The 70,124-nt window shown below is 38.5% G+C and overlaps 7 protein-coding genes, 1 long non-coding RNA gene and 1 other non-coding gene across 9 annotated transcripts; 6 read left to right on the top strand and 3 right to left on the bottom strand.

The window, feature by feature from the left end:
* Nucleotides 1-859: 859 nt before the first annotated feature.
* On the top strand, nt 860-3,151 carry LOC110764766 (uncharacterized). Its single transcript, XR_015825801.1, has 3 exons — nt 860-1,064; nt 1,174-1,259; nt 2,888-3,151. It is a non-coding gene; the product is annotated as an uncharacterized LOC110764766 (long non-coding RNA).
* An 8,300-nt stretch (nt 3,152-11,451) lies between these two features.
* On the bottom strand, nt 11,452-12,329 carry LOC110756161 (DTW domain-containing protein). Its single transcript, XM_021957552.2, has one exon. It carries the CDS (start codon nt 12,327-12,329, stop codon nt 11,526-11,528), a length of 804 nt encoding a protein of 267 aa, XP_021813244.2. The 3' UTR covers nt 11,452-11,525.
* Nucleotides 12,330-12,478: 149 nt separating this feature from the next.
* Nucleotides 12,479-14,462, top strand: LOC110756163 (amino-terminal glutamine amidohydrolase). Its single transcript, XM_021957553.2, has 5 exons — nt 12,479-12,615; nt 12,728-12,833; nt 12,978-13,192; nt 13,318-13,442; nt 13,991-14,462. The coding sequence occupies exons 1-5, from the start codon at nt 12,542-12,544 to the stop codon at nt 14,146-14,148; spliced, it is 678 nt and encodes a 225-aa protein (XP_021813245.1). The 5' UTR covers nt 12,479-12,541; the 3' UTR covers nt 14,149-14,462.
* Nucleotides 14,463-14,683: 221 nt separating this feature from the next.
* LOC110756160 (uncharacterized) lies at nt 14,684-18,641 on the bottom strand. Its single transcript, XM_021957550.2, has 3 exons — nt 18,102-18,641; nt 17,664-17,879; nt 14,684-17,561 (listed from the first exon to the last, which is right to left on the bottom strand). Exons 1-3 carry the CDS (start codon nt 18,546-18,548, stop codon nt 15,060-15,062), a joined length of 3,165 nt encoding a protein of 1,054 aa, XP_021813242.1. The 5' UTR covers nt 18,549-18,641; the 3' UTR covers nt 14,684-15,059.
* A 3,473-nt stretch (nt 18,642-22,114) lies between these two features.
* Nucleotides 22,115-26,199, bottom strand: LOC110756158 (Adenine nucleotide alpha hydrolases-like superfamily protein). The gene is made up of 7 exons (XM_021957548.2): nt 25,776-26,199; nt 25,122-25,470; nt 24,945-25,031; nt 24,037-24,158; nt 23,868-23,946; nt 22,975-23,357; nt 22,115-22,500 (listed from the first exon to the last, which is right to left on the bottom strand). The coding sequence occupies exons 1-7, from the start codon at nt 26,102-26,104 to the stop codon at nt 22,452-22,454; spliced, it is 1,398 nt and encodes a 465-aa protein (XP_021813240.1). The 5' UTR covers nt 26,105-26,199; the 3' UTR covers nt 22,115-22,451.
* A 49-nt stretch (nt 26,200-26,248) lies between these two features.
* LOC110756159 (3'-5'-exoribonuclease family protein) lies at nt 26,249-30,962 on the top strand. Its single transcript, XM_021957549.2, has 9 exons — nt 26,249-26,354; nt 27,012-27,210; nt 27,349-27,398; nt 27,489-27,558; nt 27,662-27,767; nt 28,278-28,344; nt 28,862-28,937; nt 29,665-29,951; nt 30,616-30,962. The coding sequence occupies exons 2-9, from the start codon at nt 27,051-27,053 to the stop codon at nt 30,697-30,699; spliced, it is 900 nt and encodes a 299-aa protein (XP_021813241.1). The 5' UTR covers nt 26,249-26,354; nt 27,012-27,050; the 3' UTR covers nt 30,700-30,962.
* Nucleotides 30,963-32,265: 1,303 nt separating this feature from the next.
* Nucleotides 32,266-38,275, top strand: GUN5 (magnesium-chelatase subunit chlH, chloroplast, putative / Mg-protoporphyrin IX chelatase, putative (CHLH)). Its single transcript, XM_021957547.2, has 5 exons — nt 32,266-34,004; nt 34,348-34,430; nt 34,899-36,701; nt 37,030-37,506; nt 37,647-38,275. Exons 1-5 carry the CDS (start codon nt 32,603-32,605, stop codon nt 38,022-38,024), a joined length of 4,143 nt encoding a protein of 1,380 aa, XP_021813239.1. The 5' UTR covers nt 32,266-32,602; the 3' UTR covers nt 38,025-38,275.
* A 6,495-nt stretch (nt 38,276-44,770) lies between these two features.
* LOC110755796 (uncharacterized) lies at nt 44,771-46,769 on the top strand. The gene is made up of 2 exons (XM_088244625.1): nt 44,771-45,999; nt 46,226-46,769. Exons 1-2 carry the CDS (start codon nt 44,771-44,773, stop codon nt 46,767-46,769), a joined length of 1,773 nt encoding a protein of 590 aa, XP_088100751.1.
* Nucleotides 46,770-55,201: 8,432 nt separating this feature from the next.
* Nucleotides 55,202-55,308, top strand: LOC148293215 (small nucleolar RNA R71). The gene has a single exon (XR_015825929.1). It is a non-coding gene; the product is annotated as a small nucleolar RNA R71 (small nucleolar RNA).
* The last annotated feature ends 14,816 nt before the right edge of the window (nt 55,309-70,124 follow it).

Consider the following 70,124-nt stretch of genomic DNA (forward strand, 5'->3'; position numbering starts at 1 on the left):
GTAACTTGTGCACTAGAAAAACAATCCGAAATAGAAAGTTCCTAGACACCATTAATTATAATCTTAGTGTGACAGCTTTTAAGAGCAAAAAAGTGAACATGTCATGTGCTGTACATGCACATTTTGATCACTCTCTTGTATATCATTGGTCCACACCCTTTGTCTTCCTGCACGTGGGAGGTCTCAATGTAGAAATTTTCAACTACATAAGAGAAGTTTGTGCTCACAAAACAATGCCAGTAAAAACAAAGTTTATGGACCATCACAAAAGCGTAGCAACAATTTCTCTATACTCTATAGCCAAGGGTTGACCAAAGAAAAATACTCTATATCCAATGTCGAAACAATGCAATCATTGTTTTTAGGGAGACTCTAAGACGTTTATACAAATTATTACTAGGCAAACTAATATATCTTGGATCTTACGATCAATTGTAAAGATATCTGGCGACTTTTTGGGAATTTCCGTCATTTGACTATAAGTACGTTTATAGAGAAGCTAATATGGGTATAATAGTTCTTGCATTTGATTTAATACTAATCCCCACTCGCGGAACTGAGCCTGCCGCTGGCCACCAGGTGTTGCAACTGCTGGAACTCGAATTAGGGAGCAAACGCAACTGAACCCCAAAGCCTTACCCAAATGACGGACAAACCATTGGGCCACTCTTGGTGGTTTAATAATTTCTCTTTAGATGTACTTATTATAGTTTATTTTGATTTGTACGGTACTAAGATCCGAAAGGATCTCATTTGTGGGAAAATTCTACAGTGCGCCAGGCGCACTGATGCGCCAACTATTATAACCATCGGATGAGTAATTGGGGCATGAGAGATAATCCACACCGTTGATTGTTGATTACCAGTTAACTTGTTGCTGTAGGTAAAACAAAAGACAAAAATAAAAACAATTGCTCTCTCCTTCAATCAGAGATGTTTCAAGTCGACTAGGGTTGGGTTTCTCATTTTTCTTTCTCTTCGAGTTCGATTCCTTCCACGGCAGCTCCTCTCCTCCTTCTGTGACAACGAGAAAGCGGCGACGACCACATCTCCTCTCCTCTCAGGTAAGTCAGGCTTCTTATTCTCCTTCTTCTATCTCCTTACATCTCTCTCTGAACAGAGCCGCTTTGCCTCCTCTTTTCTCAGTCTGTTTGATTTTGATTCCTTCCACAGGCACTCCTCCTTCTGTGACGACGTCGACGAGACAGCATCAGCGACGTCATATCCTCTCCTCGATTTCTCTCTCATATCAGTTTAAGGTAAGCATCATTTCCTTTGAATTTAGGGTTTTTTCTGTTAAATTAGGATTGTCGAATTAGGGCTTCTGAATTGAATTGGGGGTTGAGGTAGATGATTTTTCTGTTAAATTAAGGCTGTCAAGGTGGTTGAGATTGTGATGGATTGATAGTTTTTTATTTTCTGGATATTTGGTGGGTCTAATTTATAAGATTCATTAATCGTTGAATATTGATATAAGTTTGGAGCTCATTTATTGGAATTTATTGGTCTTCAAAGCGTTTTTTTTTCCTCTTGCTATAACTGCCCTGACAAGTTATTTACAATGTGTGGACTTAAATTTCGACCTCCAATCTCTCACAACTCAGTTTGCTCTTTTTTTCCATATATATACACACATAGTGACTTCATGAGCTTTGTCTCATACAAAGCTTTGTTTAGGCTTATTATCAATTGTTGGATGAACATTTCATGTCTCGTTTTGAAGTAATTTTCATTTTTGGGTTTTGCTTTTGGTTCCTATCTGGTGCTGAATTTTGGATTATTGGGAGGGTGTTCCTCTTGTAAATGATTGGTGTTTTTTTGTAAAAGTTTCATAGTTATTCAATTTGAGCTCTGCCTTTATGTTTCTTTTATTGTAGTTGTTCATTTCAGATTAGTACTCTTTCAATACTAAATAGCCACATTTGTATGATTTAGTGTTTTGAGCTATCGCTTTTGTCTTGGAATTCTTTGGCATTGATCACTTTTTTGTCCTTAAGATGAAGCAACGCAGGACTCCTCTCTGGGTTTTTAGTTGGAATAAATGGAAAAAAGTGAAATTATTGGGAAAACACTTTGTGTTGTTTGTAGGTTGGGAATGCTTTAGAAATCATGTGACTTTGACCTGGGCTGAACCTATAAAGAACTCAAATAACCAATTGGGCTGAAGTGGAAGTTGTGGAAGTTTCTAGTCTCGACTTTGTAGCCATGGTTCTGATTTAGATAAGGAATATGGTCATTATATCTTGAATTTGGGAATGTTTTGATGTTTAAAGCTGATAAGTGATGTTATATATAATTGTTTCCTATAATTTAAATAAATAAATAAAAGAGCTAATAAGTGATGAATTTTTAAATATTTGCATTGGTTGATGAAATCTGAGGTTATATTTGTTGTAGATAGATGTAGTCTTGTGCTATATTTTTTTTTTTTCATGGCAATGCAATGTTCACCATAGAATTTTGCGTATGTGCTGCTCTTCAATAAAGAATATCAGATCTGGAAGTGGTATAACACTTGCCTTTTATATTCTTTTTCCTTTGTTTAGTTTTTTTCTTTTTGGCTATTTGCACGCTGTGTAAATTGTGTTTGTCTGAAAATCTGATACAGCAGTGCTTCAAGACACTCATTTTATGTCGTTACTATATCTCTCAGCTCTTTTATTTATTTATTTATTTTTATTTTTTTTATAAATCTTCTCAGCTCTTCTTCATTACTCCTCTAGTTTGTCACTAGCATCCTCTCTTAGCTTGATCATATGGTTGGTCACATCGTTTCCTAAAACAAATAGAAGCTGCAAAACAGTTTTATAATTTAGTGTCACTTTTAATCTTATATGTATATGTAACTTCATGTATTTCTTAATTTCTTTTGTTTGGGAATATGTAGGAGGATTAAAATCATCTCAAATTTTGCAATTCATTGATCAATGTACCAAAAGATAGTGATGGATATTTGACAAATACGAGATGTAAGTCAATTAAGCACATTAAGGGATGCAGCAAAAACCATAAACATGGTCTTCTTTATGTCGGTTGTGACACTTGGGACAAAAAAGTTAGACATCAAGATAAGCACGTAAATTGCATTTATAGTTTGCAATTGTACCATAAAAACTATTGATATGTTCTCTTTATGATTAATTCCCTGCCATTTATTCTTTTGTCAAATATTCATACAAGTTATATAGCTTGGTTAATCGTAGACATATTTATACAAACTTGGTTAATCATATATGTCATTGTTTAATCCAATTACCAATTGGTTAGGCAGTTTTTGCGATCAGTGTATGCATATTGCCATGTTATTGGCAGCCCTTTCAATTTTGAGAACGTAAGTACAATATGTGATTTTTCAATGCAATTAACAAACAAAGTAGTCCCATTTGCATTCCGGTAGTGCAATTGACAAAGAAAGCAGTCCCATTTGCATTATAGTTGAGCAATTGCCATTATCTGTGCACAATTAATTGAAAATGGAAATACAATATGTGATTTTTCAATGCAATTGACAAACATGTAGTGTAATTTGCATTCTAATCGTGCAATTGACAATCAAAGTGGTCCCATTTGGCAATTGCGTTGCAGTTGTCATTATCTGTGCGTAGTTGTCATTATCTGTGCACAATTATGAAATGTAGAATTTCTCACTAATGATAAATCCTTCATAATTAATGGTATGTTCAAAAGATTGTAATCCATGTGCAAAAAAACTTAGTAGAATGCATAGAACCATTGCTTAATAGAATGCAATTGCATTTTTCCTTACAATTCGTAATTTCTGTCCTTCCAATTGCATTTTATGTGCATTATTGCAAACGTGGTCCATATGCTACTGCAGCAGATTTTATACATTTTATTCCTAGGAATCCATGCTTTATATGTTTTGCATGAAAATACAGAAGAAATTATATATTTGTATAAGTTTATTTCCGAAAAGAAACATTTCAATTGATTAAGGGTAAAATAAATATAAGTTATAACAAATGGAAAGTATTAGATCATACTGATTGACATAAATAAAGTTACAAAGTATTAGATTTTCACATATTAACTTTCATTGTTAAGAATTTTTTTTTTGGTTAAATTAGGTCTCACTTTTAAATAATTATGGGAAATTTGTCTCGTAATTTGCAAAAACCGACTGCTTGATTGGCAATTGCAAAGCCCATGGTTTTATAAGGTTTGGGAATGTTCATGTCCTAAACGCTGTAAGATGGGTCCGTAATGTTGTAAACCATTGTTTTTATAAGAATAAGGAGCAGTTTTTATTTAACGTTTTAATCACGATGCAAAATCGTGTAAAGTGCATCCATATTCTTGTAAAAATGGAATTTACAACATTTTAGATTCGGTGAACCCAAATGTTGTAATCCAAGTGTAAAAACTCATAAACCGATACCAAAATCTTGTAATTTACGTGTTTTTGAATTCTCTTTACAACATTGTGGCACCTTCATATCCAAAATATTGTAATATCGGTCTTTAATCTTGTAAAACCTCATGTAAATCATAATGAATAAATTAAAAAGATCTGTCTTATAATACAAAGTTAAGGTTCCTTATAATCCATAATCTTATAATACTATAATTTACATTCGAAAAGATTTATCTTACAATGTTAAGGTAAGGATGGACATTGGAGAAGTAAACACAACGGTTTACAATATTAAAGACCCTTTTTACAATTACTTGGACGTCAAAGTTCCATAAACTTATAAAGTGCATTCATAAACTACAATTTTTTTGGATATAAGCGTTCCATAAACATGTAAAATGGATCCTTAATCTCGTCGATTACAATATTTGGGTTCCAATTTACACGTTTTTGCACCAAGATTACAACCCTGAATGACCCATTTTATACAACCAAGTACAAAGGCCTTGGAGAAATTTGAACATATTTCACATACTATATATGCAATTGTCAAACAGGCAATGGTAATTGCATACCGTAATGTAATTGCCAAACAGGTGACGGTAATTGCATACCGTAATGCAATTGCCAAACAGGCTAAGGTAATTGCATACCATAAAGCAGTTGTCAAAAAAGTAATGGTAAGTGCATACTGAATAAATAAATAAATTACAACTTTGAGGTTCTTTATAATCCATAATCTTGGAATACTATAATTTACATTAGAAATGATCTCTCTTATAATGTTAATGTAAGGGGGGACCTTAGAGAAGTAAATGTTTTGGACCTCCATGTTCCATAAACTTGTAAAGTGTATCCATAAACTTGTAATGTCATAAATTACAATAGAATGGATTTCTATTACATGGTTAAGGTAATTGTGGACCTTGGAGATGTAAAATTGGTACTTATTCTTGTAAATACAATGGTTTATAACATTAAGGACTCGTATTACAGTGCTTTGGACGTAAGCTTTCTAAAAACTCGTAACGGAGATCCTTAATCTCGTACATTACAAGATTTGGGTTCTCATTTATGATTTTTTGCACCATGATTATAGGTTTGAGGTTCTTCCTTATCCATAGCGTTATAATATCCTGATTTACAATTGAAATGATCCCTCTTACAATGATAAGGTAAAGGTAGACTTTGGAGAAGGACCCCAATTTTACTAGAATAAGGACCCCAATTTACATCCTCATGGTCCGGACTTACTTATTCTTTGTAATTTGGATCTATATCCTTGTAAAATAAGGATTTACAACGCTAAGGATTATAAGAACCCTAACATTGTAATCGTGGTACAAAAACTTGTAAATCACTACCTAAATTGTGTAACTTACATGTTTATGGATCCATTTTACAACGTTAACAACCAATCTTTGTGGGCAAGATCCTTTACTTGCACCCTTTACTATTTTTCAATATGTGCGCTATTGTTTACAATGTGCACTTTGTTGCATTCCTAAGAGGACACAAATTAATGTGCAAACAACCAATTAAAAATACCCGCAAGTGCACGAATCTATTGAAGTATAGATTATGTAAGTACGGGGTCGATCCCACGAAGAACTTGTCGGCTTCCTATAAGTTATAATTTGAGTACAAAGAGAACACTTAATTAACACACCACAAATGCACAAATGCAAAATGGAAACTAGAAATGAGTAAAGAAGTGTAAAAGAAATGGAACAACACAAGAAAACTAGAGAAAAACACAAACAACACTTTCTATCACCCTTTTATCACCATTTGGACAGATTCGTTTCTCTATTTTTCCAGTTTCGACCTCTGTCCAGTATTTGACCTATAACTTTCCAACCGTTTATCCAAATTTCACGTTCTTTACACGGTTGGATTCAGCACACAAAAACGAAGAACATAGCGCGGACCAAAAGTCCAAAACAGTTACGAAAATAAACAGAATTCAGTAAACAAGACACACAATGTATCAAACACACAACTCACACACACATTTGGGGGGGGGGGGGGGGTTTGATTTGGTTCAAGTGACCTATTTCTATTGCATGAAAGTAAATGGACTTTGAATTTAAATGAGAATAGCAGAGATGAATTATCAAATTGTGAAATTAAAATGTAACAAACACTAGGGTTTCGGAATCCACCCTAAACAATTCTACCTATGTTCATGAATACTCAAATGATGAACTCTAAACATGTTGATGAAAATGTTCGCAATCAAGACCATGGGTCGTGGCTCAAGACGCATTGATTCTCTCTAATATACGTAAAGTGCATGGTTCGTGCTACAATACTTGTGCCCTCCCCATAACCGAACCTAGGTATGGTTCGTACTTCGATTCAATTACAAGGAGAACCCATTAAGTTCAAAGAGAATATGAACATCACAAGAATCCTAATAGCATGGTGTTTACATTAGGTATTCAAGAAACCAATTCACATGGATGATTCTTACTTCATCCATTTATTGCTTAGGATAACATGAAGATACACATAACCCCAACAATCTCAAGAAGCATGCTTTCAAAGATGGCCAACCAAGGAAAAACACACATCAAGGATAGATTAATTTGGTGAATTGGAATTCATCAACAATATCTAGAAATTCATACACTCAAGCATCAAAACAATAAGGTAATCATGTTTAGGGCTTCAACCTAAGCCCTAGCTATGGAGTTTAGTTGCTCATACTTATTCCAAATACAAATTCAAAATAAAATTAGAAAGAGTTAACAGATTTTGAGAAAATGATGAAAGCTTCAAGGTCATCAATGGTGGAAGCCTTCTTCTCCACTTTGCTTGGCTGCACCTTGGCTTCTCCTATCTCCAAACTCTCCAAAATCTGCTCTCAATGTGTAGAATGATAGAATGGATAGGCTACCCACGTTCAAAACCTCTCCCACTTCAGATTGCACTTCCCTTTGCTCCTTTGCCCATCATTTCCAGCTCACACTTTTAATATAAAACTCATTCTTTCCTCTAAAGCCTTTGCCCATTGTCCCCTTGCCATGATGAAGCTTTGACTTCACAAAGATGCCAAATGCTTCAGAAATTATCTCAAAGCTAAGGTAACTTCTTGTTACCAAGAGTTATGGTAACAAGAAAATCAAAATAACACAAAGGAGGTAAAAGCTGGCCAAGTTCGGATTTCCAGAGCTGTGGTAACATGCTGGATTGGTTGGATAGGCAATACTTGTCCAATGGAGCTCAAATTTGGATATGTTGTAGTTAACATCCATTGGAACAAGTCTCGTGAAGATCTTCACCTCATCCGAGCACCGGAGCATGCTGATCCGAGGCCAAGAAGTTGACCTACGAAAATGAACAAAAACAGAATTTATAACCAATAATGCACTTTTAGCTCATTTTCATTCTAACCAAGGTAAAATCTAAGAAAACACAAAAAGGAAGTAAAAAGCTATAAAATGTCAAGAACTAACTCAAAATAGTGGGTGAATAACATGAAAAATCATGTGTAAAAATGAACCGAACACACTTGCGAGGATGGTGAGGAGGATGAGGAGGATGAGGAGGTCGAGGAAAACGGGGACGAGGACGAAAATGACCCGGAAAATGACCAGGAGGACGAGGAAGATGAGGTATTAGTGGAGGAGACCACAACCAAGTCACCACCCCCTAACACAAAGGGAAAAGGAGCTGTGGTGAAAACAAAATTTAAAGGAGGGGCGGTGCATTCCAAAGAAAAAGCAGCTGCAATTAAAGGGAAAGGCAAAGCATCACCACAAAAACGAAAGACCTCTTTGCTGGAACTAGAACCACGCCCTATTAGTAAGAGGCTAAGGCTAAGGAAGAAAACATAAATTGTATTATGAGTATTTTGTCTTTGTGGTATACGTTCATAAGTGAGATTATATATTTTGTGGTAGATTTGAACTTATGTAACTTGTTTGATGCTACAAACTTATTCTATAATGATGTCAAATATGATCGTCTATTGTTGTATGTGAATGGATTGAATGAGTTAATTTGAAAGGAAGTGACCATAAGATGGAAAGGGCACTGATAGATTGGCTCACCTAGGAGGAAAAGGAAATAACTCAATTGACAAACAGTGAGTTGGAAATTGAACAAACATAATGCATTTGACAAACAATGTGTAGGAAATTGGACAAGTATAATGCAATTGACCAACCGTATGTTTGAAATTGCAAACATGCATGCATGCCTATTTTCTTAATGTTTGGCTTCGTTTTCCATAGGATTTCACTTCCCATTCGAAATAGTTTTGTAACCCCAAATTTAATAATTTTTTTTTGGTGAAAAACATGCAATTTTTGTCCTGTGTTAATAGTTTGTAAACATCTATTTAATTTATAATTAAATAACACAATAAACGTATAAAGAGAAGGATGTCTAGTACAACTCATCCTTAATCTTATAATATCGTAATTTACAAAGAGAAGGACGTCTAGTACAATATTAAGGTAACTAGGGCCATTATGAAAGTAAATTGAGTCCTTATACGTGTAAACACAAACGTTTACTATATTAAGGTCTTGTTTTACTTGGTTTTGGACAGTTATGTTCCATATGATTGTAAAATGCATCCTTAATCTTGTAATATCGTAATTTACAAAGATAAAGACATGTAGTACAATATTAGGGTAAATGGGAACATTCGAAAGGTAAATTGGGTCCTTAGTATTGTAAACATGAATGTTTACAATATTAAGGTCTCGTATTACTCTATTTTGGATAGTTATGTTCCAGGAGATTGTAAAACTCATCTTTAATCTTGTAATTTCGTAATTTACAAAGAGAAGGACGTCTAGTACAATATTAAGGTAACTAGGGACATTAGGAAAGTAAATTGAGTCCTTATACGTGTAAACACAAACGTTTACTATATTAAGGTCTTGTTTTACTTGGTTTTGGACAGTTATGTTCCATATGATTGTAAAATGCATCCTTAATATTGTAATATCGTAATTTACAAAGATAAAGACATGTAGTACAATATTAGGGTCAAGGGGAACATTCGGAAGGTAAATTGGGTCCTTAGTATTGTAAACATGGATGTTTACAATATTAAGGTCTCGTATTACTCTATTTTGGATAGTTATGTTCCATGAGATTGTAAAACTCATCCTTAATCTTGTAATATCGTAATTTACAAAGAGAAGGACGTCTAGTACAATATTAAGGTTACTAGGGACATTAGGAAAGTAAATTGAGTCCTTACACGTGTAAACACAAACGTTTACTATATTAAGGTCTTGTTTTACTCGGTTTTGGACAGTTATGTTCCATATGATTGTAAAATGCATCCTTAATCTTGTAATATCGTAATTTACAAAGATAAAGACATGTAATACAATATTAGGGTCAAAGGGAACATTCGGAAGGTAAATTGGGTCCTTAGTATTGTAAACATGGATGTTTACAATATTAAGGTCTCGTATTACTCTATTTTGGATAGTTATGTTCCAGGAGATTGTAAAACCCATCCTTAATCTTGTAATATCGTAATTTACAAAGAGAAGGACGTCTAATACAATATTAAGGTAACTATGGACATTAGGAAAGTAAATTGAGTCCTTATATGTGTAAACACAAACATTTACTATATTAAGGTCTTGTTTTACTCGGTTTTGGACAGTTATGTTCCATATGATTGTAAAATGCATCCTTAATATTGTAATATCGTAATTTACAAAGATAAAGACATGTAGTACAATATTAGGGTAAATGGGAACATTCGGAAGGTAAATTGGGTCCTTATACTTGTAAACTCGGATGTTTACAATACTAAGGTCTTGTATTACTCTTTTATGGATAGTTATGTTCCTGAAGATTGTAAAACTCATCCGTAATCTTGTAATATCGTAATTTACAAGGATAAAGACGTCTAGTACAATATTAAGGTAACTAGGGACCTTAGGAAAGTAAATTAGGTCATTATACTTGTAAACACAAATATTTACAATATTAAGGTCTCGTATTACTCTATTTTAGACATTTATGTTCCATAAGATTGTAAAATCCATCCTTAACCATTGTTTACTAGAATAAGGACCCAATTTACATCCCTAATGTCCACTATTACCAATCATTTGTAATATGGATCTATATTTTTGTAAATATATGATTTACAACATTATGAATTTGGTGAACCCTAACGTTGTAATCCATGAGGAAAACCCTGTAAATTGTTACCAAAAACTTATAAGTTACAAGTTTAGGGATTCTTTTTACAATGTTTTGGTACCCTCGTATCCCAAAATTGTAAAATTAGCCCTTAATCTTGTAAACCCTTATTTTATTAGAATAAGGACCCAATTTACATCCTCATGGTCCGGAGTTACCAATTCCTTGTAATGTGGATCCATATCCTTGTAAATGAGTATTTACAACATTATGGATTAAGTGAACCCTAATGTTGTAATCATGGTTCAAAAATTTGTAAACCGCTACCCAAATCTTATAACTTATAAGTTTTAGGATCCTCTTACAATGTTATGGTATTCTCATATCCAAACTACTGTAAATCACTATCCAATCATATGTCAATTGCCAAACAGGAAGGGCATAATTGCATGACCCTTATGCAATTGCATTTTCAAAAAGTGGAAACTTGATAACTTGTATAACCGGTAACCAATTTTTTTTTAAATTTGGGAGCATCATAAATGACAAATGGTGCATGGGTGCACCTGGTGCACTGTAGAAGGTGCCCTCATTTGTGATGTGTTTCAGTTTTTTATTTATTTTTAAAAAGCAATCAATGTTGTTTCTTTTTTCTAGAAAAAGAATACAATAAACTTTGACACGCCTAATTGGCTAACCTACTTCAATATTTAAGTATTTCTTTGATTTCCATTTTGCAATTTATATGCCTTTTTAATTGCTCACAAGAAGAGTTGTCCACATGATAAGCAATGAAGAGGATATATTATGGAAGATTCCACAAGGACGGTTTGGTCGGTGCACAGTCGGACACAAAAAATGCAAAAAGAAACCGACATTAGGGTTTTTTTAATTGCAAGTTTTCTTTGATCCAATAGATTTTCAGTTCAAGAAAAAAAAAAATAGGGTACCAAAAATTGGGATGGTTCGAATAAGAAAACACTTTTACAAAAGAGTGGCGGGTCCCAACTCGGGTGCGGGCCTAAAGTTGCCCGTGACCCGATATCCGATCAATCTCCCTCACACTCTCACTCTCATCCTTGAGCTGCTGTTTCTCCTTGCCTTTCTTCAACAACTTGGGCCTGGGCTTCGCGGGCGTCTTAAGATACCGAGCCTGCGAAGCCACCATGTCCCTCAAAACCCTAATAAGCCTGGCCTCAATCTCGACCCCATTGGGCTCAATCACACCCAAGGCCCTGGCCACAGCCTCCATGGTACTCACGCACCCACCAAACGGCTCTTTCCGCAAAACCAACTCCGAGTCGTAAATGCTCCCACCACTCACACTCTCATCCACATCCAAACAAACCCTGCTCGCAAACGTCGACAAAAACCCCTCGCTGGCTTTGACCATCTCCCTGGCATGCTTCCACGTGGCGTCGAAGGCGATGAGCACCAGAGGGGAGTGTTTGGAGACGGGTGAGCTGGGGAGGTCTGATAGGCTGACGGCGGGTGAGGCTTTGTTTGGGGGGAAGAGGTAGATGGCGGGCGGTAATTGGTCAAGGAGCGGGGAGAGGCCTGGCTTGAGCTTGCGCGCAACAATGACGGTTGAGTTGGAGAGGCATTTGGTGAGGATTGGGGTTGTGGAGAGCTTGTGATTGGCTTCGTGGGGGTGGTGGAGGATTATGATTTGGGTCTGGGTTTTGATGGGCTGGGCCGGGAGAGAGTGGCAGAGGCAGACCGGGCCGGGTCGGGTGCAGTTGCTGCATATGGGCCTGGGCCCACGCGGCGGTGGATCGGCGGCGGCGCTGTCGGAGATGTGGATGTCTTCTTCTGGTTCCATCATTCCATGTCAATGTTAAATTATGGACCTATGAGGAGCTCGCTTGCTTTATAGAAGAAAGGTTAAACGGTAGCGTTTTGGGTTTATATATTGTTGGGTTCATAAACGACATGTCGTTGTTGGGTTGGGTGGGTGGTAGTTAAAAAATCTGATCAAATTTGGAAGAGAGAGGTCAGCTGACAGAGAGAGAGAGAGCGGCAGAGAGAGAGAGAGAGATGACGACGTCAGAGTTGGAAGTAAGCGGCAGCTCGTGGGACGTCTCTCAATTTCAACACACCCCTTATTACTGGTAAGCCTTGGTTTTGTTTTGTTTTGTTTTGTGTTTCTCTGCTTGCTTGTGCTAATAATCTGGTAGGTAGAAAAATTAATTACCTTTTTCTTTCTTGTGTGTGTTTATGAAGTGAGGAGAATGTGTACTTGCTTTGCAAGGAACTGGGCACAAAGGGCATAGCAGATGCCCAAAGTTCTGATCTTTATGTTGTTTTCATTTCCAATGAGAAAAAACAGGCATGTGCCCTTGTACCCAAGTGACTTAATTGATTTATTTGTTTTTAAAATTTATATATGTTGTCATTTTATTAGATGCTACAGTTTCCCTTTTAATGAATTTACTATTTGTTTGCTGTGATGCAAAATTAAAAAATGGTGAAGATCCCATTGTGGCATCAGAAGGCCAGCAGCCGAGCAGATGGGGTTGTTCTCTGGGATTATCATGTCATTTGCATACAGAGAAAAGGCAGAGGTGACTCACCCTCCCCACACTTGGTGTGGGATTTAGATTCAAGTCTTCCATTTCCTTGCCCCTTAGCACGCTATGTCTCCGAAACTATCCGGCCCGACTTTCAGACCTTTTCTGAATTCCAAAGGTATTTCATCACTTGTATTGTATGTTTTTGGCTCAGTCTGTGCCTGGCTCAGAGTCTGGAAATTTAACATGCTGAATATGTGATCAGTAAACATTATTTACGACATTCTTTATGTGGTGGTGCAGGTATTTCCGGATTGTGCATGCCCCCGTGTTTCTCCGTTGCTTTGCATCTGATAGGAGACACATGAAAGATTCTGTTGGCAATTGGCTACATCAACCTCCCCTCTACCAGCCCATTGTTGCGGAGGGTAAATGTTAAATTCATCTTACATTTTTATGAAGTTTGGTGATGGTAAAATCATTAACAATCAGAACAACTAGATTGGAGCATACCACTTCTAACAAATTTTAATTTCCAATAAACAAACAAGCAAAATAATGCGTCGTTTGAATTCGTAAGCCTCTAACGCCTTGCATTTTCTGCTTTATGTCTTTTAGATGAAACTATGCGTCATTTAAAATATCTGATTCTTGAGTTTAGGATCATATTATTAGAATATATATTTGGAACTTCCATTCTTGAGTTTTGGTCAGATTTCTACTACTAATAGCTGGAAAATGCATAACTTAATGAGAAGCTCATGCTTCGTGTGGTCAGAGTGTTATAAGTTCTGTTTATAATGAAAGATAAAATCATTTTTATTTAAATTCCCTTATGAGATAGAACAGTCACTTAATAACAACTATAATTTCTTCTCTTCCTCTCCCTGTCAAATAGTTTTGCTAAGCGAGGTAGTGATAATGCACAACAGAACTGAAATTTAATGTTTTTTCCTTCTTTCCTGTATTTGTGCAGATGGAACTGTTCACAACCTGAATGACTACTTCGACATCCGTGCTACAGATGCAGTGACAGGTACAGGAGCTGATATGACCAATGAAGTTTTTACCAAAAAGCTTGGTGTGGTCATAACAGAAAGCCAACTGGAGGAGTTCTTTTCGCAGATTCCTTGATGTATGGAAATTCTATTTTCAGCTGGACTCACACATAAAGCATTGTTATTTCCTGTATCCTGACCGAGTTTTTCTTGGTGTATCACATTTGGGATTAGTTCATTCCGGCTGCGTTTTTCATTCTCCTTGGTAGTTCAGAGAAGTGCAATTCTCCTTTTTTTGTATGGATTGTATGGAGCATTGCATTTTTAACTAAAATGACAAGAAGGAAAGTTCTTGCAGTGGTTTGCTGTGAGATAATTCTTGTATGCAGCGGTTGGTTGCAGCCAAAAAGTCTCTCTAATAGACAAATTCTCGTTTTTCCTCTTTTGGAATTGGAGGATGTTAAAAGCCTAAGTGGTAACCTGTAAACTTTTTAAGTCATCTGTTAACCTCGATGCTGCATTTGCACGCTTGTGTTGTATACTGAAGAAAACCTTATGGACTGCGTCAGGAGGTGAATGAGAACCTGTTTACTATTGTCATTGCGAAATAATTATCTTATTGCTGCCGCCTGCAACTCATTATCTATTCATCACCTTGTTTCAAGTCAGAATTTGAAAATAACATGTATTTTTTTGTTCTTTTATTACACATCATAACCAAATATTAGCCCCCAAAATCCGAGTGCTGGAGCTGTTGGAAATGACAAAGAGCTTGATGAAAAGCTCTCATATTTCCCTATTGCCCCATCCATTCTTTAAAGACTTCAAGGACAAAATTTTGAACCTGGGGTTTTCAGCCTAGCATATAAATACAAACATTTTCAACTACAATTAAAATGAAAGCAGCGCCTCAGCCTTGGCGTATCTGACGTTTCACCTGATTATTTCCTAGTCCCACAGCAGTCAAAATGTGTAGGACCTTGTGGTGCAAAGCAGTCTCAAAGGAAAAGGAAAGGAAGACCTTGTGCAACTATATCAACTCTTGGTTCATAACACCTTCACGGCACTGTCTACTGTCCTAGCCAATTCAACGGCTGCTCCAACATAACTATGCGGTGTTAACTTTAGTAGATTAGACTTTGCTTCGTTAGGTAATTCCAAACCTTGCATAAAATCTACTATACTTTCCTTGGTAACTGCTCTTCCTCTGGTTAGTTCCTTCAACTTTTCATAGGGCTCAGGAACACCATATCTTCGCATAATTGTCTGTATTGGTTCAGCAAGAACTTCCCAAGTAAGGTTCAAATCCTCACTTATGCAACCTTCATTGACCTGAAGCTTTGATATTCCCTGAAGTATGCTTTTGTAGGCAAGGAGAGAGTGCCCTAATCCTAGACCCATGTTCCTCAAAACAGTTGAATCTGTCAAGTCACGTTGCCAACGCGAAATAGGCAACTTCATGCTCAGATGACAAAAATTTCCATTAGCCACACCAAGATTGCCTTCACTGTTTTCAAAATCAATAGGGTTTACCTTGTGAGGCATTGTTGATGACCCAATCTCACCAGCCTTAGTTATCTGCTTAAAATAACCCAAAGATATGTAGTCCCATATATCTCTATCAAAGTCAATCAATATGTTATTGAACTGGCTTATTGCATGAAAAAGTTCTGCCATATAGTCATGAGGTTCAATCTGCGTAACATAGGGATTAAAACTCAACCCAAGAGATGTTACAAACTCTTCAGCAATTTGGGGCCAATTGATATCAGGATATGCAACAAGATGAGCATTGTAATTTCCAACAGCACCAGCAAATTTTCCCATTATCTCCACCCGAGAAATCTCTCGTCTTTCTCGGCTTAATCTGACAGCAAAATTTGCCATTTCCTTTCCTAAAGTTGTGGGTGAAGCAGGCTGTCCATGAGTACGAGAGAGCATAGAAATATGAGCATTGTCTTTAGCCATGTCACATACTGCCTCAACCAAATCATCCATGACAGGAAATATGACATTGTTCATGGCTTCTTTCAGCATTAATGCATGGGCAAGATTGTTGATGTCCTCGGATGTGCAAGCAAAATGAAAAAATTCAAGCACCTTAGCTATTTCTGGATGTGATTGGAATCTTTGTTTCAAGAAGTACTCCACCGCTTTCACATCATGATTTGTTACTTTCTCAATCTTCTTTATTTCTAATGCATCATTGGTACTAAATCCATTAATCACTTCTTGCAAATAAGACCGAGCATTTTCACTAAAGGTAGGTACCTCTGTGACTTCAGGAATTTGTGAAAGCCATAGTAACCATTTGATCTCAACTAGAACACGGAAGTAGATCAGCCCATACTCACTCATGTAAGGCGCCAAGTCCTTGACTTTAGCCCAGTACCGCCCATCCAATGGTGACAAAGCCATCAAATTCACAAGCTCAGATTCACAAGAAGATTTACCAGATACCATCTTGATCTTCTCAGTGGAAACATTGGTGTTTTTTCTGGTGGCTCTAACAGCCGTGTCTACCATCCTGGCCAGTTTAACAGCTGCTCCAACATAGCTATGCGGTGTCAGCTTTGACAAAATGGTCTTTGGTTCTTCAGGTAATTCCAAGCCTTTAATGAACTCTCTTATTCTTTCTTTGGTAACTGTTCTTCCTCTTGTTAGTTCCTTTAGCTTCTCATAAGGCTCAGGAACACTATATCTTCGCATAACAGTTTGTATTGCTTCAGCAAGCACCTCCCAAGACTGGTTCAACTCCTCACTTATGCGAGCTTCATTAACCTGAAGCTTTGCTATTCCCTGCAGTGTGCTTCTGTAAGCAAGAAGAGAGTGCCCCAGTCCGACACCCATGTTTCTCAGAACAGTAGAATCAGTCAGGTCACGCTGCAAACGCGATTTAGGCAACTTCTCACTCAGGTAGGAAAGATTTCCACTAGCAACACCAAGATTACCTTCACTATTTTCAAAATCAATAGGGTTTACTTTGTGAGGCATTGTTGATGACCCAATTTCACCCGCCCTAGTTGTCTGCTTGAAGTAACCCAAAGATATGTAGCGCCATATATCACTATCAAAGTCAATCAATATATTATTGAACCGGTTGAATGCATTAAAAACTTTTGACATATAATCATGAGTCTCGATCTGAGTAACATAATGATTAATACTCACTCCAAGAGATATTACAAACTCTTCAGCAATTAGGGGCCAATCAATATTAGGATATGCAGCTAGATGAGCATTGTAATTTCCTACAGCACCAGCAAACTTCCCCATTATCTCGACTTCAGAAATTCTGTGCCTTTGTATGCTTAATCTAACAGCAAAAATTGCCATTTCCTTCCCCAAAGTTGTGGGTGAGGCTGTCTGACCATGTGTGCGAGAAAGCATGGGAACAGAAGCATTATCCTTTGACATGCCACATATTGCCTCAATCAAATCATCCATGACAGGAAATATAACATTGTTGATAGCTCCTTTTAACATCAAAGCATGAGCAAGATTGTTGATGTCCTCAGATGTGCAAGCAAAATGAAAAAATTCAAGCACCTGAAATAAGAAAGCATTAAGTGATTCTCAAAAACTAGAAACAAAGACATCAAGAGAATTGTATCAAACACAAAGGAAATAACTAATCGAGGGAATGTCTACCTTAGCTATTTCTGGATGTGAAATGCATTTCTGTTTCAAGAAGTACTCCACCGCTTTTACATCATGGTTTGTCATTTTCTCAATCCTCTTGATTTCCAATGCATCACTGATGCAAAATCCATCAATAATTCCTTGCAAGTAAGAGTGAGCATCTTCACTGAAACCGGGCACCTCCGTGACTTCAGTGATTTGTGAAAGTTTCAACAACCATTTGATCTGTCATACATTTCATAAATATAAATCACACCTTCACCCAAAAAAAAAAACCAAAAAAAAAAACAAAAATCCACAAAGAACCCAATTAACCAAAAAAATAAAGACTTGTAAAAAATGTGATATTTGATACTGAAAGACATAATTGTTATGCTTCTAATAGATTAGAAAACTCAATTGCTCTAATAGAAACAAACAAAAAAATGCAATAAATAAAAGCAGTACCTCAACTAGAACACGGTAGTAGATGAGACCATATTCACTCATGTAAGGAGCCAATTCCTTGACTTTACCCCAATAACGACCGTCCAACGGCGACAAAGCCGTCAAAATCGAATGCTCGATTTCAGCAGAACAATCACCATTTACCTTCTCCTCCGTGGTGACGACGTTAGTATCTTCTTTAATGGTGGCTCTTACTCTTAGGGCACAATCTCTGCGACAGAGTGGCAAAGCCAAGGAAGGATATGAAGGATGATGAAGGGAATGAAGGCGGCATGAGGGGTCCAGTGGTCTTTGGGATTTGGATCGTACAGAGGTGAAGCACGAGAGCTGGTTGCTGCTGCTGTTCAGAACCCTAGACGAGGAAGAAGAGGCTCCCAATTCCATGAACCGGAAGGTGTTGTTGAGGTCCATGACGACGGGGCAGCCACACTTGGAGGAGGAGCTCATGTTCTTTCGCGGTCTTTTCACTTGTTTGGTTCCGTTCCGTTTGATTCTTGCTAAAACCCTAGTTCGGTTAGCTCTCTCAATTTTTGACACCTATACATTCTTGGAAGGCAAAAGTTCACTTTTGGTTCTTAAAGTTTGCCAGTTTTACTACTTTGGTCCTAGGGTAAAAAAGGTATCGTTAGATCGGTAAAGAAGGTTTCTTTGTTAATTTACCCTAGGAATGATCACGTTTACTCAACGAATGAACCCCTTACGTTCATGAAGTAAAATACCCCGTTCGTTGAGTAATTTACCTAACAAACGAGACGATTTACCCCGCGAACAACAAAACGTAGTGTAAAAGGTATCGTTGGATTGGTAAAGAAGATTTCTTTGTCAATTTACTCTAACACCGATCACATTTTCTCAACGAACGAACCCCTTACGTTCACGAGGTAAAATACCTCGTTCGTTGAGTAATTTACCTAAGGAAAGAGAAGATTTACCTCAAAAAAACTCTTTGTCATTCGTAGTGTAAAAGGTATCGTTGGATTGGTAAAGAATGTTTATTTGTCAATTTACTTTAGGAACGATCACATTTACTCAACGAATGAACCCCCTACGTTCACGGGGTAAAATACCCCATTCGTTGAGTAAGTTACCTAAGAAACGAGGAGATTTACCTCACGAACGACTCTTTGCCGTTCATAGTGTAAAAGGTACCGTTGATTTGTAAAGAATGTTTCTTTGTCAATTTACTCTAGGAATGATCATGTTTACTCAACGAACGAACTCCTTAAGTTCTCAAAGTAAAATATCCTGTTCGTTGAGTAATTTATTTAAGGAACGATGCAATTTTCAGTGGAGGTGCGATTTTCAAAGTAAAATGTATTGTTAGATTTTCAGCGGATGTGCAATTTTTAAAGGCTAAAAGCTCCACCGAAAAAAAGAAGAAGATAGAAAACTAAATATCCTTATAATTTAAACAATACTAATGTTATTCATAATTAATTGAAAAAAAATAACATTACAATTAAGCTACAATTGTTGCCGACAAGATTTCATATCATGAAAACGTCGCATTATATTTGCATCCCTATTAAAGTCCAATTAAATAAAGAGAACTCCCAATCCCATTTAAATAAGAAATTATGGATGCCCTATTAAAAGCCCACGAAAAGGCAGCAGGTTTCCTCTTTTATTTTTATTTTTTTAAGCTTAGTTCAAAATGACGCTGTTTTAACCTTTTTTTCCTTAAAAAAAGAAGCGCCGCAACAACATCGCTTAGAAACAAAAACTTCATTTAGGCATTTCGTCAAACACTTACGCTGCAACTCCAAAGCTGAGTAGAGGTGCAATATGCAACACTTCTTATGGATTTTCGGGCGAGGGGAGGTGTAGCTGCACCTCCTTACGCCTTAATAGGTCCGCCACTGATTTGAGGGTTGATGGCTTTTAAGTGTTACATTTTGGGCATTGCCTATGCTCAAAGTTGTCCCTCTAAAAAATTATAGTTTCCCTCCAATATCTCTAATGCACTGCTCTTGCATTTTAAACAAACAAATTCGGAAGAGATTGAATCCAAACTCGCAAAAATATACTTTAGAAGTATATTGTTAAGGCAAGAAAGTAAGTGAATTTCGAATTTGTGAAATGTTTACTAACTTGGAATCAGAGTGAGTACGGATGACCCATGATTGCCTGTAATTACAATATCACCCATTTATCATGAAGTCTCATTCTTGAAAAATCAAGGGTGTGATTACTGATTTTATGCAAGTCCTACTCTTATTTTGATTCCCAAAGTACTAGTAAATATTGGAATGACCTTGAATGAGAGCTCCCATTCTCTGTTAGCAAACATGCCCTTGGCTATAGAACAGAGGAACGCATATAAATCATGAGGAAACATGGGAATCTTTTCTTCATGCTTCTAGAGATATAGTGGTAACTCAAACTTTCATGCGCAAATTCTTGTCATCTTTTTTCGTACATTCCATCAATTTTTTTTTCTTTGTTCACGACTTATTTGGCAAAGCCGACTTGTGATTGTATGGTGTGTGTGACTTGCTTTTGAAATGCGATAAGTCTGTGATCATATATCATGCGTCATGAATGTTGGAAAAATAAGTGGGGAAAAATTGTATGTTCTTATAGGTTGAAAAATAAGTTGCATAAATAGTAATTTTGTCATATAGCATTATTAATCTATGTGTTATAACATGAGTGAATTACTAACATCATATGACAGTATGGTCAAAGACATAACTATATTTAGGCCAGAGGTTGTCGTGGCCTCCAAATAGTGTAAAGCCCATAATTTCAATATGTCAGGGAAAATACTTACCTCTTTTCCTAAAAGTAGAAACTCATACTTTCCTGCCAATCATAAGTTGGCATGTGTGTATATATTTTTCTTTTTGTGTTTTTGATGAATTATTTTTACATATGTATCAAACTGTAATTTGCAGGAAGGAGGAAAGCAGTGTCCATATGTTAGTATCTAAATATTAGAGGCAGTTTGTCTTGTTTTATGTTAATGTCATCCGAGTAAATCCATGTTGGGTAATGATGACATTACATTGCCTATTTCTTTGCTGATTGTCATCAGTCCAGTTGTCTCATTAATATTGGTCCAAGTGTCTTGTTTTTATTTGGATTTGTTAACTTTTAACTAATTAATAAAGATTAAGATAGATCACAATGTGGCCAATAGGTGTAGTGGAAAAAAGCATTGACTTGCAGGTTATCAAGTTTGAACCCCAATAGCATCTTAGTTGTGTGTGTATGAGAAATCCCCTCCCCTCCAGTTTAGACTATCGCTTGTACTAAAAAAAAGATAGATCACAATGTAACTAGGAAAATGATGAAAACAAATCCTATCGTGATTTTTGATGGATCAAATAGGTAAAACGTAGAAACTAGTCTATATTCAGTTACTTTAGAAGCTTAATTATAGAAAACCTATTTTCACTTCTACCCATCTACCTTGTAGACAAAAGAGAAAATTTACTTTGTTTTTACCTTGTAGACAAAAGAGACAATTTACTTTGTTTTCTGGCTTTTCTTCTTTGCCGGAGCAGCCGTACCCCATTCTATAGAATTTTTTGAATGGAAAATTGTGGCTTTTTGATAATTTAAAATAAAGACAAGCAAAAAAGAATGGAGTCCTTCTATAGTGAGAGTGCCATATATGGACCCTAGATACTGACCTTCATATTAGCCACATGATTCCTTTGAATAGTAACTTCACTTAAGTTTAATGAAATGATCATGTGACTACTATGAAGGTCACTATAGAATTTCGCAAAAAGAATGAGTGCCTCCGGTGAGGAAGGGCTACTCATAGCAACATAGCCCCCAAGAAGGTAAACAAAAGCCCTAGAAGCTGCCAGGTAGCCCTAACTACTTGCATACAATGGCTTGGGCCACTTGCCAAATACATTAGCACAAACACTTATGGACCAATGATAACTAGACTCTGTTCATAAGAATTGGAGAATCCTACCACTATCATAGCAGCCATTCGACTTGCACTCATTCCTCAACACAATTTACTCACAATTTCTTCTCATGCATATCATGCCAAAATAAAGCAGCGTATTGAATTTTCTGCACATCAAGCAGAAACAATCTAATAATTTTCAAGCCAGGTAGAATTTCACTGAACCAAGTTCGACTTTGCAACTTCTGATACACAACATAAATACTACCATCAAGACAAAAATCAATGATCGCTATTTCGAAACCATGTTAGACCAGAAGTTGATTGCATGCTGTTTTAGAGATTAGCTGTTGGCATCGCAAGTCCACTAGCGGTCCATAATCCTAACACTATCCTTTAGAAACAATCTGAAGGACTGAATTGAAATAGTGCCTATTACTAGCTTCAATAATTCAGATCCCAAGCATGGGTGAACCGACTCAAGTTTCATCTTCACCTTCTGAAAGCAAGCAATCTTGTATTTGTTCCCTGAAAGAAAACATAAAGCAATAGGGAAAAGGCTGAGTTACGATTGTAGGTTTCTCACTCTCTTGATTTTATTTCTCTTTGGCTACACAAAAGATACAGATAATTGAATCAACCATACATGATCAAAAGAGGTCAGTCAAATGTTTTGTACATATTCGCAAAACACAAATGCAACTATTCAATGGTAGACTGGCATCCAGATGGCATCCTCTAGAGAATGCCAATTCCATAAGTTTCTGATAATCTTGAAATTTCGGTTTGAAGTTTTGTGGTACAAAATGACAGAGACATAATCAACTTTAAGTTCATCTAGTTGTCCTATAGTTTTCTTCATTTTGAGTTTTAACACATCAAGTGCATGTGCTCAATTAAATCCACAGCCAGAACAAGGTTTCTTCAGAGCTTCTAAGGAATTTTGAAAATCAAAGCCTGCAGGTAAACATCAGACATGATTAATAAGTGTAGTATTCTCACCTGAGGGCACTGTAATGGTCAAGGTTGTCATGCTTTGCTCGGGCAAACAGTTGCTCAGGTAAAAGAGTATACAACTCATTTACTGATGAGGGGTCTTGGGGAAGTATTTGGAACTGGCAGCTTGAACAGCAAACAGAACTTGTTTTGTGACTCTCCAGGTTCTTCAAACTTAGCAAGTCAGATCTGCTGAGTGGGCTATTGCAGATAAAGCAGAACGACTCAGAGGAAAAAGATTCATTAGATTTAAGGTTATATCTCTTCTGACGCCTTCGAGTTGCCAAAAGAACATTAGAGTCATCAATCTCTTCAATTTTGTTGAAATGAAATGGGATAAGCTTTCCAGCTGTTCTCATAATTGTGCACTCTCGAGAAGGATTTTCTTCCTGGAAAACAAAAGTTCAACCTGACTTGCCCATCAAGTTCTTTATATATGTGTTTAACCAAAGGTGATTACTTGTGGAGTAAGAATGGTATTGATACATGCTTTTGTTCTCAAGTCTATTTGAAAGAAACTTCAAGGTAAAACTACTGCCTCTAATATACGTGTTTCTAACTAAAGGAAAATTTACTTTTGCCGTAAGACTACATTTATGCAAAAAGCATGTTGTTTTGAAACGTTGCACAATTTTAACCTTTAAAACTTACCTTATCAACTTTTGGTGATGCCTTTTTCAAATTGCATCCACATAAGACTACAATTAGCTAAACAATCAGCAACCCTTAATTGTGTACCCTCCCATCTTGTTGAAGAACAAAGCAATAATTGCTCTTCAAGTGCATACTTAACTTTACTAGTGAAGTTATTCTTAGCAAAAGCTGATCTCCTAGGCTGCTCTCTAACAAATATTTTCGATCAGTCATAAATGATAAGAGAAACTGGGCCCACTTTGTACCTGCAAAAGTGTCACGAATGATGAGACCAAGCCATTTATGCCAGTGCAAGGACTTCTAATCAACTCTACAGTTTTTAGACTGCCCTGGCAAGATGAGAGATCAGACATAATTCAGTAAGGAAAAAAAAATTCTCTATGAAGCTAAACCAAAATGGCATAAATTACAAACCCATCAAGGCGGCAAAGCATGGTCAGCTCTTTGGCAAGACAATCACGAAGGGGAAGCACAACTGGGATCTCCCACCTTGCATCAACATACTGTACATCGGCTGGTAAAGAATATCCTTGGCCCTGTTAAAATCAAGTACAAATAAGATATATCAAAATGCCTTTCAAGCTTCAACATAAATTTGAGAAAATACACCATTGATACCAATGGTCTTTCATTCCACAAATCATGTGACCTTCCTACAGAAGTCGGACTAAAATTTGAATCAAATGCAATAGTGGAAAATTCAAGAAACCATGAAGAACATGGTTTCCACGGAAAAAAGGTATCATATAAAGGAGTATATTGCTACATTACTGTCACAAAATCTATTATCTGAGATGATATTTTTCTAGGTTCATTGATATAAACTGAGAGTTACTCATAAATATTGTTTGAATGAAGAGGAGAAATCAGTTACAGTTTTTTTTTTTTTTTTTTTGGGTCTGAAAATCAGTTACAGCTTCGACATCAGAGAAGATGAAATAATCTCTAAATAACAACACCTTTCTAGAGTGTTAAGTGCAACTGATATTCCACAAGACAGAGTCACAAGTGTATGTAACACAATTGCATGAAGCAAAACCTAGATTCCAGTGAAAAGGATTAATGTAACCAAACACCAGTAATTAGCCAGGTATCTAATTGATCCATGTACAGGATTACCAGTTATTATCGGTTTAAAAGCCGATTTCTTGGGACAAAACTATCTCTCAAATCAAATGCAGTCAAGGCAATGTATATTATAATCCACAACATTCATTACAAACATCATGAATTAGTAAAGAATCTAATACATTCACTAGAGACAGTAAGCAGTTTTATCTTCAGGGAAATGAGCATTCAACTTAAGACACTTAAGAAAAAACCTTGACAGTGGCTGAAAGAACATGGCAGGCAATCCTCGACACGCATGACCCCAGTAGAAGTCTGTTGTATCCATTTTGAGAGGCAACCTGCACCAAAAACAGAACATTCTGCATAAATTAATTTTGCTGCCCTTAATTGTATGTTTTGACTTGAAATATATATATCAAGATCTGAACCTTTTGCAAGGCCAACATCCGTAGATGTAATAAAAGATCTTCTCTCCCAGTGGCATCACTAACAGCATCCAGTAACTTCTTTAATCTCACCCTTCCATCACCAGAATCTGAAGAGTAGACACTTTCAATAGGTACAATATACAACTCTTTTGATGGCGGGGCTAGATTTTCCACTATCAATCTAACGTCTCCAATTACTTTGTCGGTTTCATTAGACGGGACAGAGTAAACAGAACTCTCATCAACAAATGCAACTCCAACACCGAAAACTGGCAACGATCTATCCCTACATGCATCAAAATTCTTCTGCGCTTTACTATGCATCTCATGTACAAACTGCAAAGCAACCCTGAAACCAAAATAACATTTTTTTTCCATATTTCAAAAAATCTCAAGTCCGAAATTTACATACAACAACGTTTCAGTAGATATGGCACACAGTATAACAACAAATATATCTTTTAAATTGCGGAAAGGCACTTTCTAACATTCTATAATCCACCTTATGCACAAAATTCATTACACATACATAGAATTCGACTCATTTCAGAAAGAGGGTATCTATAAATTGATCATATTTCTTCGTTCTCTTACTACATGAAGCACAATTTGTGATTAAAATCGAATCAAATGAGGAGTGATCGAGAGACGGACCTGGAAGACGGGCCACCAGAGAAGGCAACGAGGACATTATCAGTAGGAGCAATCATGGCGTTGGAGTTCACAGCGAACCTGAACTTCCCGAAGAGATTGCCACGGAAGCAATCGATGCAAAAGCGTGCATCGTCACCACCGTCGCTATTGGAAGAGATGGGTTTGTTGGCCTTGCACTTCAGACACAAACCACTGTTGCTGTTGTTGTTGTTGCTGCTGCTAATATTAGCAGCAAATGAATTGGTATTGTTGTTGTCTTTAACATCTTCTTCTTCTTCTTGCTGGGTTTTGTAGCAATTTGACTGGCAAGCTGAAGCACTGCACGCCATGCTTATTTCTCCCTCCCTCTCTCAGCTGAGCACAAGAGCGTAGTAGGGTTTTGGTTCTAAGAATTTTTCAACTTGGGAGACACAAAAGACAAAGATAACGGGTCATGGCAGGTATGGGTTATAAAAGCCCGTACCTCAAACGGGTATGGTCCTATAAAACCTAACCCATTTATTTGACCCGCCCACACCCTTTTTGTTTATTTTCTGTTTCTCAGTCTCTCTCTCTCTCTCAACTTCGAAGCTTCCACAGGTATGATCATGCTGCCTGTCTCTCTCTTTGTTTTCTGAATATCTCATACTTCAATTCAAGCAGAGAAACACATGTGCAATGTCTGCTACACCACATTGAAGCTTTTATTTCTGTTTTCCTGTTTTTTTCCTCTAATTTTTTTCGTGGGTTGTTAGGAAAGGAAACGTTTTTTGGGTTTGCCGTCTTTTCTAAAATCATTGCTTTTAATGAAAACAATCAATGACTGTGAATAAGCGCTGGTGTGTGGTTTCTGTGTTCTTTTCTTCCCCTGGGAAAAAAAAAATAGCACATCTCCCATTTGTAATAAGCAGGGGCTTCAAATTCGTCACTAGGGGTGTGGGGGCAAGGTATTATTTACGAGCTGGAAGCTTGCAACTAGTTTTGCATTGCTGGGTTTTTCTCCTTTTTGTGAAATAGAAAAAAGGGGATTATCAATTTTAGTCCTTTCTTCTCCGCCTGAATATTCAATCCTGAAGTTAAGTGTTGTGGTAAACATTCTTGTATCCAATATGGTTGTTAATGCAGGCGTCTCTTAAATCTCAAACTAAAGTTTGTATGGATAAGCAGTAGTCGCTGTATATTGAAATGCAATTCATATCTTTGTGGTTGAACTGTTGATTTCGTTTTATGTTGAAAGCATGCATCTTTACTCTGTAGAGCAAGACACATCGTTAGAAAGCTAAAAAAGAGAAGAGAATGGTGTTGCCAGATGCTTCTGGGGATGTGCTGTCAGAAATGGACGTGGATGCTTTCAGACGCCTGTTTCCTCTTCGTTTTTTTGAGACTCATCTTGTTAAATCTACACGACCTGATGGCAGGTCACTAGCCGAAGCTAGAGAGACTTCTTCAGCCCTTGGTTAGCTAAAGCCTGAACTAGAATCAATAATATGGAATTCTCCATTCTTCATTTAGTTAGTTTTAACTTTGTTTATGCAACTATGAATTTTAACTTTATTTAGCCATGTAACCTGAACGTTTTTTCGTTTTTATGTAGGGGCTGTTGCATCTGCTGATGGTTCAGCATTAGTAAAGATTGGTTCAACTGTAATTGCTTATCTCTATTTCACCATGTGTCTTTTACGTCTATAAAATAGATATACGGTCTTGTAACTGATGAGGTTTTCTTGGGTTTAGAGAATGTTGGCTGCTATAAAAATGGAGGTCATGACCCCTTCAAAAGAGTCACCGGATGAGGGTTGCATAGGTTTGACTTGCACTACTTGATAAATTTCTATTGCTTCTTTCAACTATATGATCTTCTCTTTTATTTAACTGGCTTTCCACACTTCGAATTTTTCAATTTTCAGCAATTGATTTCCACATGCCTCCAATTTGTTCCCCAACTGTTAGGCCTGGCAGGCCAGCTGAGGCAGCACCTGTGGTGTCGAAGCAGTTATCGGACACTATTTTAAGGCAAGTTAAATGTCTATCTTGTTGTTCTTTGTTTCTCAGTTCTACATGAAGTTTCTTTAGTTGAATTTGTCAGTTTTGTTAGTTCTATCCACATTAGTATATCATAGATGGTTTAGTTGAGTTCCAATTCTTATTGTTTGTAGGACTTTTTTGTTTAGTAACAGTTCAACTGTCTTATCTATTATGCTCTAGTACATAATAGCATTCACTCGAGCCCATACACTTATAAAACAACTCATCTTACTAAAGTTGCTCTACTCGTGAGGATCCCAACTAACATTTTGAAAGGAACCTTGTATTCAGAAATCAACTTTTCCACTTTTCTTTTTGGTGGACACTGGCTTTAGTTATATTGCTTTCCGTATTTGAACCCAGAAGCGTTTTATGTTGGTGTCGATATCTTTATATGGTGAAAACTCTCATCAAAGTTGGCTACTTGCCCTATTTAAAGTTGATGCTTCATTTGATGTTTTCAGTTTGGGAAATTACCACTTATCTTGGTTGTTGCAGTTGTGGCATGATTAATTTGAAGGAGTTATGCTTGATCAGCGGAAAGGCTGCTTGGATGGCCTACCTGGTAATTACTTGGAAACTTGGAAAATTCATAGGTGTCAGTGCCTATGGCAATCTTTTTTAGTATGTTTTTTTTCACAGGGATCGCTTTTGGTGAATAGTAAAGAGGGGTCTCATTATTGGGGGACTACACAATGTGGTTCAATGATCCAAACCGTCTAGTTTATAGATCCCAATATAAGAATAATCCCTGCAAAAAATCAGCAAAGTCGGAACCATTTGATCATCATTGTCATCATAGATATTTGTTGTTATATTGGAAACTTTGTGTTTGTCAATTTTTTGTGACTAAATGATTTCCAATTTCGGTGTTTTTTTTATAAAGATTATCTTTAAATGAGGTCATAAAATGGTCTGGATTATCGAATTGTATTGATGGTTGCACCCACCTGGGATCCTTTTTGGTGAATAGTAAAAAAGGATCCCTCTTAAGAAGCTCCCTATACATATATATATATATATATATATATATATAAGTATGTTATAATATTATGAAGTAATGTCTGATTTGTCTACTGCAGGACATATATTGTTTGGATGCTGATGGTGCTCTTTTCGATGCTGCTTTGCTGTCAGCAGTTGCTGCCTTTTCTCACTGTAAGTGTTACAGCCATCCCATCATGTGGTATCCTGTACTGTCATTCTGTCCCTGTTTAAAGAGTTGGCTATGTAAAGTTCTGGTACTGCGAACACAACATATGGGATTACCATAGTTGCCCAAAGTCCAACATACCCCACCATTATGCACTTAGAGCCAGTATATTATTCAAACTATCAGCTTTTATACCAACCTAAATATATGCATAAAAGAAGGAAAGAGGAAAGATATGCATTTAAGAAAAACATCTGGAAATTAATCAAGTCCCATTGAAGCTTATGTTTATTTATAAATGCCTGTTTTAAATTCTCTCTGTGTGTGGATTGGCAAATCTTTTCTTTCTCAATATGAAATATAAAAACAAAACATTTTACATGCTATTTTAAATAATAATAAAAATACAATTGATTTGTAGAGTAAATCGAACTTGTAGAGCATTTTGGGTCATCCTATAATTAATTCAAGTTTTATTTTGGCACAGTAAAAATTATGCCCGTACTTCTGTTTGATTTTAGAAATTAGATTAAATCTATGTTTCTCTAATATTTACAATTCCATTTTGACATTTATTTTGCTGTTAAAAGGATTGTACTCCCTTAGTATGCTAGAAAAAGAAGTTTAATTTAGTTTTTTTTTAAAGAACTGTAAGTCATGCTTAGAATTGTAATTGAACACTAGCTGTGTTGTTCAACATCGTTCTGGTCATATAACTTTCATGCCTTGCAGTGCAGATTCCTGTAGTTTCTATGAATGATGATGGGAAAGTAGTAGTTTTGTCTGGAGATCATGGAGGAAAGGAGCCAGTCAATAAAGGGAAGAGGAAACTCACATTAAGCAGTATTCCATTTTCATTAACATGCTTGCTTCATAAGAATTACATCTTGGCTGACCCTACCGCAGAGGAAGAGTCTGTAATGGAAACTCTTGTAACTGTGGTTTTGGATTCATCTGGTCAACTTGTGTCTCTTTACAAGCCAGGTGGACCTGTTCTTGCCTATACATCAGCTATCCAGGTCAGTTCTTAGTTTTCACCGTCAAGTTATTATTTTGATGGTACCCTGCAAATTACACATGGTAGGAGATTAAAACTACAAATTCCATAGTTTGTTCCTGCAGTCTATCTGCTCAACCATGATAACTGAAAGTAAAGAAGAAAATGTATATCACCATATTGGATGCTGGTTTTCATGTTTATATTACAGCCAGGACTAAGGTTTTAAAACTGTTTTTGACATCAATTCTGTGCCTCGATAGAAAAAATAGAAGAGGAAAAGAGTGTAAAGTTCCAATCCTTTTTTAGTTTGAAACAATAATCTAAAACTTGGTAACATTTAGACAACCTTTTAAATACTGGAGCTTTATAGGGAAAAGGTTTAACTTTTAAAGGCTTGAAACTTAGAAGAAATGCTCTCATGCTAAATTATGATCAAACTATCTGGGTGAGTTATTATTTTTTTGTTTTACATAATTGTTCCAGTTTGCAAACACAGAAAGATGAAAGTGGAGCGCTTTAGATAAACTTCATATTTTATCCTACATATTTTGTTGAATACGTTTTTTTTTTCAATCAAGTATTACTTCACCAAAATATGATAATAAGAACAAAACTGTGGCCTAAGAAAAGTACCAATGAAGTCTTGATTCAGATACTTAACAGGAAGGCTCTCTGTGGTGCAGGATTGTGTTGCACTGACTAGGCAAAGAGCGAGGGAGCTTCAAACGATCTTAGATGAAGTCACCTCCGGTATGGAGGTTGATTAGTTTTGTCCTTCATCTCCTAAGGGGATTGTGTTATTGGTTTACATCTTGGTTCTATATCCTTGTTTTGTGTTGAAAGTTGTTGCGCTGGAGGTTTCTGAAAGTTAGAAATACTAGTTTTATTTTTCTTTTTATATGTGGAACAGCTCTGCAATTTTGTTCATTTTTCACATTTTTAGAGCAATTAGCAGATGTGAGAATTCTGGTTTCTTGAAATTTTGATGCCTTGAGCTACTTTCAGCATGGGCAAAGCATCCCGTTGCAAAGCTTGCCGTGTGATACTCATTACTCACTACACGCATTGCAGATTGGTTAGAATCTAGAACTAAGGTTGTACTTGTCTTGTCTTGCCTCTTTCAAAAAGGATGTATGAAGGTTAATGTGTATTGATGGTGCTGGCTGCCTGGATGTAAGATTGATGCTGTTTTCATTGCTTATGTAACATGTTTCTTCTTTAGTCAAAGTTAGGAAGGAGGGGATTTTCTCACACTGTCAAAGTGTTACAAGGATTCAAACTTGAGACTGCAGTATGCAAGTTCAGGTCATTTTCCACTGGGTTAGACTCATTGGCGTGCTTCTTTAGTCACAAGAAGGGTAAAAAAATAAAAACAAGTTTTTGTTGTCTTTTTTAACCAAAAGTAACTTTTGAAAGATGAAAAGTAGAGGAGGAATTGGCGTCTCCGACCCAAAAATATGTGGCTTCAAGTTAAAGATGTGGAGGCAAACCATAGGTGCAATCATTGTCGCTTAGTATACGGGTCATGGAGATTGGAATCACAGTAAGCAAAACTGGATGAAAATTAAACCCAACGATATACAATCATGAAGCTGAAGCTTCTACTCAAAATTTTGATAGATCATGTAAAATGAATACAACTTTTTACTCTAGGTCAAACTATTTAATTGGTTATTGTTGCTTGCATTGTCATTCCTTATTCTTCCTTCCAAAAGCAAACAAAAGCTCAACTTTTTGCTACAAAAAATATAAATTAATGACAGTTGGTACACATAGCCTAATAAAATGCATTGTTTAATTTCTTCGAAGATATATATTTTTTCTTTTCTACCAGAATGGTTTGTTGCAAGATCTAAAGGACCTTAATGTATCATCGTCTTGTGCAGTTAATTTTACTAAGTGGGCTTGCATTTTACTGTGAACTTTCTGTCTTCAATCTTCAGTTTATGCTTTAACTGCATCAAGAAAGTATAAACCAGAAATGACATGGACATGGCTGAGATACTTGGTCCCATGGTTGTCACAGAAAAATTATCACCTCGTTTTTACAAAGAGACAAAATTGAATAGACAGAATTTTTACACGCCGATTGTGCAAAATTGTGCTTGTGCTTCGTTCAAGCAAAGGAAACAAGGAAGGGAATCTCTTTCTCTTTTTTCTCTCTCATCATCCACACTTTGCTCTCAAGCTCTTCATGGTACTTTTGGAAATCCATTCCAACCAATCAGAATGCGGCAAACTCCATCAGAATGACCAAAACAGATTAGATAACTACACTCTCATTGCCCCCTTCTTGATTCTCTGCCCCCAGCTCTTTCAAAACTATACCAAAATGAAACTCAACCTCAGAAATAACTTCACTCATAATTCATTGACTACCCATCGAGCCACGTGTCCCCAACTTCCACCACTGGCCATGAAAACCAACTGTTTCAGGGTCACTGGTTCCAAGTGTGCTCTTCTTCCCTCTGTTCTCCACACAAACTATAAAACAACAATCTTCAAAACCCCAAAGAAAAAGAAAGAATAAGACCTGAAACTCAAATTCAGGCACAAAACACAATCACAGAGAGAGCTCTGCTTCTCTCTCTCTCTCTCTCTCTCATTTTTCCACCCCTCAATTTTGAAACAGAGGAGGCTCAGGTTGTGAGATACAGCGGCTGATTAACAATGGCTTCTTTAGTATCTTCACCCTTCACCTTACCCAACACAAAAGCAGACCAGCTTTCTTCACTCTCCAGAAAGCAATACTTTCTTCACTCATTTCTCCCCAAAAAAGTCAACCAGAGCAGCTTAAAGTCCTCCCTCAAAGTGAAATGTGCAATGGGCAATGGCCTCTTCACCCAAACCACTCAGGAGGTCCGGCGTATTGTGCCAGAAAATAAGCAAGGCCTCCCTACTGTGAAAATTGTCTATGTGGTCTTGGAAGCACAGTACCAATCATCACTCACTGCAGCAGTGCAGGCTTTGAACAGCAACAGCAAGTATGCTTCTTTTGAAGTTGTGGGTTACTTAGTTGAAGAGCTTCGTGATGCAGAAACTTATAAAATGTTCTGCCAAGACCTTGAGGACGCCAACATCTTCATTGGGTCTTTGATTTTTGTTGAGGAGCTTGCTGTGAAGGTGAGGGATGCTGTGGAGAAAGAGAGGGACAGGCTTGATGCAGTTTTGGTGTTTCCTTCAATGCCTGAAGTGATGAGGCTCAACAAGTTGGGTTCTTTCAGCATGTCCCAGCTTGGGCAATCCAAGAGCCCCTTTTTCCAACTTTTCAAGAGGAAGAAGCAGTCTGCTGGCTTTGCTGACAGTATGCTCAAGCTTGTGAGGACTTTGCCTAAGGTGTTGAAATACTTGCCTAGTGATAAAGCTCAGGATGCTAGACTTTATATTCTCAGTTTGCAGTTTTGGCTAGGCGGGTCACCAGATAACTTGCAGAATTTCTTGAAAATGATATCTGGGTCTTATGTTCCTGCTCTGAAAGGCGAAAAGATTCCATATTCAGACCCAGTTCTGTTCTTGGATAGTGGAATTTGGCACCCTTTAGCACCTTGTATGTATGATGATGTGAAGGAGTACTTGAATTGGTATGGAACTAGGAAGGATGCTAATGAGAAGCTTAAGAGCCCGAATGCACCAGTAGTCGGGTTGATTTTGCAGAGGAGTCACATTGTTACTGGGGATGAAAGTCACTATGTGGCTGTGATCATGGAATTGGAGGCAAGAGGTGCTAAGGTGATACCAATTTTTGCTGGTGGGCTTGACTTTTCAGGGCCAGTTGAGAGGTTTCTGATTGATCCGGTTACTAAGAAACCGTTTATCCATTCTGCCATATCTCTTACTGGTTTTGCTCTTGTTGGGGGGCCAGCTAGACAGGATCATCCACGGGCTGTTGAGGCTCTGATGAAGCTTGACGTTCCATACATTGTCGCATTGCCTTTGGTATTCCAGACAACCGAGGAGTGGTTAAATAGCACTTTGGGGCTGCACCCAATTCAGGTAGCATTGCAAGTGGCTCTCCCAGAGCTGGATGGAGGCATGGAGCCCATTGTTTTTGCAGGCCGGGATCCTAGAACAGGTTGGTAAAGCTTTATTCTTTTATCATGCCTATAATTTATAACTAGCCTTCAGTTAGTACTTTGGAATGACTACTAAGAAGAAAGCTGGAAAGATAAAAGCCTTTTTGTATTTTGGAAATCAATGGAAAATGATTCAATAATGCTAACCAAACAGATTGATCTTCAAGTGCTTGAACTGAATTAGTGAACCAAAACTATGTACTGACTTTATTGCTTAGACAGTTATACTCCTACTAGCTTCCACTTTCTTTCTCCGTTCTGGTTGTCTCGATCTTCCTCCTTGTGTGAAGCCTTGCAGTCAAGATTTATTAAGGGTTGCTGAATATTGTAATGTGATTGCAGGGAAATCACATGCTCTTCACAAGAGGGTAGAACAGCTTTGCACCAGGGCAATCAGATGGGGTGAATTGAAAAGGAAGGCAAAGGTATTTACTTTTTGGGTCTTTTCTTATTTCTTCCTAAACCTAAAGTTGCTTCCAACACATGATAAGAAACTAAAAAGAACTTCTCTGCCTGTTATCTGGTAATGATTGATTCGGAGGGGTCGTATCAAGAATTTTTATAGACATGCAAACTTTAATATGCCATGTGTTTCATGCTTTGCTTTAGTCGTTGCTTAAGAGGTAAATATATTCTTAATAATGATGACCGAGAAGGTTTGAATAGGCCCATCAGTCTCATGCTTCAGTCATTGCTTAGAATCTTTTACTTTGGCTGGTAATGCATGCAGGAGTGCTAATTTGGATTGATTCTGGTGGCAAAAAGGGTCTTCCATTTTTCATACTAATAGAATGTTTGTCTTTGGCATGATGTCCTTGTTCTATGGTTATTCACTGAATAAAATTTGTATAGTTTTTCTGATCTCATCATGACAAGTATATGCACTGATGCAGGCTGAGAAGAAGCTAGCAATTACAGTCTTCAGTTTCCCTCCAGACAAAGGAAATGTTGGAACAGCTGCCTATCTGAATGTTTTTTCCTCCATCTTTGCGGTTTTGCAAGAACTCAAAAGAGATGGTTACAATGTTGAGAACCTTCCAGAGACTTCAGAAGCTTTGATCGAAGATGTAATTCATGATAAAGAGGCTCAATTCAGCAGCCCAAATCTGAATGTTGCTTACAAAATGGGGGTCCGTGAATATCAAAGTCTAACTCCATATGCTACTGCATTGGAGGAAAACTGGGGAAAACCTCCTGGGAACCTGAACTCTGATGGAGAGAATCTCTTAGTATATGGGAAACAGTACGGAAATGTCTTCATCGGAGTTCAGCCCACATTTGGGTACGAGGGTGATCCAATGAGGCTACTGTTCTCCAAATCAGCTAGCCCACATCACGGCTTTGCAGCATATTATTCATTTGTTGAAAAGATTTTCCAAGCTGATGCTGTACTACATTTTGGTACTCACGGTTCACTGGAATTCATGCCTGGAAAACAGGTGGGAATGAGTGATGCCTGTTTCCCAGACAGTCTGATTGGGAACATCCCCAATGTCTATTACTATGCTGCTAATAACCCATCTGAAGCTACCATAGCCAAGCGTCGGAGCTATGCCAACACCATCAGCTATCTGACTCCTCCTGCAGAAAATGCTGGGCTTTACAAAGGCCTTAAGCAATTAAGTGAGCTTATCTCCTCTTATCAATCCCTTAAAGACACAGGCCGTGGGTCACAGATTGTTAGCTCAATAATCAGCACAGCTAAGCAATGTAATCTTGATAAGGATGTAGAACTACCCGAGGAAGGGGTGGAAATCTCAGCAAAAGAACGAGATCTTGTGGTTGGAAAGGTGTATAACAAAATCATGGAGATTGAGTCCCGTCTATTGCCTTGTGGGCTTCATGTCATTGGTGAGCCTCCGACAGCCATGGAAGCTGTTGCAACTCTGGTTAACATTGCTGCACTGAACCGTCCAGAAGAAGGGATTACTTCCCTCCCAGATATATTAGCTGATACTGCTGGAAGAGACATAGAGGACATTTATAGAGGGAGTGATAAAGGGATATTGAAGGATGTGGAGCTTCTTAAGCAAATAACTGACACATCACGTGGAGCAATTTCTGCATTTGTGGAGCGTACAACCAATGAGAAGGGTCAAGTAGTTGATGTAAAAGATAAACTGAGCTCAATCCTTGGGTTCGGTATAAATGAACCTTGGGTTCAGTACTTGTCGAACACAAAGTTTTACAGGGCTGACAGGGACAAACTTAGAACATTGTTTATGTTTTTGGGAGAATGCTTGAAGCTGATTGTGGCTGACAATGAGATAGGGAGTTTGAAACAAGCATTGGAGGGCAAATATGTAGAGCCAGGGCCTGGTGGTGACCCAATTAGAAACCCGAAAGTGTTGCCAACAGGAAAGAATATTCATGCACTTGATCCACAATCTATACCCACAACAGCAGCAATGCAGAGTGCAAAAATTGTGGTGGAGAGGTTGATAGAGAGGCAGAAGATTGATAACGGGGGAAAGTATCCTGAGACGATAGCACTTGTTTTGTGGGGTACAGACAATATTAAGACTTATGGTGAGTCCTTGGCTCAGGTTTTGTGGATGGTTGGTGTAATGCCAGTTGCTGATGCTTTTGGACGAGTCAACCGGGTGGAAATAGTAAGTCTTGAAGAGCTTGGAAGACCCAGAATTGATGTTGTTGTCAACTGCTCAGGAGTTTTCAGAGACCTCTTTATCAATCAGGTATTGTTCTTTTCTATGCTTCCCATCTCTTTTGGATACATGTTAGCAATGTAAGAATTCACCCATAAACCCTTAACATATATCGTCATAGAGGCTTTGAATTTCTGTGGTAATAAGAGGTCGTCAGTCCTCATGATTTTGGCTCATTTCAAATACATACTGCTTTGACTATGTTTGACTAACTGTGGCATAAGATCTCTCTTTGAGGAAAAATAAATCTTCTGCAAGTGCATATTGCTGTTTCATGGAGTAGCGTCAATAATGTGGCACTGACAATTGTATAAACTAGTTACTAACAATTTCTACATGGTAATTTTGTTGTCTGCAGATGAATCTGCTTGACCGTGCAGTGAAGATGGTAGCTGAACTAGATGAGCCAGTTGAGCAAAACTTTATCAGGAAGCATGCACTGGAACAAGCAGAAACCCTTGGGATTGGGGTTCGTGAAGCTGCAACTCGGATCTTCTCCAATGCTTCAGGATCCTATTCCTCCAACATTAACCTTGCTGTGGAGAACTCCTCATGGAATGACGAGAAGCAGCTGCAAGACATGTATCTAAGCCGAAAATCTTTTGCTTTTGATTCTGATGCCCCTGGTACAGGCATGGCTGAGAATAGAAAAGTTTTTGAGATGGCTCTGAGCACAGCTGAAGCGACATTCCAAAACCTTGACTCATCAGAGATCTCACTTACTGATGTAAGCCACTACTTTGACTCGGATCCAACCAATCTGGTGCAAAACCTAAGGAAGGATGGAAAGAAACCAAGTGCTTACATTGCTGACACCACCACAGCTAATGCCCAGGTGAGCATTGATACACACTGTACTATTATTTCAATACTAAATTCAGAATGGAGTGTCATGTTATTGTTTATATTGCAAAAGAAGCTCTGAATAAACTAAATAAATAAATTCCCAATTAACAAACTGATCTTGCAATGCAGGTTCGCACACTCTCTGAGACCGTGCGTCTTGATGCAAGGACCAAGTTGTTGAACCCTAAGTGGTATGAAGGAATGTTATCCAGTGGATACGAGGGTGTTCGTGAAATTGAGAAAAGGCTTACTAACACAGTTGGGTGGAGTGCAACTTCCGGCCAAGTTGACAACTGGGTGTATGAAGAGGCCAACTCAACTTTCATTCAAGATGAGGAGATGTTGAACAGGCTGATGAAAACAAATCCAAACTCCTTCAGGAAGCTGGTACAGACATTCCTGGAGGCAAATGGACGCGGTTACTGGGACACTGATGAGCAGAATATTGAGAAGTTGAAGGAGTTGTACTCAGAAGTTGAAGACAAGATCGAGGGAATCGATCGGTAAACTCAAACTCAATGTTGAGAACACTGTAAATTAATTTGCAAATATCAGTAAACACTATGATTTACTAGAGCTCCTCTCCCCCTTTCCCTTTTTCTGGCTCAGCAAAGCCTTTAGGAAATGTCTAATGTGAATTCTTAACCAGTTCCCCCATGTGGTTCAATTCATTTTAAGGGATATGTATCTGTACTGTTACTTTGCAGACTTTTAAGTCCTATAAATACATGTATTCAGTTCACAACTTCTTTTATAAACATTCTCAACAACATCATCATTATTTCTCAATTGACATGCATTGATAGTGTTAGAATGCATAGTTGAAATTGATGGGAATTTCAAAGCTGAAAAAAAGGCTAGAATGCCAGAAATAGTGTTAAGAGATAAATCTAAAAGAAATCCTTATGGAATGAAATAGCTTCAGATTCTTAATCTGATGACAGAGAATGAAACTTATGGAATGAAAATGCTCATTCTTACTCATTTCCCCATTTGAAATTTACACATCTGGTTTTTTTTTTTTTAATAAAAAAATTGGTTACTTTATCATTTACCCCACCGCGTGTACGTTTTCTTAACTTTTTAAGGATTTTACTGGTGACGCAGAGCTATACCTTTTTGTTTTTAAAGAAATAGCTTCTTTTTATAAGGATTTCTTGAATAAAAAAAGTAAACATGACGGCTGTTAGGTTTGAATTGTCTTTGCAACTTTCGTGGTAATTGCTGCGCTAATTCAATTCAGTATGTCCAGTTCGTGATTGGCTGGGTCAAGGGTTAGTCAAACGTCGGTCACTGTTCGTCCAACTATGTTTATATTAACACTGGCACTGCAACGAAGAATTGCAAACAACATAACTTATTTATTTTCTTCTCCGGAAACAGTTTTTTTCTCAGGTAATAGTTTTTCGGATTTCTTTCTTTCAAATCCAGTCTCATAAACATAAACATGACAGTGGCAAAAGAACAACACTACCTTAATTGGCTCTACTACAAGCCTTGAGAGCTGACTGTCCTTAACAAATGTTGGTGCAATGTCTCTGTGATTTGTGTTTCAATATTTCTTTTTCCTACTTTTCTTCTCTTTTACGTTTTTTGGTTTTCGTTTTGCCATCAGTTTGTCTTAATTTTCTTCTCTACCTTTTTCCTTTGTACCATATACTAATGTACTTTCTATGACGAAAGACAGAGACAGTGCTCAAGGTTGCAGCAGGAAGTGATCTGTGATGGAGAGAAAATATTTGTGGGAATCTTTCTCATCTTGCCTAAAAAACATATACCCATTTCCGCCCAAAAAAAAAAAAACATATCTCCATTCATATCCGACCTTTTGTTTTCTCTTATTATTTCTTTGAAGTTTATTTGCGTCTTCCAAGAGCAGATCCTTCAGTCCGTCCATACTTACTCCTACATTTTGTTTCTCTTATTATTTCTTTTGAAGTTTACTAGCACGTGACTAGTTTTTTTTATTATAATTTTTTTTTTATGAAAAATGAGTGCAACCTTTAATCGATATAATCAGTCCATACCCACCCCTATGTTTTTTTTTTCTCGTATTATTTGTTTGGCAAAATTATACTTTTGATCCTTGCATTTTGAGTAATTTTCCATTAATATTTGCAATTGCGGAGCCAATAATTTTTTAGGAAGAGATAATATTTAAAAAGCCAAAAGCTCAACAAAACAAAAATAAATATCCTTAAAATTTAGACAATACTAATGTCATTCGTAATTCATGAAAAAAAAACTAAATATCCTTAAAATTTAAACAATACTAACGCTTCTTTCCGTGAATTATTTCTTCAGGGGGAGGGGGCTTAGTACAAACATTGGGATGAGTCAAGGTGCTAACCTTCCAACTCCTTCATCTCATGTGTAAGTACTCCCTAGCTATCTAACTGCTCGTATACAACAGACAATATTACGTTTTATTAATCTTTTTTTGGTCAAAATTGTTACAATAGTCTTATGCTTTCGAAATTTTGGTAATAATACAACTTTTGCCCAAAGATTTTCTGGTTTAAGATGATATAATTTTGACCAAACGAAATTGTATAGATAATTCAAGGCGATTCCATTGAATTTTTTCATCGTGCAATTAATAACAGCACAAGCGAGGAGCAGGAGTGTCGTCATTATGGCAGTTCTACAGAGGAATTGCACAAATGTATTTCCTCTGCCATCACCACGCTAGCCTTGCTTCTCCCAATCAAGCAAGGAGCTGAAGTCGCGTCTCTTTTCGTTACAGACCGCGTTCCTATGCTGGTGTTCGTCGTTGCCTTGTTGGTTTACTTCGGCTCATTGGCTGCCAAGATACTCCAAGCTCATGATAATCCAGACTTGGCCGAGGTCATGGATAAGATTAGCCTCTTGTCTGGAACTTTTGCGTTGAACTTAGAATTGCTAATCACTGTTCCAGCTTTTGGATGGTTTGCCATCTTCGTGTGGAGCATTTGTCTTGCGATGGCTGTATCAAAGTCATACCATGAAATTGCAGATGTGGTGAGAAGATTGTATCAAAGTGGAGCTGAAGAACTTGCTCATGCATCTGACAAGTTGAAAGATCTCTTCAGGAATATTATTGGCCACTTGAACGATGCTCTGCCTGTATAATTTCTACATACATATATGTAAATTGCTCTCTTTTGTTGATTACTTATGTTTATACCCAAAATGAACAGCCAATGAGAATGAGACACGTGGAAGAGATCGAGCTTGGTTAGGGCCGCCCTCGGCACCCTACCTACCGATCACTCCATTAGGGCAACGCCCTCTCATGGGACACGTGGCATGCTCCCCAGCGACGTCCACAGTCACACATCGAAATTATCAACAAAGTGCACACCTCTCAAGGCCTATAAAAAGGGGCCAACTACCCCAAAATAGAGGTAATCAGAACTTACGGCATACAAGCCTATTGATCTGTCAGTTGAACTTTCTAAATCCCGAACTTACTCAAGCATCGGAGAGCCTTTGGCTGGTACCACACCGGTGCCTTGGATCTTACCGAGCGTTTGCTCATATTGCAGATCACGCTCCCTACCGAGGCATTGAGGACACCGAAGGTATAAAATTACTAAGTTGACCCTCTAAGTCAGAGAACCACTTTTTGGCGTCAACAGTTTGGCGCCGTCTGTGGGAAACGATAAACATATGGGGACCAACTCGAAAACTACGTTCCTACCGCAAGAGGGGATGCCGTATAGTATGCCAGGTGGAGCTAGCCCGGCGCCCCCATACACCCCGGCAACTAATCCACCTGTACTCCAACCCGCTCAAAACGCGGAGCTTTTAGCCCAAGTCGTGTCCCTTCGGCAGGACATGGCTAGGTTACAAGAACACAACAATTTCCTCTCGTCCAAGGTGGACGAAACACAACAGCTGCTGAACCAGCAGCAAACGCAAAACATCCAGACCGATTGATCCTCCGAGAGCCTACAGACTCCCCGTCGGCAGAGGAAGGGTAAAAAAGTGGCCGAGGCTGCGCCTGCACCATCTAAACCCTTGGTAGTCCAGGCACCAAAAAATAAGCCTTATGTGCCGAAGAAAGTCTATTCCGATTGTCGCCATAGGCTATTGGATCGGGAGGCCGAACGACAAACCGAGCGACAGGGGTCGCCAATCAGGATAAAGGCGCGCCTGGATGACCCCCGGCTGAGAAGTCTGGGAAGGAGGTCGCCGATACGGAGGATACAAGTCTTGGAGTCAACGGCAGAGTCCGACCAAGAATACGCCCCTTCCACGAATCGGTCATCATCCTACCGTTCGGCAACGCCAACAAAGTTCTCTGAGGTTAACCCTGTCAGATCCCAGCCGCGGTCGGTGCATCAAACCGCTGAGGAGATATCGGACAGGGACCCTGTCATTCGCCTTCTCCTTCAGAGGGTACAGAAAATGGAGGACGATCGGAATCGCTCGCAAGAGCCAGACTGGGGAAGGCTTCGGCCAGGACCCTTCACCGAGCGCATAAGGCACTCACGGCAGGATAGGGACGTACAACCCCTACGCATAACCCCTTACACAGGAGTGGAAGACCCCTGACGCACCTCCACTCTTTCCAATCAGCTGTAGGGTGCCGAGGGCTAAGCGACGAAGGACTGTGCCTACTGTTCCCATCTTCACTCACAGAGGCGGCTCTGAATTGGTTCTACCGTTTGGAACCGGGAACGGTCGATTCCTTCGACGAGCTGAAGCAGATCTTCCTGAACCACTTCATGATTCAGACAGACAGAATGTATTCTGTCGACGACCTATATACCATCCGGCAGAGGGATGATGAACCATTGCGTGAGTATGCCGCACGATTCAGCCATGAATACTCGAGATGTCCGGATACCGATGACAGGGCAGCCTACGACGCCTTCAAGAGTGGCCTACGGTCCTCACACTTTCGGTATCTGGTACACAGCAGCAATTGGAGTACGTACGACGAACTCATGAAGCAAGCGGTAATCCACGCCAAGGCCGAATACTTCAACTCGAGGGCCGAGCCCACGGCTCGGCAGAGCGAACCCATACAGCGGTCCTCCATGGCACAGGCGTCGCCGTTTGCGCCAGCGGCACAAGCTGCCGGATACCCTAAGAGCCATAAGCGCAAAGATACCGGAAGCTCCCAAAAGGGGCATTCCAAGAAAAACAAGAGCAGGTACGGTAGGGACGGCTACCGAGCACCGTTACCAGCGCATAACCAAGGAACGGAGGTGTTCACCCTGCTCAACACCTCCTACGAGGCAGTGCTGATGAATGAAAACGAGATAATCCCGAAGCCAGCGTTTCGAAAGCCTAATCGGCAAGACAGCAGGGATACAGGGAAATTCTGTCGATACCATCAGCAGAACAGCCACAATACCGAGGATTGCATAAGCTTGCGAAAGATCGTCAAGCGGTTAATTCGGGAAGGCAAACTGGATCAGTACAATGCCAGGCCGCAGCAGGCGCCAGTACCGAACGCCAATCGACAAATCAACATGATCAGCACGATCAGCGGAGGCCCAACTCTCGCCGGGGCATCTAACCGGTCAATGAAGCAGTATGTCAGGGCGGCACAGTACCCCCAAGTCTTCGGCATTGAAAGTAGCCGGCACACCAAGATGCCGAAGTTCAGGTGGGAACCCATCACCTTCTCCGAGGAAGAAGAGGAAGGGATCATCTATCCACATGACGACCCTATGATCATCCGGGCAGAGATCGCCGAATTCGATGTCGGACGAATTCTGATCGACACTGGAAGTTCGGTAAACGTCATCTTCGTCAATGCATTTAAAGAACTCGGAATAGATAGCAGCTAGGTCAACCGACAACTTTCGCCTCTCCTTAGCTTTTCCGGAGACTTGGTCCAGCCAATCGGCAGTGTCAGCTTGCCGATCGCATTCGGCATAGCCCCACGAAGGACCATGGTTTACAACCAGTTCCTTGTGGTGAACTGTCCGACGGCATACAACGTTATTGTCGGCCGAATGGCACTCACGGCAATAAAGGCCCACTTGTCCCCCCACATGCTGCTCATGAAGTTCCCAACCTGCTACGGCACGGGGGCAATCAGGGGCGACCAGCTGAGCGCCCGGAACTGCTACGCCACGGCGCTGAAGTCGACAGCTCCTCAAAAGCATAAAGAGACCTTCACGGTAGTGGACTTGCCAAACGGCAACGACCCAGTGAATGATCCCAGGGAAGAAACGCCTACTCCGATGGCACAACCTGCCGAAGATCTCGAAACCGTGGTGCTAGACGAGGGTCAGCCAGACCGGTGCGTACGAATCGGCACCATGCTAAACGCAACCCTCCGCACCGAATTCATCCAGTTCCTTCGACAAAACTCGGAAGTCTTTGCCTAGTCTTACAACGACATGCCGGGCATATCCCCTGATGTCATCAGCCACAAACTCAGCATCTCACCGGTGTTCAAACCTGTCAGGCAAAAGCGCCGATCCTACGATGCCGAACGGTATGAAGCTATGAAGAACGAAGTAGACAAACTCATGACCATAGGCTTCATCCGGGAGGCTGTATACCCGGACTGGTTGGCAAACTCTGTCATGGTTCGGAAGGCAAAACGTGGATGGCGAATGTGCCAAGACTACACCGATCTGAACAAAGCCTGTCCGAAGGACAGCTTCCCGTTGCCACGCATCGATCAGCTGGTCGACGCCACTGCCGGTCACGAACTGCTCAGCTTCATGGACGCCTACTCTGGATACAACCAGATCTTCATGCACCCTGCCGACAGCGAACACACGGCGTTCATAACCGACAAAGGCTTATACTGCTATAACGTCATGCTGTTCGGCTTAAAGAATGCGGGGGCAACCTACCAGAGACTGGTCAACCGAATCTTCGCTGAGCAGATCGGCAGTACAATGGAAGTCTATGTGGATGACATGCTAGTAAAGAGACGAACGGCAGATGAACATCTGGCGAACCTAGCCCTCATGTTCGGCATCTTGAAGGATTACTGAATGAGAGTTAACCCAATGAAGTGCGCCTTCGGCGTATCTTCGGGAAGATTCCTCGGTTACATGATCAGCCAAAGGGGTATCGAGGTAAACCTCGATAAAATAAAGGCCATAATCGACATGGAGGTGCCGAAGACACAGAAGGACATCCAGAGCCTTATCGGACGAGTGGCAGCCCTCACTCGCTTCATCTCCAAAGCCACAGACAAGTGTGCACCGTTCTTCAAAGCCTTGAAAGGGGGCAAACACCATATAGAGTGGACTGCCGAATGCGATAAGGCGTTTCAAGACTTAAAAGATTACATGGGCAGAGCTCCGCTATTGTCAAAACCACTCACATGGGAAATTCTCTCTTTGTATCTATCGGTATCCAATACTGCCGCTAGCTCAGTATTAATACGAATACCGGAGAAGGCAGAGCTACTGATTTTCTACGTCAGTAAGGCCCTACAAGGGGCCGAGTCTCGGTACCCCCCACTTGAGCAGCTGGCTTTAGCTCTGGTCGTCTCTGCCAGGCGGTTGCGGCCCTATTTTCAGGCCCATACCATCGTCGTCCTAACCAACCAGCCTCTTCGGCAGGTTTTTCAAAAGCCAGAAACATCCGGTAGGCTGGTAAAATGGGCGATCGAGTTAGGAGAATTCGACGTACAGTTCAAACCCAGACCTGCCGAAAAAGGACAAGCCGTGGCAGACTTCATCGCTGAACTAACACCTTCGGAGGCATCAGAACCCGGGAAAACCCCTCCACTGGAAGGCCTACCGAACGGTAGCCGGTTAGACAAGTCAATTCCTATCTGGATCCTACACGTTGACGGCTCGGCAAACCAACAAGGGTGCGGAGCTGGCTTGGTACTCACCGCCCCCGATGGAAGCAAGATGGAATATGCCATCAAATTTAGTTTCCGAACATCCAATAACGAGGCTGAGTACGAAGCCCTCTTAGCTGGCCTTCGGCTAGCAAAGAGCATGGGAGCTAGGCAGGTCAGCATCCACAGCGATTCGCAACTCATCGTCAACCAGGTCACTGCCGATTTCGCCGCAAAGGACGCATCTATGACAGCCTACCTGTCATCGGCACATCTACTACTCCAGCAGTTTAAGGCCTACGAGATCCGGCAGGTTTCGAGGTCAGAGAACAGCCATGCCGATGCATTAGCCAGACTAGCATCGGCAATTAACGACAAAACTGGCCGAAAGGTCCCTGTCGTGATCTTGGTCCGGCCAAGCACCACCTCCGTCGGCGTATGCACCGTACGGTATGAGGACACATGGATGTCGCCAATATACATATACCTTATGAACGGCACCCTCCCAGAGGACAAGTCACAAGCAAGGAAGCTGCGTTACCGATCGGCAAGGTACATTGTCATCAATGACATCCTGTACAAACGCGGCTACACAACCCCCTACATGAAGTGCGTCACCGAAGAGCAGGGCGAATATGTCCTTCGGGAGATCCACAGTGGTGTCTGTGGTGATCATTCTGGCTCCAGATCCCTGGCCCACAAAGCCTTCCGGCAGGGCTACTATTGGTTAAATATGCAATCGTCGCCGTGGACTATTTCACGAAATGGGTCGAAGCCGAAGCCCTAGCCACCATAACGGCGGCAAGGGTCGAGGAGTTTGTCTGGACCAACATTTGTTGCCGCTTCGGCATCCCCTACGCCATCATCACTGATAACGGCAGACAGTTTGATTCAGAACTCTTCAGGCAGTTCTGCACTCACCTCAAAATTAACCTATTCTTCGCCTCCCCAGCTCACCCTCAGTCGAACGGTCAGGTAGAAGCCGTAAACAAAATTATCAAGAAACTCTTGAAACGGCAACTCAACAGTGCAAAGGGCGCTTGGCCGGAGAAGCTTCCCCCGAAGCTCTGTGGGCCATCCGAACGTCCTACCGAACCTCAACAGGGGAGACTCCCTTCAGCCTCGCATTCGGCTCCGAAGTTATCGTCCCAGTCGAGATTGGCGAGTCCTCCTACCGAACGGAAGTTTTCGAGCCAAAGGCAAACGAGGCTGCACTCGCGTTGAGCCTGGATTTAATCGAGGAACGCCGAACGGCAGCCAACCTTCGGAACGAAGCATACAAACAGCGCGTCTCTTGGTATTACGACTCAAGGGTCAAACCTCGCTCCTTCAGAATCGGGGACTGGGTTATGCGCAAGGTTTCGCTCGCAACCAAAAACCCAACGGAAGGAATCCTCGGACCTTCCTGGGAAGGACCTTATGAAGTCATCGGCATCCTTAGATCCAGCACCTACAAGCTCCGAGGCACGGATGGGAAGACCCTCGGTCACCCATGAAATGTGGATCACCTCAAGAGTTATTTTAAGTAAAGCCCCCTAGCCAACGGCATGGTGGAATTTGTATTTTTGCCTACGGCACTTATATATGAAATGAGATTACCCAAAGTTGTACATGTTTGGAGCATTATAGCCTATCGGCACCTTTTCAAAAAAAAAAAAAAAAAAAAAAGTTTCGGTAGGGCTCATTATATACGAGCCACAGCAGCATTGCATACGGCAATCAAAAGCTACACTCTAGTGTTCACTACCGATTCCAAGATGCCTTCGATTTTACAAGTTTTTTGGCAACGAGCATTGGGTACGAGCCAACGGCAGTACCATACCCTGGAATTACCTACGGTATTCTCATCACACGGATTACTTAACTCCAGTACGGTACCCTAGACTTGCCCACGGCATCTCTATAGAGAAAGGGCTACTGGAATTTGTTACCTACCGTGTACGAGCCAACGGCGGTACCACGGCAACTTCAGGTTTATCTACCAAAGGTAGAGACACTTTGCTAATCCAGAGCAAATCAACTCCTAAGTGGCCAACGGCCCAATCGGTAATTATCCTAAGCAGTTATTAGCCTACGGCAGTAACAAGCATGGATAGAATTCAAACAGAAAATAAGCAAAAATGCACGAGTTTGAAGAGAAAAATTACTTAAAATAAAAATGTCATCGGCATTAATATGTTCGGAATCCGCGCCAACAGCAAATAAACAAAATAACACTTATACAAAATCGTTAAAAAGAAGAGTTCAGGCTTCGGCAGTCTCGGCGTTGGCATCAACAGCAGCATCTGGAGCCTCCTCGGCATTAGGACCATCAGCGTCTCCTGGGGCGTCCTCCCCTTCGTACTTCTCGATCATCTCCTCGGTGACACCTTCCGGCAGAGGAGCGGGATCGGCAGCAAAGTTGAAATTAAGTTTTTGCCCTGGGTTAAACCACTTGAAACGGTAGATGAGGTCTGCCATCTCAGAAGCCACCTCGTTGTCCAGAAGAGTAGTGAACTCAGCAGAGGAACGGTAGCCCCTAATCGCTTCGCTAATGGCAGTCTCCAGTGCCGTCTGCACGGCCCCCTTAGCCTCCTCGGCATCCTTGGCCGCCCGCTGGGCGTCATCCAGAGCCTTGCACATCTCGGCAAGCTTCGCCTCGTGCGCCAGGATCCGCCGTTCGGCAGTGTGCATATCCTGCACGGGATTGGCGTGGTCCTGGAGAGCCTTTGCTGCATCGGCGACCTTGGAGCGGCCTTCTTCGTACAGCCTTTTTGCGCGCTCGGCAGCTGTAATAGCCCTCTTCATGCACAGCCACATGTCCATTGACGCCTGAAAGGTGAAGCCACTGGTTAGTACCGAACAAAGGATAACAACAACAAAAGACAATAGGAGTTAAAAGATTACCGTGGCCTGGAGACGGAAGGCGCGCCCAGCCTCTTCCCGAAGGGCTTTCTTCGACAACTCGTCTATCTCAGACAAGTCCATCTGTGAACCCACAATCCTATGGTTCGCAAACTGGACCGTCTTTGATGGGCAGGCAAGTGTGACCGCCTCGGTAGGCCCTTCATCGTCCTCAGCAGCAAAAATGGCCCTCGGCTGGTCAGCAAGCCGCACTCTTTTGGGAGTTGAGGCGGCATCCAAGTCTACCGTCATCGGTCGCTTCCCGGACGCCTTAGACGAAGCAGCATCGGCACCCTGGCTCGGAGTGAGTATTGGCTCGTCAACCAGCAGCCTTCTGCTCACAGGCACGGCATTGCGCTGCCTCTGCGGCTCGGCGAGGGGCTGCTCCTCGAGATCAGCCTCCGCAACCTTCTCTGCCGAAGCCTCTGGCTGCCGCCGTTACTTCTTCCCCTTGGCGGCCACTTGGTAGCGCCGTTTCGAGGTCTCGGACATCTTCTTAGCCTCGGCAGTCTTCCTGGCCTCAGACACTACATAAACGAAACACGAGTTACCCGAAGGAACTCAGTGAAAACAAAGGAAAAGTCAAGTGAACTTACTCTCAGTAGGGTTAGCTAGGCGGGCTCTGACGAGATTCTCGGTGAAGAGGAACTGTGGGTACTCCCTATCAACGGCAGGAACCTTCAACCTCACTCTATCTATCTGCCGAATCTCTGACTGGGGTGCCGTGGGCTGTTTCAGTTTGTCTGCAAAAAAATAACAAAAACAGATTAGTCCATTGAACAAAAAAAAGGGGGGGGGGGGTGACCTACCGATCGGCATGGTAGCAACCTACCGGCAATCTGAAAAGTGGTGGGGATGTGGAAGCGAACGGGAACTCCCCAGGGCGATTCCCAATCGCCAGAGAGTAGCACCCGCCGATTCCTCCAGGACTTCTGAGAAGTCGGCACGGCAGTCAGAAAATGGCCCCTTTCGGAAGCCCTGAGGCATTTCGCCTGAACCCAGCCTCCATGATCGGTACTCTTGGACTTGGTGATGCTATATAGGTGAGAGAACTGCTCGTAAGAAGGCCCCTCCTCATGGAAAGTCTGAATGCCGTGACAACCCCCATCAGAACGGCCCAGAAGTTCGGATTGAACTGCCCAAGGGCATACCCAATCTGAGCCAGAATCCTTTGAACTGGAGGCTGCAACGGCAGCCTAACGCCCTGCTGAAGGACATCGGTGAAGAACGCAACCTCGCCATCCTTGGGGTTGCTCAAGGACTCGGTAGGGCCTGGGATCCTCATCCCTACCGAATGGGGAATCATGAATTCTGCCCTGATCTTTGCCAGCTCTCGGTAAGTCAGCTTATTGGGCGGCAGGTAGTCTACTTCGAACAGCTGCTCCCTCGGTACCCCCATCGGTACCCTTGGGTTCCCGCTGTTCACTATCGTCACCCTCGGCTGTGGAGTTGGCTCGGAAGACTCTCCACGACCAGAAGTGGAAGCCTTCGGACGGTGCCTAGAGGATGCCTTCGGCACCCGAACGTCCTCCACCTGAGGTTCAGAATGCAGGCCCAACCCAACTTGACGACCGTCACTATATACGACCGCCAACGGTAGGGGCTGACTAGTCATAAGTCCCTTACCGATCCCATGGGTAGGCACAGGCCTAAACCTCTCGCCGACCACTTCCACTTTGGAGTCACTATCGCTCTCGGTGCCCTGGCCCGACTCCTCACTATCGGTAGCCTTTCCCCTATCTGGAGACTCATCCTCGAACGCGTTAGGCTCACTCTCGAATCCTGACTCGCTATCGGACATCTACAAAAAACAACGGAAGGAAACTAAGGGTCATGCATGGGACTATCCTACCGATGCCTACGTCTCTACCTATGGCAACTAGACTACCGAACCACACCCCACTTGCATAAAGTTCTAGTCTAGTTCAAACCAAGGAAGGACGTACGCATAACGAAAGGAAGGAAGAAAAGTTACCGAACGGTACCTTGTGTGAACTGAAGTGTAAGGACGAAAATCGCTTTTGCCTCCCGAATGATCTCGCCGAAATCGCCTTTGATACCGTTTGCTGTCGCCGGAAATCGCATCTATTACCGTTTGCTCTCGTCGGAAATCGCCTGGACAGAGCTCTCGCCTCACTCACAAATGCAAAGTGAGTTTCGCCTCAGAGACCCCTTCTATTTATATAGCGAAAGTTGCAACGGTACGCCTCGAAAAACCAAACGGCGCATTAATGGCGCCGCTCCGCGTGATTAGACACACCACGTGTCGTAAGCTGAATGGAACCTCTGACAGCATGCGGGGTACAGAAGACGAAGCGTCACCCTGTCCCATCACTCCTCCCAGTGAGTGGATCGCGAAGAAAAAATCAAACTCGCCCAAGTTAACGAGTAATCGACAGTGTAGTCTCGGAACCCCTTAGACGCGCCCATTAGCTGCCGAATGGCAATCCTCACAGTGGCGACTCTTGGGCTCCTAGGCAGATTCCTGGACGAATCGGCACCGGGACCAGGCCCCAGAGCATCTCCTTGGCAAACTACCGAACGGTAGAGCAACCCACCGGCTGCCGAAGAACAAACAAGTCCCCACCCGAGAGCTCTCGGCTGAGAACTTGGGAGACTCCTGTTTATACCCAAAATGAACAGCCAATGAGAATGAGACACGTGGAAGAGATCGAGCTTGGTCAGGGGCGCCCTCGGCACCCTACCTACCGATCGCTCCATTAGGGCAACGCCCTCTCATGGGACACGTGGCATGCTCCCTGGTTCGGACCACTTTGTAAAACCCAAGGGAGGTGTCGTATAGCAGTGTAGCTCGGAAGTCCGAGTATCGTATACACAGAGAGCAGTGTAAAGAAAATAACAGAGATGAAAAAGAACAATTATGATTGAAAAGTAGATTTATGAAAGATTTGATTTAGAGAAAATTTAATTGATTAAAACACTAAGGCATTGGGTTTCCACTTTTAACATAAGCATGCAACTCTTAATAATTTGATCCACAAAATATTTTCCTTTGTAGTTGTTCAAAATAATTAAAGCCCCTTTTAATTTCCTTTAGAAGTATTCTAAGCATAACTTGTACCATTGGCAACAAACTATCAAAAAATAAACTTCATCAAAATTCTATTAATCTTTAGTAATTCTCTTCTCTTTTAAAAGCATGAAAGTTTTTACTACACAATGGGAAAAACATGATTGAACCCATGAAATAGATTATCAAACATTCATCAATTAATTAAAAAGAAAACTACAAATTCCATTTGAACAAAAACTACAAATTCACATTAAAGCTTAAGTTTGGATCAAACTAATAAAAATTACACACTTATATTAAAAGCTTTCTCCCTAGCCTTATCTAGGGAGTTAGTTCCCCATAATAAAATAAAACTAAAAATAGAAATTAAAACTTAGAAAGATGGAGGGAAGAGAGAAAGCTCAAGAGTTGTGGAGCTTGGGTGTGATTTTACAATGCCGTAGCTCCTTCTATTTATAGGAGAATGAGAGTAGACAATTCCAACTTCATTTGAATAAATAACTTCTCCACCTTGCCACCAAGCCAATCACCATTTTGCTTCCCTTGTTTATTTTCCTCTAGTGCCGGCAACACTCTCCAAATCTTCATCCTCATTTGTTTGGCTGCCACACTTCAATGCTTTTGTTTTATTTATATCAATGCCATCACCACTTCTTCATTCATTTATTTGTTTACTAACAACTTCCAATTGCATTTAATTGTTTGGAAGCTCCACCTAAAAAGAAGAATAAAAAGACTTTAAACAAAATTAACTAAAGCACTAACAATTTAAATTTAAGGATAACAAATGTAATTATTATGTGCTCATCAAATACCCCCAAACCTAAAATTTGCTAGTCCTCGAGCAAACTAAAATGAAAAGCTAAGCATAAATGAAAACTAACTAAGCCACTTTCGCAGGGATCTCGATTGCATTTAGCGTATGCAATAAGCCTTTAAACCCCTAGGTTGCCCTAGTGGACGAGTTATAGTCTCGTGAGGGTTTTCAGGGATGATACCCACAAACATCTGAAATTTTAAGTAACTCTCCTGCCAAATCATCATCAAGAATGTTAAAGCTCAAAAAAACAAAATTCTCAGTTCATGAACAAATTTAAAAGAGCGAACACAAATCCAAAATTTTAAGTTCTCCCAGTCTAAAGTCAAAGTAATTTATCACCATTAATAAACTTTTCATTTGCTTTCTTTGGTGTAAAGTGAACTAACACAGTTGAGAAGACAAAAATTCAATCATAATCACACCATCCTTGCTATCTTAGATTTTTTTTTAATAAATATATACATGCTATTATGTGGACTGTGCAATGTTTAGCTCCCTTAAGCTTTCTAATTAACCCATGTAGCGAGTGTTTAGGCCAATGACTCTCAAACACAAAGGCTTTAAGGCATTAGGTGTTGAAACACCCCGATGAGCTTAATAACTCGAGTTAAAAAGGCTACAAAGCTAAACAAGTCACACATGCATTTTTATTTTTATTTTTAAGAACTTCACGGTTTGACGCGAACACTCACTACTGATTAGGCAAGAGGCCCGGTTACTAAGTGAAAGTTCTCTTTTTATTCTTTTTATTTATTAAATTTTTTCTTTCTTTTCAAGACAACAAAGATAAATACAATCAATCTCAAACTCTATCTTCTCAAGCGCATTAGTGTGAGTGTGAATTTTTCAAAGCCTAGCTCATAAATCATTCATTAAGTAGAAATAAATGAAAAAGACTAAAGACTGGATTAGTTATCGTATCGCTCAAGTGTTCTCAATTTTAAATTCATGCATGAATATCAAATCTCAATTTAGTGCAAGTATGTTTTGATGACAACAAGCATGAAGGTTTTTTTTTTTTTTTTTTTTTTTTTTTAAACAATAAAATTTACCAATAAACAAATTGCCAGAAATAATTCCACTTCCCCCCAACTTGAATGAAACATTGTCCTCAATGTGTTATAAAAGAAAAATATGAGAGACATGTTGGAACGAAATTATAACGAGTGGGATAGAAGTCACCTAAATGCTGAAATGTCTTTGAATAATTTTCTCCCTGAAAATAATTAGGTTTAGAAATGGATACCACAGGAGAAGTGTCAACTTTAGTGTTCGGCAAAGACTTAGGGAACAATTTCACTTTCACTTTAGGAGCCTCATTTACACTTGACATCATAGGCTCATCAAATAAAAGTGGAAGTTTGTCAATTTGGGGTTTCCAGCCAATCCCTTCCTGTACATGTAAAGAATCAAATACTGAACCAATTTCAGTAATTTGTGAATTTCTTGTTAAATCAGAACCATTAGAATTCATTTGAAATTTTTCTGCACAAGAAACAACACTACTTTTCGCAAATTGATCATGCGATAAAGTTGAGATAGAATTCACAGATTCAGGTTCATCTTCCTCCCCAGATGACTGTTTATAAACATTAAAAACATTAACTTCCATAGTCATATTTCCAAAACAAAGTTTCATGACTCCACTTCTGCAATTAATGTTAGCATCACAAGTAGCCAAGAAAGGACGTCCTAAAATCACAGGAATTTGATTATCAGAATTTGAAACATGTGCAGTGTCCAAAACAATAAAATCAACAGGATAATAAAATTTGTCCACTTGGACCAACACATCTTCAATAATCCCTCGCGGTGTCCTTACTGATTGATCAGCCAATTGCAAATTCACCTTTGTAGGTTTAAGCTCACCAAGACCTAGCTGCAAGTACACTGAATAAGGCAATAAATTTACACTGGAGCCCAAATCAAGTAATGCACGATCAATAAAATTATTTCCAATTACACACGAAAGAGTAGGACTTCCAGGGTCTTTATATTTTGGAGGAATTTTATATTGTAACAATGCACTCACATGTTCAGTTAAAAAGGCCTTTTTCTTCACTTGATGCTTTCTTTTAAAAGTGCACAGATCTTTTAAAAATTTAGCATAAGAAGGGATCTGTTTAATAGCATCTAACAAAGGAATATTAACTTTGACTTCTTTAAAAACATCCAAAATTTCAGAATTTTGATTCAATTTCTTTGGAGGATTTAAAGCTTGAGGAAAAGGAGCAGGAAAATGATATTCATTTGATTCATTCAAGTTGGACATGTTAAGTTCATCATTATTCTTAGGTTTTTCAACTTCCTTACGTGAAGGTGTGTTGTTAATTATTTTACCACTTCTAAGAGTAATGACAGACTTTACATGCTCAAGTGAAGATTCACAATAATTGGCCCCTTTTGGATTTGGTTGAGTGTTGGCAGGAAATTTTCCTTTTTCATTAACAGCCAAAAAGTTAGTCAACTTGGAAATTTGACTCTTAATTTCTTTATTTTCTTCAACCAATTGACCAAGCAAAGTATCATACCTTTGATTTTGCTTCTGTTGTTCATGCATAAATGTGTGAAGAGTATCGCTCAAAGATGGCCTAGCATTGAATGCATTAGGTGCTTGAAACTGATTATTGGAAGAATTCATGTCACTTACCTGAGGTTGTGAATCATTGCTCCAACGAAAGTTTGGATGATTCCTTGTTGCTGGATTGTAAGTGTTGGAAAAAGGAGAATACTGTTGTTTGAAGTTTCCAACAGCAGCACAACGCTCCTCATAAGCTCCTTTCATTTCCTGAAAAATTGGGCAATTTTTAACAGTATGACCAATCTCATAACAAGAATCACATAATTGATTAATATCAGCTTGAAAAACAGGTTGAGGCAAATTTGATTTTTCCGTTTTCAAAGAAGCTATCTCTTTAGTCAAAACCTCAAATTTTAATTTCCAATCATCTTCTTCTTTTAATTGGTAAATTCCTTTATTAGTAGAAGATGTGGCAATTCTTGACCGATCAGTGGTCTCAACTGGACTGGGAACAGTCCATTGATGAGCTTTTTCAGCAATTTCATCCAAAAATTCTAAGGCATCATCAGGGTCTTTTTGCATAAAATTTCCATTACACATAGACTCAACAAATTGGCGATCACGAGGGAGAAGTCCCTCATAGATATAACTAGCAAGACGCCAGTTTTCAAAGCCATGGTGTGGGCACAAATTCAGAAGCTCTTTAAATTTTTCCCAAGTTTGATATAAAGTTTCATTTTCTTTTTGAGAGAAATTTGAGATTCTTTTCTTAAGAGCAATCGTCTTGTGATTAGGAAAATATTTGTTAAAAAATGCTTGAGTCATTTCCCCCCATGAACCTATGGATCTAGCCCTTAATGAATACAACCAACCTTTAGCCTTTTCTTTTAAGGAAAAAGGAAAAAATTTCAACCTTATGAAATTAATCCTATCAAGTTGAACATTGTAAAAGGTGCCAATTGCTTCTTCAAATTCCCTAACATGCACATAAGGATTTTCACTTTCCATGCCATGAAAAATAGGTAGTAATTGAATCATTCCAGGTTTGAAATCATAATTTGGCATGTTAGGTGGAAACATGATGCATGAAGGATTTGGTGCACGAATAGGATGCAAAAATGTCTCTAAAGTTCTAGGTGCAACTACTTCTTCTCTCATTTCATTATTCAAAATCTGAGCATTAACCACATGTTCATTATTCAAAATTTCTTGTTCATCATTCACAATTGCTGCCATGCTTTCAGATTTGTTGGATATTTCAGTTGAAGCAGAATTAACAGTTGCAGACTTTTTGACAAATCTTCCTAGATGATCTCTAGGTCGCATAAAGTAAATAAATAAATAAACAAAAACAAAAACAAAATAAAACAAAAAAATTTTAAAAAAAAATATTAACAATAAGATGAAAGTTGGAAAGAGTGTACCATATGTGAAGAATTTCACATAACCAGCAAACCTCTGACCAAGGGGATCTCTGTACTCTTTGACAAGCCGCTCCCCGGCAACGGCGCCAATTTGGTTCGGACCACTTTGTAAAACCCAAGGGAGGTGTCGTATAGCAGTGTAGCTCGGAAGTCCGAGTATCGTATCCACAGAGAGCAGTGTAAAGAAAATAACAGAGATGAAAAAGAACAATTATGATTGAAAAGTAGATTTATGAAAGATTTGATTTAGAGAAAATTTAATTGATTAAAACACTAAGGCATTGGGTTTCCACTTTTAACATAAGCATGCAACTCTTAATAATTTGATCCACAAAATATTTTCCTTTGTAGTTGTTCAAAATAATTAAAGCCCCTTTTAATTTCCTTTAGAAGTATTCTAAGCATAACTTGTACCATTGGCAACAAACTATCAAAAAATAAACTTCATCAAAATTCTATTAATCTTTAGTAATTCTCTTCTCTTTTAAAAGCATGAAAGTTTTTACTACACAATGGGAAAAACATGATTGAACCCATGAAATAGATTATCAAACATTCATCAATTAATTAAAAAGAAAACTACAAATTCCATTTGAACAAAAACTACAAATTCACATTAAAGCTTAAGTTTGGATCAAACTAATAAAAATTACACACTTATATTAAAAGCTTTCTCCCTAGCCTTAGCTAGGGAGTTAGTTCCCCATAATAAAATAAAACTAAAAACAGAAATTAAAACTTAGAAAGATGGAGGGAAGAGAGAAAGCTCAAGAGTTGTGGAGCTTGGGTGTGATTTTACAATGTCGTAGCTCCTTCTATTTATAGGAGAATGAGAGTAGACAATTCCAACTTCATTTGAATAAATAACTTCTCCACCTTGCCACCAAGCCAATCACCATTTTGCTTCCCTTGTTTATTTTCCTCTAGTGCCGGCAACACTCTCCAAATCTTCATCCTCATTTGTTTGGCTGCCACACTTCAATGCTTTTGTTTTATTTATATCAATGCCATCACCACTTCTTCATTCATTTATTTGTTTACTAACAACTTCCAATTGCATTTAATTGTTTGGAAGCTCCACCTAAAAAGAAGAATAAAAAGACTTTAAACAAAATTAACTAAAGCACTAACAATTTAAATTTAAGGATAACAAATGTAATTATTATGTGCTCATCACTCCCCAGCGACGTCCACAGTCGCACATCGAAATTATCAACAAAGTGCACACCTCCCAAGGCCTATAAAAAGGGGCCAACTACCCCAAAATAGAGGTCATCAGAACTTACGGCATACAAGCCTATTGATCTGTCAGTTGAACTTTCTACATCCCGAACTTACTCAAGCATCGGAGAGCCTTCGGCCGGTACCACACCGGTGCCTTGGATCTTACCGAGCATTTGCTCATATTGCAGATCACGCTCCCTACCGAGGCATTGAGGATACCAAAGGTATAAAATTACTAAGTTGACCCCCTAAGTCAGAGAACCACTTTTGATGTCAACAACTTATAATAATTCAAATAAAAAACCCAGACAATACAAGACTCAGAGATCTCCTTGCTCTGACGAAACAGGACAGAAATCCGATAAATGCTTTCTGAGATGAAAGAGAGTATATATGGAGATGTAGTGATAATATCTCAATAATGCTTACTTATTGGCTCTTAAAGATATATTTAAAGTATATTTATTTACTAATTTATTATTTTTGAGCCATTATATTTTTAATTGGTGAAATTGATTTAATTCTTTTTTTATTTCTTAATTATCACCTAATGAGAATGATGTATTTGTCTGTAGGGCGTTTGATTGGAATTAATTGCCAAGGCTAGTACAAACAAGGGTTTTTATAATGGATGTTGATTGTGAGTTTCGAGTTAGGTGTGTCTTACTGTTACTGTGTCAATTTTATTGGCTTTTGTATGTGGTCTTACAATGACAGTAATGCTTTCCTTTTGTGTATGTGTGTACTGGAATGAAAAGTTTGGCTTTTGTGTCTTTTTATGTGGTAAAATGATTTCTGTCTTTTATATTTGGAAAATGATTTGTGTCTTTTTGTATGTGTAAACAACCTTGAATGTATTTTTGTTAGGGACTAAAATTTATGTGTGCCTTTTGACATGTAGGGGATGAGGATGGATTTTCAATTGAAATGTACCACAATGGTGAACTAAGAGGTAACTATTATGTGAATGAGTCTGTTGATTAGTTTGATTATTGTGATAAGGATAGAATGTCAATGACTGAGATAGATGGCATGGTAAAGGAGTCAGGGTACGAAGGTATCCAGGGCCGGCCCTGGGGGTAGGCAAGAAGGGCCTTGGCCATGGGCCTCCAATTAAGGGGGCCCCAAAATTTTTTATATTATATATATATATATATATATATATATATTTTATTGTCCAACTAAAAATTAAAAAATTAAATAAAAAAAACAGAAAGTCAGCGTTGTAATTGAACGAGGAAGGCTCTTCCTCTTCCCATTCAGAAACTCTTTGTTTCCTACGCCACACAGCCAGCCAAGAGCAACAACCCCTTTCCTAATTATTTCTCCATGGAGCTCTATTTAATCCATCGATCTCTTAATAATCCACCATTATATTTTTCTCTGTTATTCCCATCTCCCTTCAATCCATTATCCATATCCTTTATTTTCAGTTTCTATCATCTTTCTCATATCAGATTCATATTATAACCCTAAGTTTCAATCTCACCCAAAAAGCTCACAAATTGTCTTTGAGATTGATGGTGACCAAGAGGGGAGGAGCATGAGAAATTGAAAAGGTAATCAGATTTATAATTTTTTTCTTTATATTTGTTCCTACACAGCAAACTATTGTTTCAATTCAATTTCCAATAGGAACAAAGCACAGAGAGATACAGAGTGGTAATCAGATTATTGTTCAGATTTTATTCTTGTCTAACTTGTTTTTTGTCTCTACGAAACTCCGCAAAGGATAATTATAGATTCATACTGGCACTCTAATTTGACTTTTCTAGATATCAAGCCGCTAACTTACAGCATACAGCTAGCTCACTTAATTTGGATTTGTTTCTAAGGCAAAACATCCTCTGCCTGGTGGAGATAATCTCCCAAGTCTCCTTATATAAGTTGCTATAAAACTGCACAATGACATCTACTAAACTTTTCTTAACAAAAGCTTGCATATATCTTATCATTGCAGATGTACATGAATCAGGTGGAGGTACGGAGTGGAGTTTCTCAAAGTGCTAGAAGATCAAGGATTTTTCAGTGTTTGATTGTACTTTTAATGTTACAGTTTTTACTTTTTTGATTGTAAATGGTGCAGAGGAAATCAAGCAGCTATTTGATAAAGGGAAAGCTTCAGATATTTGCACATTGTAATGGGATGGATCTCTTATTGGCTGCCTGTTTGGGAGGAAGAAGGCTACAGGAAGATTTTGTACCCATCCAAATTTGCTGCAACCATTTCATATGTTGTTTTTAAAGCTGATTTTGCTAAACTCATGTGATGAAGCTTGAAGCCAGAAGCTAATCTTAAGGGAAAGGGTTTAGTATTTTGTACAAACACTTAGTTTTAATGTATTTTGACATGTTCCCATTATTGGTTGTTGGAATGTTGGTTTGTAAATTTTTAATTTCCTTCATGATATTAAATACGTAATCAGAATTTTTTTGTTTTATATGGAGATATGGCTACACTCTACATAAAATCATTTTATTTGTTGTTTTTTTTGCAATTTTATATATACTAAGGGAAGGGGCCTCATTTAGTTTATTGCCTAGGGCCACCGAAAAGTCAGGGCAGGCCCTGAAGGTATCATTAACTACTGGTACAATATTCCAGGTGGTCATTTTGATGGTGGCCTAGTTAAGCTGAGTGCTATGTTGCACCGACACTCCAAACTGCTGGAGTGTCAGAGTGTCGGACATGCCGACACGCCTCCGACACGCGTTGGATACGGTCAACGGCTGGGACATGGTCAAGATACGCCGCCGACACGGTCAAGACATGGCAGGGACCAGATTGAAATTTTGAAAATAAAAGTTGGGGTCTAAACGTGATTTTTGAAACTTTAGTGGATTGATTTGAAATATTTTTAAAAAGATGGGTTAAAAGTGGAAAAAGACTTTTTTAAACCTAAATGAATCCCACATTTTTCCCTTTGTTTTCAAATTCTTTTTTTATGTTCTCTATCTCTATTTTCTTTTCTTATCTCCCTCTTCACAGCAGTAGAAGAGTTGAATTTGGTGGTGAGGTGAAGATTATTTCTTCTGTTTTTTTTTTAAGAGAAACACAACAAGAAGGACGATTCTTACTTGCAAATCGTGACCAAGAAGGACGATTCCTTCTTGCAAACTCAGGTTAGGCTTCACAGATTTTTAATTTTGTTTCTCTGTTGTGTTTTTTGTGTATGGGTATTTTGAATGATTGTATCTGTTTGGAGCTTTTTTTATTTTTAATAAAAGTCTTGTTATTAGTTGTTGAATATATTTGAATTTGTTTTATTAATTGGGTATTAGACTATTAGACATAATGAATGTGAACCATGTTTTATTTTGTTTCTCTGTTTTGATGTGTTTTGTATCTTTGTATGATTTTATCTGTATTTGGTTTTTTATTTTTAATAAAAGTCTTGTTTCTCTATCTTGAAATATTGAGAATTAATTATTATTTTAATTGCCGTGTCCTAACTGTGTCTGTGTCCTACTTTTTTGAGATTTTCCGTGTCGCCGTGTCGCGTTCCCGTGTCCCCGTATCCGTGTCCGTGCAACATAGGCTGAGTGAGGATGCAGATGTTTTAAACTGATATTTTATGAAAGTATGAGCCTAATTTTGGCTAATTTTTATAAATACTCATCAAAACCTTGGATTGTTATAACAACCTAAATGAAGCGAAATGCAGGAAATGCGTGAACTCTAAATGTAGAGGCTCGTGATCCTCTCAACATGTACATGAATCTCAAAGCTAATTCATTCACATATGTAATTACCATATATAATTTTCATTTGAAAACACGGTCAGTCTCAAAGTTAATTTATTCATACGAGCTATTTCCTCCTTAATTACAATTTGGCTATCTAAAGTCGAAGTTAACCAGAAGCATTAGATCTTTATATCACATCGTCGCAACTTATGTGGCCTGCATATCCTTATGGCCTTATTGATCACGGAAGCGAATGTGCTGCTGCTTTTTGTCTGTCTGCAAATAGTTTACTTTGGTTCCGGATCATCGCTCACCCATCCTCTTGAAAAAAAAGCAGGGAAAATATAAAACTAGCCAGAGTCCACACGCATACAATATTATAGTAGACCCGCATGAGATTTGTTTGCTTTTGTTTTTTTGTTTTGGTTGAACCTGGAGCTTAAAACCAGGGCACAAAAAGCGCAAGCAAATACAGAAAGCAGGAGTCCAATTAGGAGGGGACTACAAGCAAGCATACATCACAGTCAAAGACCAAAACAAGATACAAGTTAAAGCAGAAATGCTAGAAAACGAAAAGAAACAGATGGTGCCAAAGATGGGCAAAGGACGTCGAAATCTGATCTAGATTTGTTTGCTTAATCAACACCATAATAGGATCCACTTTTTCCCCTAAACCCTAATCGATATAATCAGTCCATACCCCTATGTTTTTATTTCTCATATTATTTTTTATGAAAAAAGAGTAGATCCTTTAAGATTGGGTTCTTGAAAATTTGGGATTAGTGGTTGAATTTTGAGCTCTAATATGAAATGGAGAGAGTTTCAAACGAGCTTTTACGTTCAAGGGTTTTGGGTTGATGAAATTGTCCATTGCACTGTCAAAGAAATTGACAAGAATACTAACTTGTCATTGAATTGCTACAAATACGAAACTACAATGACAAAATTGATGAAATTGAAATTATAAAGTCAAAAATAGTTGAAGTGCCAAATTATAGAGACCAAAAGTAAAATCTAAAGGAATTGGGGCTTGTTTTCTCCACCGCGTTCACAGTCTGATTATTTGCCCTCGATGTTTCCGAGACAAGGTGAGCTGCAGAAGTATTTACATTCGCCACAAATGCGTTTGCTTTACTCAATCAGTCTATCAAAAAGTTTGAAGTTGTAGCGCTCCAACTTGGAAACTTCTCTCTCATCATGTAAGTTCGGAGAGTTGCAATGCTGACTACATGTTTTCTGAAGCGAAGAGCACGGCTCTTGCAAAAAGTAAATCCTCATATCCAAGTCAGCATACCTTAGTGTAGTCCAACCTCACTATATTTATATGATTTATATCTTATTTGGCAGTGCAACAAAGAATTGCAAACAACATAACTTATTTATTTTGTTCTCCGGAAACAGTTTTGTCTCAGGTAATAGTTTTTCGGATTTCTTTCTTTCAAATCCAGTCTCATAAACATAAACATATCCCCATTTCCACCCAAAAAAAAAAAACATATCTCCATTCATATCCGACCTTTTGTTTTCTCTTATTATTTCTTTGAAGTTTATTTGCGTCTTCCAAGAGCAGATCCTTTATTCTATATAGAATCGTCCGTCCATACCTTCTCCTTCGTTTTGTTTCTCTTATTATTTCTTTTGAAGTTTACTAGCACGTGACTAGTGTTTTTAAACTTTTTATAATTTTTTATGAAAAATGAGTCAGTCCATATCCACCCTTAGGTTTTTTTTTTTCTCGTAATATTTGTTTGGCCAAATTATACTTTTTATCCTTGCATTTTGAGTAATTTTCCATTAATACTTGCAATTGCGGAGCCAAGAATTTTTCAGGAAGAGGCAAAACAAAAACAAATATCCTTAGAATTTAGACAATACTAATGTCATTCGTAATTCATAAAAAAAAAAAAAAACTAAATATCCTTAAAATTTAAACAATACTAACGCTTCTTTCTGTGAATTATTTCTTCAGGGGGAAGGGGCTTAGTACAAACACTGGGATGAATCAAGGTGCTAACCTTCCAACACCTTCATCTCATGCGTAAGTACTTCCTAGCTAGCTAGCTAGCTACTCGTATACAACAGACAATATTACGTTTTATTAATCTTTTTTTTGGTCAAAACTGTTATTAGTCTTATGCTTCCGAAATTTTGGTAATAATACAACTTTTGCCCAAAGATTTTCTGGTTTAAGATGATATAATCTTGGCCAAACGAAATTGTATAGATAATACAAGGCGATTCCATTGAATTTTTTCATCGTGCAATTAATAACAGCACAAGCGAGGAGCAGGAGCGTCGTCATTATGGCAGTTCTACAAAGGAATTGCACAAATGTATTTCCTCTGCCATCACCACGCTAGCCTTGCTTCTCCCAATCAAGCAAGGAGCTGAAGTCGCGTCTCTTTTCGTTACAGACCGCGTTCCTATGCTGATGTTCGTGGTTGCCTTGTTGGTTTACTTCGGCTCATTGGCTGCCAAGATACTCCAAGCTCATGATAATCCAGACTTGGCCGAGGTCATGGATAAGATTAGCCTCTTGTCTGGAACTTTTGCGTTGAACTTAGAATTGCTAATCACTGTTCCAGCTTTTGGATTGTTTGCCATCTTCGTGTGGAGCATCTGTCTTGCGATGGCTGTATCAAAGTCATACCATGAAATTGCAGATGTGGTGAGAAGATTGTATCAAAGTGGAGCTGAAGAACTTGCTCATGCATCTGACAAGTTGAAAGAGCTCTTCAGGAATATTATTGGCCACTTGAACGATGCTCTGCCTGTATAATTTCTACGTACATATATGTAAATTGCCCTCTTTTGTTGATTACTTATATTATGTACTCTTTGATTTAATTCTATTTTTTTTATATTAATTTTCACCTAATGAGAATGATGTATTTGTCTGTAGGGCGTTTGATTGGAATTAATTGCCAAGGCTAGTACAAACTGACGGCAAAGGGAAAGAAGAAAAGAAAAGAGGAAAGTCCAAGTCCAAGTCCAAGAAGAAAAAGGAAGTTCAAGTAAATGAATCAAATTAGGGATTTAATTTAGAATTAAATCCCCAATTATGGCAAGAGAACGGGTGTTAAATTAAACTAATTAACAAAGGCATGGCCCGAGTTCTTTTTCACACACTGCCCCTCAATAAGGACAGAAAAGGTTGAGGCATATGGGACAAAGAGGCTTTCTATCAAGTTCTTTAACCAGATATATGCAGCCTACCCTCCTTGCAGAGTCCCAATATCAATGCATTATAAGTCACGATATTAGCATTTACTTGATTCCTTGACATCTCCTCAAAAAGCCTACTGCCCATCTCGCTATTTCCTTCTTGGCTGTACCCTTGTATCAAAGTATCGTAAGTTACGGTATCGGGAGCAACATTCACGGCTTTCATCTCACTAAAAATCAAGGTCCGGCCACTTGGGTTCAAGAATTGTTCTGTGGGGTATGGGAAGTGGGTTCCAATTCCTTTTTCCAAATTTCCCAGAAATTGTGGGGTTTGTAAAGATGGGTTCTTTTGCAATTGAATTGGGCAAACTAGAAAACTGACAAAATGAGAACTTAATAAGTTATTGTATCAATCCGAGGGTTAAGTGGAGTGTATGAGGTGTGTGTAAATTAATACTTAATTTGAGAAGATAGTGCAAATTTAAGAAAGTTAAAAAGTAGACTCCCCTAGTCGATTTTATTGGTATGAATGTTAATGTGAATCAAGGCAGATCAAATCAGGTAGGTTTGATTAGCACTTAAACAGTGAAGTGACTTGAGCTAACGTAAAAAGCACCACAAGAGTTTAATCAACAAAACTAGTTCAGTCAAGAAACCAGCGAAAATTCTACAATGCGCCAGTGTAGTGTATGGATGCGCCCAAATTTCAGCCATTAGATCACTTTGAATCTATGGCTCTTAATAAACACTGAAATTTAATTCCACCAACCTATACAACCGGCGGCGAAGGAAGATGTTTATGTATATGAAAACTTAAAAGAATGTAAGTAACTGAAAAAACCAATAGAAAGTAAAAGAAAATGTGGTTGCTGACTGTATTGCGCAATGGAGCTACAATATGGACTTAGGTGTTTGCCTTTTTGATATGGCCCCTAGTTGGATTGGTGCTAGCCTTGTTGATGATCTGATTGGAGTCACTAGGACTCGGCTAGTCTGTAGTGAGTACACTAGTAAAAAAAACCCCTTACGCGACCAAATTTTGCGCGACGAAACACAATTCGTCGCTCAAAGTGACTTTGCGCGACAAACCTTTGCGCGACGAAGTGTGGTTCGTCTCGTAAAGTCTTTACAAAAATAAACAAAATAAAAAATTATTTTTAAAAATCTTTGGATGACTTTGCGCGACGAAACAATAAAATTCGGTGCACAAAGTTTTGCGCGACGAAGTGTGGTTCGTCTCGTAAAGTCTTTACAAAAATAAAGAAAATAAAAAATTATTTGTAAAAATCTTTCATGACTTTGCGCGACGAAAAAATAAAATTCGGTGCACAAAATCTTGCGCGACGAAGTGTGTTTCGTCTCGCAAAGTCTTTACAAAAATAAATAAAATAATTTTTTTATAAAAATCTTTGCATGACTTTGCGCGACGAATTTCTAAACTTCGTCTCGCAAAGTCTTTACAAAAATAAAAATAAATAAAATAAAAAAATTATTTTGTTAGAAAAATATAATATTTTAAATGTATTATATTTTAAATTGACAATCAAATTGGTTCATTGTATTCATATAGGGTCAAGGAGTGTAGCTGTAAAAAATCATCAAAATCGAAATTGAAATAACCGTTAAATTGTGATTTTTCGTTTATAACCGTCGAAAAGTTTTGTCATATTACTTGATCTCTGAATGTTTATTTTTTCCGATTTTTCGGGTATATGATCTCGAAGTATAAACAAACAAGTTTGATGGTTGGATCTTTGAAACTAGTTTCGTAGAATGCGTATGCCATCAAAACAATATATTAACTAACAATTAAGACTTTATTTATACTTTCATTAAATACAACATAAGATTTTGTGGTATCCACTAGTGTAAATATTTTAAATTGACGATCAAATGGAGTCATTGTATTCATATAGGGTCAAGGAGTGTAGCTGTAAAAAATCATCAAAATCAGAGTTGAAATAACCGTTAAATCGTGATTTTTCATTTATAACCGTCGAAAAGTTTTGTCATATTACTTAATCTCTGAATGTTTATTTTTTCCGATTTTTGGCGTATATGATCTCGAAGTGTAAACAAACAAGTTTGACGGTTGGATCATTGAAACTAGTTTCGTAGAATGCATATGCCATCAAAACAATATTCACTAACAATTAAGAGTTTATTTATACTTTTATTAAATATAACATAAGATTTTGTGGTATCCACTAGTGTAAATATTTTAAATTGACGATCGAATGCAGTCATTGTATTCATATAGGGTCAAGGAGTGTAGCTGTAAAAAAATCATCAAAATCAGAGTTGAAATAACCGTTAAATCTTGATTTTTCGTTTATAACCGTCAAAATGTTTTGTCCCATTACTTGATCTCTAAAAAACAAAAAATTCCTGATTTTTGGCGTATATGATCTCGATGAGTAAACAAACAAGTTTGATGGTTGGATCGTTGAAACTAGTTTCGTAGAATGTGTATGCTATCAAAACAATATATTCACTAACAATTAAGAGTTTATTTATACTTTCATTAAATATAACATAAGATTTTGTGGTATCCACTAGTGTAAATATTTTCAATTGATAATCGAATGCAGTCATTGTATTCATATAGCGTCAAGGAGTGTAGTTGTAAAAAATCATCAAAATCAGAGTTGAAATAACCGTTAAATCTTGATTTTTCTTTTATAACCGTCGAAATGTTTTGTCCCATTACTTGATCTCTTAATGTTTATTTTTTCTGAATTTTGGCGTTTATGATCTCGAATTATAAACAAACAAGTTTGACGGTTGGATCGTTGAGTAGCCTTAAAATTGTTTATTTTGTACGTATAACACTTAAGAAATTGAATAGTATATATATTTATTAGTAGCTTTAAATTTTTTTAAGACTTTGCACGACCAATATAATAATTCGTCGCGCAAAGTATACTCTAAAAATTTCGGCGGGTACCAAAAATGGGAATTTAAAAAAAAAAAAAAATTACGACTTTGCGGGACGAATATATAGTTCGTCGCGCAAAGTTTTGTGGGACAAATATATAGTCGTTCGTCGCGCAAAGTTTTGCGGGACCAATATAAAGTTCGTCGCGCAAAGTTTTGCGGGACCAATATATAGTCATTCGTCGCGCAAAGTATACCCGAAAAATTTGGGCGGGTACCAAAAATGCGAATTTTAAAATTTTTTTTTTTCCAACTTTGCGCGACCAATATATAGTAGTTCGTCGCGCAAAGTATACTCTAAAAATTTGGCGGGTACCAAAAATGGGAATTTAAAAAAAAAACATTACGACTTTGCGGGACCAATATATAGTTCGTTGCGCAAAGTATACCCGAAAAATTTGGGCGGGTACCAAAAATGGAAAGCGGGAATATTGTGGTCGCGCAAAACTTTGAGCGACCAAAATTTCGTCGCGCAAAACCCTAAAAATTTGGGCGCGCACCAAAAATTGGAATTTTTTTTTAAAAAAAATTTTCGAGACTTTGCGCGACCAATATATTGTTTCGTCGCGCAAAGTGATACGGTTTTTAAAACCAAAATAACACCTCCACCATTTTATCAATGTCTTCTACTCTTACCTCTCCTCTCTCTTTCCTTCTCCCCAAATCCTACCCTTTCTCTCACATTCACTCCTCTCACTTAATCTCTCATCTCTCTCTTCACTATCTATCACTCTCACTCACTCTCTTATCTCTCTTTTCATCATCTCTCACTCTCACTCACTCTTTCATCTCTCTCTCACTATCTTCTCTATTCTCTCACACTCACTTCTCCCTCTCATTCTCACTCACTCAAAATCTTGCCAAAAGGTATAATCTCTCCAAACTTTAATTTTTTTTTCATTAATATGTGTTTTGGAGTTAGTTTTGAGTTTATTCTAATTTTTTGTTATTTTGTTGTTATTTGACAATATTTGTTTTTTTTTTTGTAGGGAATCGTCGAGACTTTGACGGCTAAAGTTGAGGATTTGGACGCTATCGAAACATATCCTCCGCCACTATCACCACAATAGGCTTGTAGATTTTATTATTGTACTTTGTTAATTTATGTGTACATTTTGAATATTATATATATTGGATAATTTGACCACTATTTTTCATATGTAATTTTATTTTGAATATTTCAATTTAAATTAAAGTAATTAAAAAAAATAAAATCATACAATTAAATTAAATTTAAAAAGTAAAAATTTGAAAAATTAATATAATGAAATTGATATAAGAGAAATAATATAAAAAAAATGTCAAAAACCTTGGGTGACAAAATATTTCGTCGAGCAAACTATTAAACTAGTTTATTTTAATTAAAAATTTTAAAAAAACAAAAATTTAAATTTTTTTTTTAAAAAAACAAAAATTTAAAAAAATTGAATATTTCGTCGCGCAAAGATTTGTGCGACATTAGGATTCGTCGCGCAAAGCGACATTAACTTTCGTCGCGCAAAATAATATTATTCGTCGCGCAAAGTTTAATATTCGTCGCGCAAAGTAATTAATATTCGTCGCGCAAAGTTGATAGTATTCGTCGCGCAAAGTAGTTATAATTCGTCGCGCAAAGTATCTTTGAGCGACGTTAGTATTCGTCGCGCAAAGTTGTTATCGTTCGTCGCGCAAAGTACCTTTGCGAGACAAAAAAAAAATTTCGTCGCGCAAAACCTTTCTTTACGATCTTTGCGCGACAGAACTTGCGCGACCAAAATTTCGTCGCGCAAACTTTGCGCGACGAAATTGTACTTTGCGCAACAAAATTATTTCGTCGCGCAAAGTGTTTTTTGTAGTAGTGGTAGTTGCTGTTTGTTTTTGGGGTTCTACCCCCCAGTTCATCAAAAAAACCAATAGAAAGTAAAAGAAAATTACAATAAACAGAAAATTTTAAATATATTTAAATTAAAATAATAATAATAGGCATTAAAAAATTTGTTCCATGTTTTTCTTCCACTAATCTCACTGCTATTATTTCTCTATTACTCCACCAGTAACTAGCATGTGACTGATTTCTATAAATAAAAAACCAAATATTTTAGTAAAATATAAAAATATTAGGTATGACCAAAATCAGGAAAAATAATAGAATGATCTAAAGTTTCAAAAAGTAGTTAGTAAAACATTAGATTTTTACATGTCAAATATTTATTTATTTGTGGTTATGTTAAATTTCAATTTTAAGTAATCATGATAACATCTTGATTACCATTTATAAAATATATATCTCGTTCATTGACAATTTTGTGTGCATAAAATACATAAAAAAATATATAAATGTTATTCCACCAAATATTAAAATCTAAGAATATAGATTTTTATAAACTTGATTCTTAGTTTAAAGTATAGTCTATATTTTCATATAATATAACATATTATTGCTAATAATTTGAAATCTAAGAATATAGATTTTTATAAAATTGATTCTTAATTTAAAGTATAGTCTATATTTGCATATAATATCTATATATATAAAGCAAAAGGCAGAGAATGGTGAAACATTTAAATGAAGATAATATGGTAAATTCACACTTTTTCATATTAAAAAAATTTAAAATTAAAAGAAAAATCAGATAATAGATCCTCTTTTTATGGAACACTACTACCCATTATCTTTTTTAATTCTAAAATAAATTTAATTTTAAAAAAAAAAGCCTCTCGCAGGCGCGGAAGCGCGTGTAGAGAGGCTAGTAACATATTATTGCTAAGCATATGATCATATAAATACTTCTTTGCAAAATCGACCAATTACTAATTGACTGGAAGTGTCGGCGATTTTAGAAGCTATCGACGCCGTTTTCGGTGACTGTTACCACCGTTTTTGTCGAGTGACATATGGTTCTTCATTCTTTTTCCGTGCTTTAGCTTTTTATGTAAGTGGTTTGGATCAATTTTGGAGTTTTGGGAATTTATCAAAACACCCATATAGGGCCGACGATTTGGCCTTAATTTCATCTAGCTTCGGCAACTTTTTGGCCGAAGTCCAAAATCAAAAGTTGCTCATCTTGTTAGTCTGAAGGCGTTGGTATAGGCATTGGCCAGTAGTTTAGAGATTTTCCGTCGCCGTAAAATTATTCAAGCCTGATATTAGAAGAAGATTATTTTAGGGATAATTTT

Source organism: Prunus avium, chromosome 7 (assembly GCF_965620075.1).
Source record: "Prunus avium chromosome 7, drPruAviu1.hap1.1, whole genome shotgun sequence".
In the NCBI taxonomy this organism is placed as follows: domain Eukaryota; kingdom Viridiplantae; phylum Streptophyta; class Magnoliopsida; order Rosales; family Rosaceae; genus Prunus; species Prunus avium.

Coding starts and splice junctions, on each gene's coding strand:
- LOC110756161 (XM_021957552.2), bottom strand. CDS start 12,329: ATGATGGAACCAGAAGAAGACATCCACATCTCCGACAGCGCCGCCGCC.
- LOC110756163 (XM_021957553.2), top strand. CDS start 12,542: ATGACGACGTCAGAGTTGGAAGTAAGCGGCAGCTCGTGGGACGTCTCT. Junction 12,616..12,727: donor CAACACACCCCTTATTACTG/GTAAGCCTTGGT, acceptor GTGTTTATGAAG/TGAGGAGAATGTGTACTTGC. Junction 13,443..13,990: donor CCAGCCCATTGTTGCGGAGG/GTAAATGTTAAA, acceptor GTATTTGTGCAG/ATGGAACTGTTCACAACCTG.
- LOC110756160 (XM_021957550.2), bottom strand. CDS start 18,548: ATGAGCTCCTCCTCCAAGTGTGGCTGCCCCGTCGTCATGGACCTCAAC. Junction 17,880..18,101: donor ACTACCGTGTTCTAGTTGAG/GTACTGCTTTTA, acceptor AATGTATGACAG/ATCAAATGGTTGTTGAAACT. Junction 17,562..17,663: donor CACATCCAGAAATAGCTAAG/GTAGACATTCCC, acceptor TTCTTATTTCAG/GTGCTTGAATTTTTTCATTT.
- LOC110756158 (XM_021957548.2), bottom strand. CDS start 26,104: ATGGCGTGCAGTGCTTCAGCTTGCCAGTCAAATTGCTACAAAACCCAG. Junction 25,471..25,775: donor TCTGGTGGCCCGTCTTCCAG/GTCCGTCTCTCG, acceptor TTTTGGTTTCAG/GGTTGCTTTGCAGTTTGTAC. Junction 24,159..24,944: donor TTCTTTCAGCCACTGTCAAG/GTTTTTTCTTAA, acceptor TGATTTTAACAG/GGCCAAGGATATTCTTTACC.
- LOC110756159 (XM_021957549.2), top strand. CDS start 27,051: ATGGTGTTGCCAGATGCTTCTGGGGATGTGCTGTCAGAAATGGACGTG. Junction 27,768..28,277: donor TTATCGGACACTATTTTAAG/GCAAGTTAAATG, acceptor TGGTTGTTGCAG/TTGTGGCATGATTAATTTGA. Junction 29,952..30,615: donor CCTATACATCAGCTATCCAG/GTCAGTTCTTAG, acceptor TCTGTGGTGCAG/GATTGTGTTGCACTGACTAG.
- GUN5 (XM_021957547.2), top strand. CDS start 32,603: ATGGCTTCTTTAGTATCTTCACCCTTCACCTTACCCAACACAAAAGCA. Junction 36,702..37,029: donor GAGACCTCTTTATCAATCAG/GTATTGTTCTTT, acceptor TGTTGTCTGCAG/ATGAATCTGCTTGACCGTGC. Junction 37,507..37,646: donor CCACCACAGCTAATGCCCAG/GTGAGCATTGAT, acceptor CTTGCAATGCAG/GTTCGCACACTCTCTGAGAC.
- LOC110755796 (XM_088244625.1), top strand. CDS start 44,771: ATGGGCAGAGCTCCGCTATTGTCAAAACCACTCACATGGGAAATTCTC. Junction 46,000..46,225: donor TTCCGGCAGGGCTACTATTG/GTTAAATATGCA, acceptor TCGCCTCCCCAG/CTCACCCTCAGTCGAACGGT.